Genomic DNA, 72,089 nt, shown 5'->3' with positions numbered 1-72,089 from the left:
CTTGGTCCCTAGTGAGCCACTTTCCTTGGTCCAGGAGTTGGCCAGCTTTGACAACCCGATATAGGTGGATCTTCTGCTGGTGATATTTCTTGATCTATGTGTCCATGATATGATCAATTGTGTCCTATTCCATGTATTCTGGGTTTAGCTCTGTTGGTGTGAGTTGTTCTGCAATGTCGGATGTGTCCAACAATGGTGGAAAGTATGGTTGAAGATGGTCTACATTGAACACTGGGTGCAAACAAAGGAAAGGTGGAATGTTGAGCTTGAAGGCATTGTCCCCTACAAGCTTGGTAATGGTGTATGGCCCATATTGAAGCAGGCAAAGCTTGCAGTGAGGTCTAGTGAGGTGCTCCTTCTACAAAAGTAGCCAAACTTTGTCGCCCACCTCGAACTTGTGCTACACCCGATGTTGATCATTACATTGTTTGTACTTAGCATTGGATTTGTCCAATATATCGTGGACCTGTTTGTATATGTGTTGAATGCTCTCAATGAAGCTATTAGCCTTGTCATTTTTGGACTGGACATGAGCCGAATCTGCATGAGTGGCTGCAAATGGTATGGCCACATCAATGGGACATAATGGCTGAAATTCAAGCCCTACCTGAAAGGAGTTATGGCCTCTTGAGCTATGGAGAGCTCTATTATAGCTGTGTTGGACATAGGGGAGGATTTCATCCCATGCGCATGGATTCTTCAAGTTGTACATGCGCAAAATATGTACAATCATCTTGTTGATGACCTATGTTTTGCCATTAGTTTGGGGGTGGAAAGTCATGGACTTACTAAGTTTGGTATTCAACATTGACTAGAGACTTGACTAAAATGCACTTAGGAATATTTTGTCCTGATCTCAGACAATGGATTGTGGGATCCCAAAGTGTACCCATATTCGCTCAAAGAAGAGCTTAGCAGTGGCCTCTACTGTGATACTCTTCTTGCAAGTTGCCATAATGGCCATCTTAGAGAATTTGTTGATGACCATGAAAACACAGTCATTACCATGATTATTAGAAGGAAGGGCCAACATGTAATCCTTGTAGATGGATTCCCAAGGTCAACTAGGAGTAGGCAAAGGAGTATAAAGGCCTTTCTTCTTTATGGTTCATTTGGAAATGGTGCAGATAGTGTAGGATCGAATGTACTTCCCATCATCCTGACGAAGGTTTGACCAATAAAAATACTTCTGCAATACTCCCACTAGTTTCTCTCCTTTGAAATATCGAGCGAACCAACTATAGTACACCTCCCAAATTTTCTTGGCACGCTCACTTGAAGGAACAAAGACGTGTCCTGGGTGGCATAAACATGCATCCTGGACGTGAAAATTTGGAACTTGCTTACCTTCCAGGAGTGTCGAGTATGTGTTTCTGAATTTCAGATCTCTCTTGTAAAGTTGTGTTGTTTCCCTTCTTGTAATTAATGCTCAAATGGAACTGTTGCAGGTATGTGGCCCATTTCTGATGGTTATTATTCTGCAACTTCATTTGTGTCTATATGAACTACAGGGGTCGGTGGTATGTGTGGATGATCATTTACTTCCCTAGAATGTAATTCTTCCATTGACAATAGGACTGCAAAATGGAATACATTTCTTTGTCATAGGTGGGATACTTTCGGACTGTGCTTGAAAGTGTCTCACTGTGATAAGCCACTAGATGCCCTTGCTGAGTAGGAACTGCACCAATAGCATAGTTGGAGGCATCTTTCTCAATCTCAATAGGTTGTTGCAGGTCTGGTAATGTGAGCACTGGTGCAAAGTAGAGGTGATTCTTCAACTTTGAAAATGCCTTCTGTTGGGTTTCAAACCAAAAATAACTTTCCTTTCGCTTTGCCCTTGGTGACTTGACTTAAAGACCAAGTGATATGAGAGAACCCCAACATGAACCTGCAATAGAAATTAGCAAGACCCAGAAAGCTGCAGAGCTCTATTAGAGTGGTTGGGGTTGGCCAATCCTAAATGACTTGTATCTTGGATGGGTCCACATTCATACCCCGATCATCAATGACGTACCCCAAATATTGAACCTAGGTCATGCCAAAAGTGAATTTCTCCAAATTAACATAGATTGTGTTGTTGTGGGGTTTGGAGGACCTGTCAAATATGGTGGAGGTGCTCTTCCCAACTCTGGCTGAAGATCAGGATGTCATCTAGATACACCACCATGAATACATTGGTGAAGGATCACAATATGTCATCCATCAATATCATGAAGGTTGTAGGGGAATTTGTCAACCCGAAAGGCATGACCAATGATTCGAAAATTCCCTCCTTGGATTTTAAGGAAATCTTCGACACATCAGAGGGTTCGACAGGCACCTGGTGATAACTAGACTTCAAATCGATCTTGCTGAAATATTTGCCCCACTTGAGCCGGTCCTAGAGGTCATTAATCCATGGGATTAGATACCTATTCTGTACAATGATCATGTTCAGCGCCCAATAGTCAATACAGAGTCTCCAGGTCCCATCCTTCTTCTGTACCAATATAATCGAGCTCCCACAAGGTGATGAGCTCAACCTAATGTGCCATTTATGTAAAAACTCCTAAATATGCCTATTGATCTCATCTTTCTTGAGAATAAAGCGTTGATAGATTATTCCATTGGGTAGCGGCATGCCTAGGTGTGATGCAGGCAAGTTCCCTTTGCAGACAGAGGCAACCCCTCTATCCCTATAGTGGGTCTAGTCACAACAAGAACAATATCAAAGAAAATTCCCTTAGATAGTTAATGTCATGAAGGCCTACCTTCAAATCCTTGTTTGATGAAGTTCTCATTGTGTTGCTCTAGTTCTCTTCTAATCACTTTGTACCTGAAAAAACATGCAGAGAACAACGACAAGCATAATAGAATACAACAAAAAAAATCTACTTAAAGGGTTAAGGAACTTCAAGCTATCAATATGCAATTTGACATAAGACATAGGAAATAAATCGTTGATTTGTATTAATATGAACTGAAGTAAAACTGACAACCATGCCTTGAAATTGTATGTCTCCTTGAAGGGTCCTATCAACATGTCTCTGCAAGAATTCACTCATGAATTGTCTCCCAAGGGGATGAATAACTCTCTCCCTTACCCAAAAGGAAAAATTATGATGCTAGAACACTCATACAACCATGTCAAATCCACACAAAACTATCCTAGTCTAAATTACATTAGAGGCTATTCTCAAACTCTCTATAACTTCAACTCTCCCTCGCAGATCTCAATCATGAAGGAGATATTTATAGGAGGAGGAGCCTTCATAAGATATGGGAGAAAGAGCTTATCCTTTTGGGAGGTTTCACAAAAGGTGGAACAACCATCCCAAAGGAGAGAGTCGAGCTCATATGATCCAACAACTAATCCTAGGACCGCCCATCGACAATTTGTTAAAACAAACTCACCAAAAGTAGCTTGTCGCGAGTGAAACACAGGGACAGAGCGACAATGTCACTAGGCTTAGTTCAATCTTGGCCATCTTCGTGGGTGGAATAACTGATGACCCGCGATGACCCAAAAACAAAGGTTAAAAAGGGTCTGCTCCAGGAGTAATGAACTGAGGTATTCTTCCTGATATGACAAGGAAGACACTGACACATATTTTGCAACATGACACAAAGAAGATGTCAATAACATGGACTGGCAGTGTCCGGGATCAGGGAATGTGGGGTCGATGACAAAATATTGTGTAACATATGCCCCCTAAAGCATGAAGGCTGAGAGAGTGGGAGGGGTGAAATGCTTTACGAATCCATAACTGAAACAAAACACCATCACAGAGAACCTGCAAATGTAGGTACAATTGATATCTCTGATACATAAGTACATAGTGAAAGGAAATACATGTGCATAAGGCATGGGCGCAGCCATCTAGAAGATAAACATAAATGATCTTTGGTATGGACGCAACCATCCAATCAAAAGGACCATATAAAAGACTCAGATGTGGTCGTAGCCATCCAATCAAAAGAGTCATGTATACAATCATGAACTAATCCGCGCAACCTGGACTTGTGTAATCTGAGCCCAGTGTTTTGAATCCCAAACCGATCAAGGTAAAAATTCTAATATGCGAATAGATGTGCTGAAGTCGAGCACACTAGAAAATCATTTGATTACCGGTCAATGATGTAAACCATTAACAAGCACGAGAGAGGCCACAAGTAATGTCAATAGTTCTTAAGGTACTTCTAGTACAATCCATGAAGTGTGAAGAATGATCTGAAGTCGAACACCCGTGAAATCACCCGATCAAAGGCCAATAATGAAAGCCCATCGTCGAATGCGAAGAACTTTCCATTAAGGCATGCAAGCTCCAAGGTACTAGAAAGGAGTCTCTAGATCAACTTCCCAGATAATGAGCTAAAGTCGACAGGAAGCGATCGGTCAAAGGAGGGCCATAATGTTTCCCACATCATCGACATGAGACAAAGGAACAAGATGAATGTGGATGAGACAGAGAATCTGAGGAAGGTGTGTAAGGATACAAACTGCAGAAGGATTAAGCTCTTGAACATATCGATGACACGACTCTGAAGTTTGGCAGCATTTTGTAACCAAGGGATCAAAGGTCATGATGATGCAGCAAGGATCAGATGGAATGAGGTAAAATGGATAACCCAAAACGCAAAAGGCCAATGATAAAGTGAGGATATACCAACCCGACACGAAGCAGAAAGAGTGTCGATGTTCAAGAGCGAAAAGCTGCCATAATAATTAATATAACCAATAGAATACTTCCAAATTTCCCCCCACCATTTTTGGCAAGTACCCCAATTATTTTTGGAACACAAGCTTGAAGGGGATAGCATATGCTTGCACTGTAATTTCATCCTTTAGACGAATCCGACCTAGTAAGTTTAACGAGCCCTAGGAAGGAGAAACTCATGTTCGTCACAGCGACAAATCCAATGTCATTTAATAGTTTAACGAGTCTGACAAAGGTGTAACTCGGTATCTTTTTTATGTTTAGAGAGTTTGAAAAAGACACATAAAAGAAAACTCCACATGATCCCTTTTCGTATGTTTGTGTCTCTTGAGCCCGAAAAGGTAGAAAATAATACTTGAGAGAACCAATTGACCATTTCAGCCAAGGAGTACCTTCTTCGTAAATAGTGCCTCCCAACCCGAAAAAGAGGGGTAAAATTATACTGGGCACACAACGTTTCACATCAGTTAACGAGTTCGAAATGACAAGGGCTCGGCCATATTTTCGTTTTTAAAAGGTAAGAAAAGAGCTGAAAGTGGACCCCCCATTTTTATTCTCTTTAATGAGTCTAAAAAGGAAAAATACTCGGAAATCTTTTCATCTTTTACGAGTCAGAAAAGAGCTTAAAAGTGAATCGTCCTGGAGGAACGAGTGGTATAAGGGGTAGCAACTGGTTCTGGCAATGGTGGAATTGCTCAAAACATGTAATGGTCAAGAGGCTGGCTAATAAAACCACTCATCGCTGTGGTCCCTCAGGAAAGGAAAAAAAAACAAGTGAAAGCATATGATCGGCCAAAGAGATGGTGGCAATGGAATTAAACAACCAAGTCTCATCTAGTAGAAATTAGTTGATAAAAACAGCAATCACGATATGTAAATTGGGCATGGGTTCATTTTTACACAAGCTTGAACCATAGAGAACTTTGCCTGGATTCAGTTTCATGTTTACAAAAGCTTGAAACGAAAAACTATGCTTGCTATAAGTTCGCATGCCCCCAGCAGAATGACTCAATTGAGGTACATGTCCCCCAAGCTTCATTTCACTCAACTAGGTGAATGGAATGAAGGTTCACTCTCGAGATCATGGAAAGACTCAACTAGGATTTTACGAGATCTTAATCAAAGACTCGATTTGGAAAAGGGAGGTGCTTCATTTTTTAATGAGGTTGACACAACAAAATAACTATCCTTGAGACCCTTGTTTCATTTTTTAACGAGCTTGACATAAGACAAAGAACTATGCCCATACCCTTGTTTCCTTTTTTAATGAGGTTAGCATAAGACCAGGAACTATCCTCATATTCCTTGTTTCATTTTTTAACGAGCTTGACACAAGACAAGGAACTGTGCTCATACCCTTTGTTTCATTTTTTAACGAGATTGACACAAGACAAGGAACTATGCTCATGGACTTGATTCATTTTTTAATGAGGTTGACACAGTAAAATAACTAGCCTCATATCCTTGGTTTCATTTTTTAATGAGGTTGACACAAGAAAATAACTATCCTCATAACCCCTTGTTTCATTTTTTAACGAGGTTGACACAAGACAAGGAACTCTCCTCATCTCTTGTTTCATTTTTTAATGAGATTGACAAAAGACCAAGAATTATCCTCATCTCTTGTTTCATTTTTTAACGAGGTTGACACAAGACCAAGAACTATCTTCATAACCCCTTGCTTCATTTTTTAATGAGGTTGACACAAGAAAATAAATCTCCTCATCTCTTGTTTCATTTTTTAATGAGGTTGACACAAGACCAAGAACTATCCTCATAACATCTGTTCATGGACCATACGAGAACATGGCTCCCAAGAGATCCTCACTAGATGGAAGAACCATGCTTTGGGAGGAATACATGTCATTTCGTACCATAGATAGATCAGGTTCCAATTCTCCCAGTACATAATGTACAATCCCATCTGTGTAATCATCAACAGATGTAGAGACGGAATGGGTAGCCACATAATTGACCTGTGGTGGGGAAGGTACTACTTGCAAACAAGAGCTGATAGGGGATGATGGTTGCAAAGGAGGCGCCTGGTGACCAATGAATGATAGTTGATCAATAGTCACAATTCTTCCTTCGTGTGGAAAACAAACCACACGGAAAAGTGAAGAAATAAGAGCTCCCATGACATACAAATAGTTGCATCCAAGGAGGAGATTTAAATCTAACGGACCTTGGACTACTATCACATCTATATAGATGGTCTTTCCTCCCAAAGTAATAGGGAAATACGGAAGGATCCCTAAGGGTTGACTGGTTCCTCTGTTGAAAGCCAACAAATTCTAAGTGACAGGAACAAGTTGTGGGGAGCCTAAAGCTGGCCAAGTAGTAGAAGACATGATGCTAACAGACACACCTTCATCTAATATAGTGCCAGGTACTACCATATTATAGGCTTGTATTGTGATATGGAAAGGCACATAAGATGGGAGGTGGAAAGTAGTCAATGGACCCTAATCAAAAGAGACAACAAAACTACTTGGCGAGGGTATCATATGATTGCCTCCATGTCATACAGGAATAGGAGAAGGACTCTCCTGAATAACCGGGACAGGAGGGTCACTCTTCAATTCATGAGAATCTGGGGAGATGAGAAGAACATGAGAAATATGATCACTAAGTTTTTCTGGAACAGAGTGAGAAACTGGTGGGAGAGCCAAGTCGACACTCTTTTTGACCAATGGTTGGTCAGGAATAGACACAAAAGTGTCTCGCTAAAGAAGAGCAGGATGGGCAAGAGATGAACCCAAGTCAATCTCATTACCAACGGAGAGAGTGTCAGAAGAATGTTTTTGATAACAAACAGGAAGTTGGGGTTGAGGAGCTGTAAGGTTTTCCAAAACTTTGGAAGCTTTATCTATAAGAGGACAAAGGTGAAGAATATGCTCTCCTTCACATAGCCTACAGGGGAATCTAATATTTCCTGTCTTCTTACCATCACTAGCGAAGATTGTAGCATCGACATGATCTCCAAAGGTCGATGGGGATGGTTGATCCAGATTTTGAGACCATGCCTCTAAGACTCTGGGAATGTCAGGACAATCTCGAAGGAGTGGTCACCCTTACATAGCCTATAAGGGAATTTAACAATCCGTGGAGGATCAGAAGGTTTGTCTGTGGGAGGTGCATTTGGAGTAACAACTAAATGGTTGGCCTCTCGCTTATCTGACTTATTCTTCTTCATCTTCTTCTTCTTATTCTTAGCCTCCTGGTTACTAGATTTGAAACTTTCACCAGGCAAAGTGGAAGAGGAAGGTGAAGAAATGGAGGAAGAAGGCGAGGGGTTAACCTTAGAATCATTGTGAAGTGATTCAAATGAAGGAGACATTTGGACAGTAGTTGGGGCACTCGAGACCACCAAGGTCGAAAATAACTAGACAGGCAAACCAATGGTTAACCCAGGGAGGGACAATGTTGCCATATAAGGAGCACCAACATTTCCAAAAGAAGGAGAAGGATCAGGATTCCCTTCCGAGGGGAACCCTTGACTGGTGGACTTTGGAAATGTTGCCATTAGAATCGACTTGAAAGAATTACTAAGGAAGATAACTCTTACCAGGAGTATTTCATGGGAAGCTAATTTTAGAACACTGAAACAAAACTTTTCCTTTTCATATTTTAAGAGTCGAGAAAAGGACGAAAGGTGACTCTATCACTTTTGATTGGAAACGAGCTCAAAAGGACAAATGCTCAGATGATCTTTTCAAAATTAAAGAGTCAGTAAATATCAAAAATGACTGCTCTGGATGATCTAGGTAAACATGATTATCAGGCAACTGTGAACTGCAGAATACTTCCTGGAAAACCGAGAAGTATAGGCAGGCAATCTCCCCGAATGTTGTGTTCGGTGTATCACATTTGCAAGGCAGCCAACTCGGCTTCCTATGGATAAAGAATTGCAGCCTAGAGGGGTCTTCCATTATATACTCGAAGGTACAACGAGCACAAGTCTGTACAAGAACTTATCGAATCACAAAAGGAGGAATCACCCAACCTTAGTGAAAACAACAACCACTATGTTTAAAGACACTGGAACACATCTCTAGCCTAGACCTTCTAGATGTGAGCGTTAAGTTTTAATGCTTCCCTAGGTTAATTCAATAAATTTTAACGATTGATCTTGAATTAGGTTTCAATTATAAGGCTTTACCACTGTCGTTTGACAAAAAAATCCTACATGCAGCTATATGAGAAAATAGATATTTTCTTTTCAATGAAGAACTAACTAAAGAAAAGTGAGAGGTTCATTTCAAAGCAATCAAAGCAACAAGAAAGAAAATGCAAGAATGGTACTTTCCATTATTTCGCAAGCAAACCAATCAAGTTGAAAGAGAAATGCTTCTATCTTTCACTAACTTGCAAGCAATCTAATTAATAAATTGAAAAATACATTCTTTTCTTTTCAACTTCCAAGTGTCAAGAATTTACTAATGCAAAAGATTGTTCTCATTTCCTAATGCGAAATGAATGTGATATTTTTATTTTTCGAATATATGACAAGCAACCAAATGCAAAACTCAAAACAATGCTAGTTTTAAGTCCTTTTCAAATAAAATCATTCAATAAGTAAAGAGACACATTCCATTCAGAAACTAATCAAAGACTTAAAACAAATAATATGTTTCTTTTTGCAAAAGCTTGAAAGCTTTCTAACTGACCGGGAAGAAATTTGATCTATGCCAAAGTGATGGAAGGAAACCAAACAAACAAGACTTGAAAGGTTTGATAACTAAACGTCAAATACCAATCAGGAATATGAAAGAACAGTCAATAAGGAAAAGCCTCAAACAAAGCAAGGGATCGCTTCAAACATAGCTCAAAGGTCCAAATGAACAAGCAACCCAAGAAAAAGCTAATGCTTCAAGAAACCCTAAGGTGAACAGGTCACACAGTTCAAAAGGAGAAATCTCAAGGGAATGAAACCAAGAGTCGAATATTCTAGCAAACAACAATTTGACACACAATAAATAGGCAGAAGACAAGCTCAGAAGGATAGGACACACTAGCCAATCAGCAAACAAAACTTCAAAATGAAAACCTACAGGAATCTTAGCGAGCGTCAAATTGACAACCTGCACCGACAATGAAAAATCGCACCCCTTAACTAGAAACTTTGTGATGTTGTCATGGAAGTACACTAGACAATAGCGCCGAGCCTATTTCAGAGCCTATCACGACTGTGAGGTAATTTAATCACACCAAACAGTAGAAAGCACAACTAATTAAATAGAGCAGATGTGACTATTGTCGCGACTATCATGAAATGAAAGGCGACGACTCGAAATCAAAGGAAAAAATTAAAAAATTAGCTGAGGAAAGGCCAGACCTATCACTTATGATAGAGCAAAGACTACCAGGAGTAGTCAAACAACCTACAATATGGAGAATTCTACCCAAAGAGTAAAGGAGACAATAAACAAGCAAAGCAAAATCAAATCAAGAGACAAAATAAATAGATCCCGAGTATGGTCGCCAACTTGTGATGTAGGCAAGTTCCCTCTGCAGACAGAGGCAACCCCTCTAGCCCTAGAGTGGGTTTAGTCACTTCAAGAACAATATCAAAGAAAAATCCCTTAGATAGTTAATGTCATGAAGGCCTACCTTCAAATCCTCGTTTGATGAAGTTCTCGTTGTGTTTCTCGAGCTCTCTTCTAATCACTTTTGTACCCGAAACAACATTTATAGAACAAAAACAAGCATAATAGAATACAAAAAAAATGATCTACTAAAAGGGTCAAGGAATTTCAAGATATCAATATGAAATTTGACATAAGACATAGGAAATAAACAGTTGATTTGTATTAATATGAACTGAAGTAAAACTTACAACCATGCCTTGACATTGTAGGTCTCCTTGAAGGGTCTTGTCAGCATGTCTTTGCAAGCATTCACTCATGAATTGTCTCCCAAGAGGATGAATAACTCTCTCTCCTACCCAAAAGGCAAAATTATGATGCTAGAACACTCATACAAGCAAGCCAAATCCACACAAAACTATCCCAGGCTAAATTATGTTAGAGCCTGTTCTCAAACTCTCTCTAACTTCAACTCTCCCTCGCAGATCTCAACCATGAAGGAGATCTTTATAGGACGAGGAGCCTTCATAAGAGATGGGAGAAGGAGCTTATCCTTTTGGAAGGTTTCACAAAAGGTGGAACAACCATCCCAAAGGAGAGAGCCGAGCTCATCTGATCTAACAACTAACCCTAGGACTACCCATCGACAATTTGTTAAAACAAACTCACCAAAAGTAGCTCATCACGAGTGAAACACAGGGAAAGAGCGATGATATCACTAGGCTTAGTTTGATCTTGGCCATATTCATAGGTGGAATAATTGATGACCCACGACGACCCAAAAACAAAGGTTAAAGGGTATTCTCTAGGAGTAATGAACCTAGGTATTCTTCCTAATATGACAAGGGAGACACGGACACATAGTTTGCAACATGACACAAAGCATTTGTCAATAATATGGACCAACAGTGTCCAGGATCAAGGAATGTGGGGTCCGTGACAAAATACTTTGTAACACCAGGGTCAGATCGATGGAGTGCTTGACCTTACAATGCAGAGGCATCCTCGTAGGTGAGGACAAAATGTCCCTTTACTCCTCCACGACCCTATCCATTTTCTTTTGTTATGTGGAGGAGCCTTGTCTGGAAGCCATGGACACAGTCTTCTTCTTTCCTTGAGGGCGAATCATAAGGAAAACAAATTTCTTGGTATGTGAAATGATCTTACTGCATTTCTTTGCTGTGATCAAAGAGATGGCGGTAGGTGGGGCTACCTCTCATATCATGTACAACTTATTACTCAAAGTAATAATCACAGAGCGAGGTATAGACCCATATACACCATACTGCTTCCACAAGTATGGTTATCCTAATAATACATCAAAAACTTCAAGAGGGGCAAGATCACACAATACCTCATCCGTGAAGGGCTTGATGCTGTAGGGAAGGCAACACTACTGGCTGACATAGAGATCTCACCCTTGTTGAAGCCACCCGATGGTGTATAGAAGAAGATGTGTTATAGTCTATAGGCCGAGCCACTTCATGAACTCTATTGAAATGATATTCTTTTGCCTCTCGCTATTGACAATGAACTGCAATGGAGAACCCTTCACCCACATCTATGAGTGGAAGAGGTGTTGCCCCTCTTCTGGATATTCAGGCTCATTATTTTGGATCTTGGGGGTGGTCGTGGTGGCACTGGGCTCCACATCAATGATTTGCTTTCGTTTGTCATTCCCCTTGTCAGGTTCTGAATCAGAGTCAGAACATGCATCTGATTCGGAAGCCTTCAACTCAGCCACCAGTGACTGCTTGGCTTGAAAGTCACTCATGTTGTGAGTGGAGCTCTTATGGAACTCCCACCATTTTCCATGTCCTTCTTTGTCTTCATGGTGTTGTTGTTTACTTTCCACTTAGACGAGTTGTTTTGGGTCTCCCTGCCTTTTCTTTGTCCTTTTCTTTGCGGTTTGGGGGTGCCTTTCTGTTGCTTCGGATACACAGATCCAAAGTCTCGTTTCTTCTAATTAAACTTATGCTCAATCTTGAAAGTGTATCAATACATCGTGCTGAGAAAGGAGATGTACAGCAACTCCATCTCTTCCTGGATGTACCTATGTAGGCAGTCGCAGTACCTAAGTACTAGGTGTCACTCAGAATCCTCGATACCCAACTTCGTGTGAAGGGTATGAAAACAGTGGTAAACTACGACATGTCTTGGTCCCTTCCCTGCCACAACGTGTTCCACTTTATGTATTTATCCTCAAAGTTCTCGATAGGGTAGTACATCTCCTTGATGGCATCCTAGAATGAATTCCAGGTGGGTGTGGCTAAAAATAGTGAGGGTGTACTTTCGTCCTTCTTCTAATAGTAGGTTTCCCACCAGTCCTTGACGTGGGGCATGACTTTAAGAAGTGTAAAAGTAATCTTTTGTCAGCTGGAAAAATCATGAATAGAGAAATATCCTTCTAGAAGCTTTAACCATTTATATACAACATCTGCATCTATCTGACCTTCAAATATAGGGATGTCAAATTTAACTTATACCTTAAAGGGTGTAGCACTTCCACAGTAGTTGTTAGAAGAAGATGTCTCACCTTTAGGTAGTTGTTAAAGGAACTGAGAAAAGTTGTCCATCATCGCATTCCTTTATCGCTCCAGGGATTTTTTAGCAAAACTTTGAAAGGATCTCCTGGCCTCTTGTCTTTCTTCTCTTCCAACATGGGAGGCCGTCGGAATTTGTGAGGCTGGTCTTCCAAAGGTTCGACCAGTTGGAGCGCTAACTCCTTATATCCTAACCTCATTGGGGACATGCAAAGAAAAAAAGAGAAATAGAAGACCGCTCTCATACCACCAATCTGAACTTAAATATGAATGCAACAAATTACAAATATAACCATAAATACATAGATGCATTAGAAGAACACTTCATTCCATTAATATCAAATACTGAAATATGCTTACAAAGAGAAAGGAATTAAAACTAGCTCGGGTGATGGTAGTTTATCTTTGAGGAGAGATATGGCGGCTACATGCCTCTGAACTGTGTTACAATGAGGCTCGAAGGCCTATTTATTATTGAGAAAGAATGTAAAACCCTAAACATCCAAAAACCTAACCCTAGGATATGAAGCGCCAAAACAATGGGCCCCATTTGGGTAAATTGGTATATCAACTTCCCAAGGTCGTAACTTTGCCATACAATCTTTGTTCGACGCGCACAATACCTCGCTAGAAAGATTTATCCAAGGAATAAAAATTTTGAATGAAAACAACAACCCCAATATAATTTTTTCTCAGTTTTCCCAAAAAAAAGTCATTTAGGGTCTCAAAACGGCTTCAGAAGTTTAGGACCCAAAAACTGCCAAAAATAGTAAATTGTGCTACAATTAAGGAAATTGAAAAAGTGAAAGAGACATTGTTGGGGGTCTAGGCAGAATAGGAAGGTGGCCACCAATATCCACCTGCCAGATCATAGCCAATGGGAGAGTTCTAACTAGAACCTCAATGAATCATATATCAAAGGAAAATCATGCTCCTAAATCAAGCAATTGAGCAAATCATGGTGTAATGGTAGCACTTTGGGCCTCGGGAAGCCACATGGGAGATGGTTCAACAAATGTAAGAAACATATCTATTTTTGTTTGTTGATTAAATAAAATGTAAAAGAATTTGTAAATGTTGTACATAGCTATGTAGATAAAGCTCCAAATCAATGTGTGCTCACCTCAAAGAATGTTTTTAATTTTTATTCAATTATAAAACACTAAGGATGGTGCTCCTCCAAGGGGGAGGGGTTTGTGACATCCCTAGTTATTTCCCCCTTATTGTAAATATTGTAACTATTTTCTTATAATAAAATGGGTTGAGATATTGGGACAAATTTATAGAGCTGAGGAAGGAGATTGGTTGGCATTAGAAGGAAGCTTGACTTGTTTAATGACAGACATGGAAGGTTGGTAGGTGTGCACTTAGATGAACTAGTTATTCTAATTAATTCTGCTAGACAAGAGAATAAAGGATCCATAACCTCCTTGGATGAGTTCACAAGGAAGAGAGGAAAAAATTTAAACAATAGTGGTTTGCGCTGGTAGGTGGAATAGACTGAAGTCAACTAACAAGAAGTGGAAGGGGAGATAGCAAAACAACATCTCCACAACCGCATGAAAAGAGAACCACCAAGACCAAGAGTTGGGGTAAGGAGTGTATGCCTACACCACCAATATATGGTTGCAGCAACATTACCGCGTGGACTACAAGAAGGAGACTTCTCCACAAAAGGAAAAGTGGGGAACACTTGGCAAAGAGAAGGAATGGAGAAGCTGAGCATAATAGATTGAAAAGGAAACTACCAAGATTTAATCACCAAGATTACATGGCAGAGTGGATCCCACATATTATTCTTAGCATTGCGTGGAATTTATAAAGGCTCGCTCAATGGTAGTATTGCACTGGGTAATACAAATATAGGTAAATATAATATAAGCCTTGGTAGGGGGAGAGCTCGTGTATAATAAGGTGGTACGGGCCAACGTGGAAGCTACTGACAGAGATGCCACATGGACCCCTAGAAAGATGACATGACAGGACTTAAAGTGCCATATGGGAACCATGTGGTGAATACGTGGGTGCTAAGAGGTAGGTCAAGATGACATGGTAGGGCCTAATAGGTGAATCTTTAAATATCTATAACTTTCAAACTAGGAGTCATATTGAGAAAAAAATTATGTTGCCGAAAAAGGTCTCAGCGAGATGAATTTAAAGGCATTGTTTATTTTTGGTTTGGGAAATGTTTGGGAAAATTCAAGAAATTTAGACCCCATTTCCATAACAGGATATTGTAGGTTGGCTCACCATAGTAAATGCATCCTTCTATCCTTATATTGTGTTATGGGTGGTAAAGTGGTGTGTTGCATTTCCATTTTTAGTATTGAAGAAATAATACCCATTTATTTTTTTTTATTCAAGGTATTCTCTAAAGTAAAACCTCTCCACACCCTCTTTCCAAAGAAGAAAATTCAGTTTATTTATGTTTTCATGAATTTAAAAAACTATTTAATCGATAAAATTTTAATATATATGTAGAGAGAGAGAGAGAGAGCTTCATACTTGGAAACATTGGGTCAATTGTTACTACTATAAAATTTAGGTGAGAGAGAGAGAGAGAGCTTCATACTTGGAAACATTGGGTCAATTGTTACTACTATAAAATTTAGGTGATCTACACAACCATCAAGACCTGGCCCTCTAAACTTGAGGGAATTGAACTTGGAACCTCTTTAACATAATACTTCATCTTGATTCTTCACAACCATCACCAATTCAATTGCTCGAAAAAAATTATTTTATTTATAATATTTAAATAAATATTAAACTAATTAAACAAGAAGTAAATATTTTTAAAATAAATTTATAATTATTTTAAAATCAAGATTAAATTGATAATTTTAAACTATGAAATATTTTAACAATATACTCTATCATTAACTAATTTATATTTTAACTATAATTGTTTTTCCAAACCATTAAATTTATGATTATATTTAATTCAATTTATTTATATAATTATTATTATATTTATTTCAAATTATTGGTTTTACTATTATAAATGTTTTAACCAATTTTATAATTAATTTATAATTTTTAACTATAAAATTTTATTTCGTATTAATTGTTGTGATTCGTCTTTTAGTTTTTTTCTAAATATAATGGATATTTTTTTTAATGAGTGGTGATGTTTTTTTAAGTGTCAATTTTCATTTGCTAAAAAGTTTTTATAATGTTTTTAATTATGTTGTTTTTAATTACGCTGTAAGGCATTCTTCTATGAAATGAAATCCCTTATATGTTAGGTGTATTGTCTTAATCCGTTGAGTTGATGTGTAACATGATCGAAAAGATTACCACCCTTGGATCATTATAGGTAGTTATAATAAGTTATAGTCAGTTCGCTACATACCCACACCCCTGTGAATCTTGAGAGACGATAAAATGGCGAGAGACGCGATGCCACTAAGCATTGTGGAGTCTCCCCATAATAACCCCTAGCATCAATGGCTTGCCAAGGGAGGGCTCCCTTCCTATTTCCTGGTTCCTATTTTTCCCAACCCATTATTTTCCAATGGGAGAGGGCTCTCTTCCTGTTTCCTAGTTCTGATTTTTCCTAACCCTTTCTTTTCCAATAGCAATCCTTCTTTTCCAATGGTGACGGTGTAGGCGTTGTTGTTGCACTCGTCTGTTGGTCCTTTGCATGATTGTTATGGACCTTTTGAATGAGTCATTACATGATTTTTATGGACCTTTTGAATGAGATGAAACACTTGTGGATACTTCTTCCCATCACAACCCCCTCCGTAGCAATGGCTTTCCCGAGGAGGGCTCTCTTTATGTTCCCTTGGTTCTGATTTTTCACATCCCCTTCTTTTGGAATGGTAATTGTGTAGGCGTTGCCATGACATCAGTCTCTTGGTCCGTTATATGACCGTTATGGACCTCTTGAATGAGCTGAAACATTTGTGGGTGCTACTCCCATGGGTAAGTGGTGAAACAAATAGCAGATTTGAAAATAGAAATTTTCAATTACTAAATGTTGTGTGAAGCAATCCAGACACGCATTCAAGGAGAAGAGCTGTTAGAGAAGGAAATGTGTGGCAATATGGACATAATCTGGGAAGCTATAGATTATTTCAAGGTTTCCCTTCATGTTGCAGAAGAAAAACATTTGGAGAACAAGGCTAGGCTTTGGAAATCATATTCCTCTATTATGAAAATGGAGAAGAAAGCCCATTCCTACCACTTTTAGAGCATCAAGATTGCACTTTCCATTATGTCTGCACACATTGCAAGTTATAATTGGTACATATATTCTTCTGAAGCAGTAAAAAAACACCAAGAGGGAGTAGTTGAGAAGGAGAAAAGAGAGAATGCAGAAAACTACAAAGGTAGTGCAAAAAGAATGAAAGAAAAAATAAGCGCGGAAGGGAAAGTGAATTATTTAAAAAAAATCAAATGACAGGCTTCATACTGTAGGTGTTTCTTAAAAAAAATTCCTATTCTTTAGTTGTTGTTCAACTTTGGCTTGTGTGGCAGTACCATTAATGTATGAACCAAACCCCCAAATCGTAAGTAGGACAGGAACAATCTTGAAGCCACCCATAGGGTCATGGAAATATACAACTTCTGCAATACCAGTCAAAGGGACTTGTATTGTGTCAAGCACTCCAATCATCATCGTCGATGTGAGGTAAAGCACTACTACACTTCCTAGTATTCCAAGATGGAAAGTTAAAGCCCCTAGAAAAGTACCATATAGTATGAAAGTACCCTGTGTTTAAACGCATGTGCCTCTAACTTCATAGCTGTGAAATTCTTATTTATAATTACACCAATTGTCGTAAAAATGAAACCGAACAGTGAAACCATAACCTGTTATTCTAGGACAACATGAAAAGATTCCCTTCCAAATATCTTAATGAAGAGAAGCTTTGATAATGCAAAAAATAGGCCAAGCAATAAGAGCCTAAAATGTCCCATATGAAGCTAGCAACATATTGGCGGTGGCTTACACCATTTGGCTTATCAGATTTTGAGTTTATGCCTATAATCAAATCTGCTACAGTTATAATCACTATTGAATTCAAAGTGGAAGCATTCAACTTCTTTCCTAAACATTGGTTGGATTAAACTCCACACTATCTCTAAATCTTTGTGTTTGTTTGTCTATTGCGCTCTTTGCAAATGTCCCAATTCAAGAAATCTGGGAAGGAGTTCCAAACCTCACTCAGGATTGGATTTTGGAAAGGGTCAATATTCTAGCTTTCAATAATCTAGTTTATGTACTCACAGACTCTATCCAACAATCTAAAGAGGGTTTTCATCTCTATCCCATAAAGAATAGGCTACGTTGCAATCATTGAATAGGTGATTTGTCATTTCTCCTTCAGCTCTGCACATCATTCAAATAGAGAGGCCTTTGTATCCTTTGCACAGAAAACAATCCTGAATTAGTACTTTTTGTGGGCCATCAATCAAAGAGTGGATGATATTTTGAGCTAAGAGTGAGAATTCCAAATCTTACCCCTTAAAAAAATGTTTTGTTTTGGGAGATAGGTACCTATGGAGTTGGTTGTTGATTCATTTTACTTGTAGATTTTGTCATAATAATTTCCATTAGTTTGTATTCATTTTCTATCTTCAAACTTCAATCATGTCTTGGCAATGTAATTTCCAACCATATATTTTTAAGATTGCATCTTTGAAATTTGTTGATTTAGGCTTGAAATTTCCTGGCATGCCAATGGAAGTTCCACCTATGAATTTTGGTTAGCATTTTTAGTTCAGTTTTCTCAAAGATTGTGCAATTTCCAGCTCTTTTTCTTCTATTCATGTACAAAATTCAATGAAAAATTAGTGTCAAATACATATTTTCATTGTTCTATTTTTCTAGCTTGATGCACTTGTTTTGTATGTGGCCCCTTTTCAAACCCTTAAGTCTATAAATTCCCCTCACCAAGTCATAATGGCTTCCCTGAAGGCTAATCATCCTTTGCCTTATGGACCAATGATCCATGTCAGTCTTTACCAAGTGCATATAGGACCAAATTCTAGAGACTCCCTGCAATAGAAAGGCATTAAACCTAAACCTAGTCAAGGAGGAGCTTGCACTCCTCCCATCATTTCCCTGCATGTCAAAATAAGGTAGCATAACCTCCCTCTTCGCTAGGGATTATGGGGTTGTGTTAGCACGTAGTGAGGTGGATGAGAAATACATAGGGGTGATTGCATCCACAGCTGATGGAATCCCCATTCGAGTGGTTAATGTCTTTGTCATTTAGTGTTTTTTCAACCCTCTCAAAGTTGCTAAGGGATATCCTCCAATCTCTACCAAATATTGATTGAGTTAGATTGAAATACCCCTTCATTTACAAGTTGATCTACCATAGCAGTAACTTTTCTCTTGGTGTGGGATAGAAAGATCACTAATATCTAGTTGCTCAACTCAATGAATAGGCAAAGGCCTAGTGATATCCTCCAGTTGTTAGAGATTTTATCTACCTTAACATTGTTTATAATTTTCCCCATAGCTGAAATGAGGTGTTGGTAATCCCCTTCCACTATTAGAGTGTTGTGCTTCTACTCCTTTTGATAACTACAAATCCTTTATCAAAGTTGTTGATTATGCTCCATTTTTGGATTTATTTCCCATTCTCATTGAGAAGATTGAAAGAATGCTTCCTATAGAATCTCTGAGCATCACCGCGCCAGGTGTTAGCTACCTATACCAATAGGTTTCATTTTTCATGATTGGCAGGGGAAGTGCCAAATATGCTCTACTTTGGTGATGCAAAGATTTCATATTTTTGTGCAAAACACCTATCTACAGTTGATTGATACTGTCCTACTTCTGAATGGGTGATCCAACAGTCTAAGCTGGGTCATGCCATATTTCAATTTTTGTTGATTAGAGAGAGAAATATGTCCAAATTGTTCAATCTTGGCAGATCAGTAGTTTGGTAGAGAATGAAGGTTCCCAATTGCTTAATCTGGGGCCTTGGAAGTAATAAGGCTAGCCTTAGATAGAAAATCAAAAGGAAATGCAAAAGGAAAAGAAAGAGAGCAATTGAGGGTTTGCCAGTCTAAGTGCACCCTCCTTGAAGTAACAAAAAATGCTAGGCAATAGAATGGGTAGGTAGATGGGGTTGCAGAAGCATGATTTCTTTCATATCACTGGCCTAAGCAAAGGAACACATGGTGGCCAGTGCAGATCTTCCTATTCAGCAATTTTGTGGCAACAAAGTGAAGCATGTCTAATTTCCCAATCATTCCCTATCAAACTTTTTTCTAACATCCCACTATCACCTTGGTTCATGACAGAAATCAAACTCATTTGTTAATTCTTGTTATATAGAAGAGCCACATTTCTTGTGTAAAAATCTTTTCATTTTGATCTACTCTCATAACTAAGTTTGTTCCCCAAAAAAAACTTAGTGTTTGCTTCCTCTCTTCCATATCTCCCATCCAATATTAACTACTAACTCTATCATTACTTAACTCCCTATGTTCCCCTTTTCCCTATTATTATATCACTATTGTATATAAAAACCCCAAAAAATGTATATACCCCTTCCCCTAGGCAATATAGCCTTATAGCTCCAAAAGGTCAGAGCGCAAAGAAATTGAAGCGCTAAAGGCAAAATAGCGCTAAAACCATGTCTCAGGATTAAATCAAGACCTGCTTGGTTTAACAGCCCTAAGCGCGTTTTATTAATCAAATGTCCAAAATCCGTTTTGTCCACAAAACATTGCAAAAACCCAAAAACCCGCCGATGGCTAAAGTTCCGCCCTGGCGCGCATTCCCAGAAAAAATAATTGTTTATTATCCGCTCCCCGCCGTATTGTCCGATCAGATCTGCTCCCCGTCAACCGTCGGATCTGGGCCCTCCCATCCGACGGTCCTCTGCAATATCGGGCTGCCTCCGGTGGCGGTACTTTAGCGCCCGAAAATGTCAGAATGATGACGTAGGGCGCTGGACACGCGTCACAATTTAATTGTATCGGGCGGCCTCCTGCCAAAACCGCGCCCGTACGTTAAGCGGTCCGAAATTACCGCTTACCACCTTCTGTTTACCGCCCGCCAAGTCAACCCTACGTCACCTCCACGCCATTGCCGAGTCAGCACCACATCAGCGCCCGACCCGCCATCGCTCCGAGCTGTCTGCCACGTCCCCCGTCCACGTGGACCCCTCACAGACCGCCACGTCATCATTCCGTACCATGACCCCACCTATGACGTCATCCGACAAAAGCGCGCCAAAGGCCAAATTTTCTATATTTTTGCCCAAAATCACGTTTTTTCACATTTTTCACCAAAAAACTACTGTGCCTCCTGCATGAAATTTCACGACGTTCTCGCCGCCAACCTGCAGAAACTGATTCAAAGCCGTGGCCGCCCAGAATTCAGCTTGGATAAGCCTCCACCCATCGCGCTGTGACCAGGTATTTACCAATTCTTCTTGCACCTAGTTCAGTTGGTTCTTCGCTGTAAAAAACGCCCAGAACTGCCTTTTTTCCTAAAACTCAAGCTTCCTCGTCCTGCAAGTGATTCAATTTCTTCCAAGAGTGACCAATTGTGCCCCTTTTTACACCAGAACTGCCCTGTTTTCACTGAAAATCCTTTTACCTCAATTCGTCGTGCAAGGTCACATTTGCCTACATTCCTAAGTGAAATTCTGCTTGAAAAGCACCAAACACATGGAGACACCAGTAGCTCTAAACATTCCACCTTTAAATGCCCCACACAGAGAGCTAGAATGGCTGCCCCTGGCTGATAGAGACTACCAGATGGCAGAGGTAATCCCAGATTACAGCAGGTATCATATTCATTTAATCAATGAGCTAAAAGCCAAACATCTCAATGGAACTGATATTCTAGGGATTTGGGACTCCTATTTGCCCATTTTCAATCTTCCTCAAGTCAATGTCCTCCCAGATTTAATCCATCGATGCAGTGCCAACTATGATCCATGTCAGAGAGCTGTCCTCAGTCCCTCAGGCTCAGTCTTGTTCTATGTCACCCCTGAGGCTATAAATCAAATGCTGCACTTTCATACTACAAAGCCATTGACTCCTCTATCCATGATGCACTTGATAGACCAAGGAGGCAAGCTGTCCAGTGCCCAAATCGTAAAGATTAATCAACTATTCATTCAATCAGGCTCTCAAACTGTGAGGTCTCCTCCTATTGGAAATGTATATCTCAATGAGTTGGGCAGGATTCTTGTGGATATGATCAGTTATATCCTGGGTTACAGGTCAACTGAGGATGTTGATGAAACCATTCTGGCTATGATGTCTGTCTTCTCCCCTGGAAAGCCTCCTTCGGTTCACTATGATTATGCTACATTCATTGCCAACAAAATTCACGAGCAATTGATGAATTTAGAGAGGGAAAGGATGTTTAGATACACTTCTTACATCTATCACTTGTTCCTATTTAATCAGCCTGACAGCTTCCCTATTACTCTCAAGAAGTTTGATGCCCAGGGGAACCAAAGGTCTGTGGTATTTTGGTCTTCAATCTTTCATCACACATCTTTTTCACCATATAGCTACTGTGAATTCATAGACCTTTTCATCCATCCAGCCATGTCCTTGCTGTTGAGTTCTCCTCCTCCAAGATTGACAGATGAGATGCAAAGAATCCTCCAGCTCTTAAAGGCCTACGACATTGGGGATTGGTACTTTTACCAACACCATACAGTGATCAGGATATATGGTTGTGAGTTAGCCCCATACAGGCTACCAAGATATGTCCCTATGAGACTTTTTGCTTTAGAATATTTCAGACAATTTGGAAATGCGGACATGATCCATTTCCACAGCAAAAATAAAAAGGCACAGCTCAAAGTCAAAAACCAGCTAGGCCCATTTATTTATAACAAAAGAGAAGAGGCATGGCAAGAAGCAGATAAGATCCTGAAGTGCCTCGAGTTGCAAACCAGTTTCCTCTCGTTACCCTATGACCCCAATCACTTCATTAGTCTTAGAAGGGTCAAATATAAATTGGCTAGCTATGATCATCTAAGGTTACCACATATTGAAAAATATGCAAATCAATTAGAATGGAAAGAGGGCACCCTAGAAGAGGCAAGTTCTAAAGAGGAAATAGCACAAAAAGCAGCAAAGAAACTTGAGAAGGAAGCTGACTTGGAATATTGTGGACAGGTTTCTTCTTTTCATCATACTCAACTTGGAGCAGCTACCTCATCTTCTACAACTCCCCAGCAAGCAGCTCAAACCACTACTCTAGCAGCTGGCACAGATAAGGGGAAAGAAATGGAGCAGGATCAGACACTCCCAACAGCAGAACAGCAGAAAGAACAGACAGAACAGCAAGAAGAAATGGCTGAGGCCCCTGTATCCACAGAGCAACAGGTTCAAGAAAATGTGCCTCTAAGGTAGGAAATAGCAGTGGAGACCTTGGTGCTCCAAACCCTGATGAATGAAGAGAAAGCCAGGAAGAGGGACAGACAGCAAGAAACCCCCCTTACTACATCAGCAAGTCAACAAGGGGAGAAAAGGCAAAGACTAAACCCTTTTTCTGAAGAAGAGATGCCTATTGGACCATCCATGGGTATGGGCCCCCCTAGTATGGAAGCATCAGCCAGTTCCTTCGAGCAGGAACAAGAGAGACCACTTGGAGGAGAGGTCAGCTCCTCAAGCCAGCAAAGAAGGGGAGAGTCTGGAATCAAAAAACAATTTATGGATATAAAAGCTAGGAATGAGCCAGTCAGAATCCAGCTTTACAATCATTTGCTCAAGATGGCTCCCACCAATCAACAGAGGCTCATGTCAGCATATGACATTGCAGAGGGGAAGATGACTATGAGCCATTTCATGCCTACCATGCTGCAACCACAGTCAGTTGCAGATTACATCAGAACCAACCTAGAAGTGTTTGCAAAAGACATCCACCCAATGGGCCAAATAGAGCTACATAAGCAAACGGGTGAGATGGTCTACTCTACTCTTGCAGATAAAACACTTCTAGCACACAAACTGCAAAATTCTCTCCATAATACGACTGCCCAACTAGAATTGGAGAAAGCTTCTTCTCAAGCCAAAGACAATAGGATTAAGTCTTTGGAAGATATCATCATAGAGCTTGGGCATGACCCAAGTGATCCCAAAGCTGTGCAGGCGCTGATGAAGAAAAAAGATGAAGATATGTCAGCTTTGAGGAAGATGGTCAAACTTCCAGCAACCCTTCACCCCCAAACAGAAGATGTTGCTCAGCAGAGAAAGGATCAAGATGTAGCGGCCATGCTGTTGACATTACACAAACAATTGGTAGAAACAGAAGGACGATTGGTAGCAAGAGAGGGTGCATTAGAGGCAGCCCTGAAACAAAAACAAGGAGAGCAGATACCTCAGCCCTCTCAGCCAGTAATAAATCTTGAGGAGCCTCCTCAAATTATAAGTCTGCCCCTGGTACAAACAACAGAAGCAAGTGCCTCAATTGCTGGGCCTCAAGCCACAGAAAAGGAAGCAACAGCAGAGCAAGTCCCAGGCCTCGGTATACGAGATATGATGAAGGAGCTGCAAGCTCTTGAAACCCAAATGATTGAGCTGAAGGATGCCAAAGAAAAGCTGGCCCAGCTAGACGAGAAATATGACAAATCTAAGCAGCAAGTGGCAGAAAAGACCAGGGAAGTTAGGACACTAGAAAGAAGGATCAAAGAGCTTGAAAAGGAGCTCACCATGAGCAAGGTCATAACTGAGGTCAAGAAGATCCTGTGGGCTAAGATTGGCCAGTCAATCACAGATCAGTGGCAATACATAGAGACAATTCATGAGCAAATGGATCTACTGAACAAGGCTCATGCTGAAAGTCAAAGGGCCAGAGCCTCTCTGGGAAGTATGCCTGATATTGCTACCAGGATGATCAATGTCCTGAATAATAGAACTGGCCTTCAATTGGCAACAATGGGTATCAGGGATAGGACTGATACAATTTTGTTAATCAAAAGGGTGCTCACCCTCCGGAACTATTTGCAGACATTAGAAAGAAAGTGCCAAGATATTCAAGTAGAGGTCAATGCTTTTGCCACCAAAATCACAGCATTACATGGCAGAGGGCTTCCCAGCCTAGTGACCAGTGCAGGAAGACTGTTGTCCCATGAACAGTATGCTAAAAGGGTCAACAATTATGCAGCTAATCAGTTGACAGGTACAGCAAGCAGTCCAGAAGGAGTTGGGCCACCATCAGGGCAAGAGATTTATGATAAATTAGAGAATTTATTCTTCATTGAACATGAAATTAAGCACCTTTTTGAAGTGACCCCTAATTATTATAAGTATACAGAGGCAGATGAGACCCTAATCAAGATGCAGAGACATCAAATGCCCACTGAAGAGTGGTGGACGAATATGATTAAAACTTTTCTTTAAATCAAGTCTAAATTTTGGTCTAGAAGTTTTTCACAACAACAGGAAAGCAGTTGGATGAGGTGGATAGTGGCTATGCACAGCTTGAGCATCACAGATGAGCTGTCCGAATATAGCAGTACCCTGACGCGGTAGCATAAAGGCAAAAGCAATCGAAATCGCCGCAAGGAACTCAGATGGCCCATAAACCCAAAAGTCAAGAATTTCTGACAAACAGCAAGCAGCTGTTGTATATTTATTTAAGTAGCTTTTAATTTTGTAAGAAATATCTTAGAAAGTTGGTAAGAGAAGTTATTGTGCAATAACTCATTGCTGAGATATTTTTGTGATATTTTGTATATATGCACCCCCGCATAGCTTATTGGGGGTTGTTGTTGCTCAGTTGTTCAAGAGAACTCGGCTGTATATCCTCTGAAAGATATAATGCAAAGGAGCTGTTGGTTTCCAAAAGAATGAGTTTGGCTTGGATGTGATGTGATGAAACTATTGACTGCTGTAGGATTCTCGTGTTATGGCATGATACAATAAGTGTTTTCTAACTGTATTTGTGTTTCATTTCTTGCATAATCTATTTATGATGTTTGGTGATTAGTCTTGGTAGAAAAGAAAAAGAATAGTTCAGGATTTGTCCATTAAGAACACCCTAAACTCAATCTTTACTACTAAATATGTTTTCTCCAGGATTAGCTGCGACTATGGAATTCTTAAATGCTCCTATTTGCTCTAATCACATGATAAGTCTGTATTCAGTAATTCTCACTTGCTGCTGATTAGGATTTGTCCGTTATTCCCTGTTACACTGTGAAAGAACTCTTAACTGCCTTTTTCTGGTGTGATTTATACTGTTTCTTGTCTAAAAAAAATCAAAGTTTGTATCATGAATACCCATCTGGCCCTGCAGTGAACCTCTCTTTATCACAGATATCAAATGCTATTCATTTCTGGACTCCACATGCCCAATGGATTGAACTCTCTTTGATACTTGCTTGCCCTTCTTTGAACAATAGCCGACAACCAAAATTCAAACAAAACTCTCACCTCATAACTAGCCTAAAATCTTCAAAAAACAAAGTTAAAACTAAAAAGAGAGAGCCCTCTCTGATTACGGGTAGGCTAGAACCTGTAATCCAAAGCTTGGTTAGTGGTTACCCCGGCCGTATTCCCTCAGGAGTCAAAGGGAACAACCTGGGTGTTAACACCAGGCACCAGACAGTCTTGAGTCCTTATAAGCCCCATAAAAAATAAGTTTAAAAAAATGAGTTGGGGTAGCGACCAATGTTCCTTTGATTGAGGGTTAGGTGATTTTCTTATGGGGGCATGTAGTATATGGCATCTATCCAGATCTCAGTTTTGGAATATGATTGATTCCACACCCTTGACCTATTAATCTTCCATTGTCCAGTTTTTGGCACTAATAGATTCCCAAACATTGGTTGGATTAAACTCCACACTATCTCCAAATTTTGGTGTTCGTTTGTCTATTGCACTCTTTGCAAATGTCCCAAATCAAGAAAGTTGGGAAGGAGTTCCAAACCTCGCTCAGGATTGGATTTTGGAAAGGGTTAATTTGCTAGCTTTCAATCGTCTAAATTATGTACTCACAGACTCTATCTGACACTCTAAAGAGGGTTTGCGTCTCTGTCCCATAAAGAATAGGCTACTTTGCAATCGTTGAACATGTGATTTTTCATTTCTCCTTCAGCTCTGCACATCATTCAAATAGAGAGGCCTTTGTATCCTTTGCACAGAAAATAATCCTGAATTTTTACTTTTTGTGGGTCTTCAATCCAAGAGTGGATGATATTTTGAGCTAACAGTGAGAATTCCAAATCTTACCCCTTATTTCTCTCTTATCATTTGTATGTAAACTAATTGCTATCATGTATATGCAAACCAATTGCTATGATGTGGGCTTGTGTGACCTTAAAACTTCCATCATCATGTTCGCCTTATCTCAAGTTCTCCCAACTAGAACAAGTCCTCATTTGTTAGGAATTAAGTTGAAGCTCTGTTTCCTACATGGATTGCGTGTCCCATTATTTCCAAACTCTTTCCATTATAGCCTTTGTCTAGACACACTCTTTCCAATAATGGAAAACCTCTGTCCACCTCTTCTGGATCATAAAGGCTTTAGTTTATTCACCTCTTCTGATCATAAAGGCTTTAGTTTGTTGACAGAGGGAATTTTTTCCAGGATGGGTTCCTATTCGCAAGCACATCTGCCCAGAACAGAGTTGACTAGTCATTTAGGTATGACTTCCAACTATCAACCCTCGCAATTCTTATTTTGATTCCACGCCTATTTCAAATAAACACACTCTAATTACTTTGTTTGAATTCGTAACTTTTTGTGCACTTTTGTGGAGCTTCCCAATATATCCAAGCTCACAGTTAACCAAAGTGTACAGTGCACTTTCAAAACATAATTCTTACTGGCCTTTCACATTGATAAAGATGTTGCAGCCTCCTATTACAAAAACGCTTAAATCAACCAGATTTCTGTCCATCATTGTTGGATTTGATAAAACAATGATCCTCCTCTAGAATCAAACATGCACAAAATATTTTTCCTAAAAAACTTGGACTATATGAAAAACTGGGAAGGAACACTATCTATAAAGATTATTTTTAAACATGATAGTAGTTGTCGACTAACACCTACAACTAATTGCCATAAGATTTTCAAAACTGTTATCATCGCAGAGTTAAATTCATAGTATTAATAAAACAGAAACACATTATAGTCAGAGTTGACAAACACTTGCTTGATCATTATGAAAATAATCCGATCAATCTCTCATTCAATTTGTACTGTTATATGGCTATGAATAATCTTGTACTACTTTTCAATTTACTATATTACCCTTTGAAAAACCATATCAACATTTGCATCTAACTAAATTTTTACATGGCATGCAAGTATTTCCTTATCAATATACTCTATTAACCTTTGAAGAACCATATTAACATTTGCATCTGACTGAATTTTTACATGGCATGCAAGTATTTCCTGACTGTAATGACCCAAATGTGCAGTTCATGCACAGTTAAGACACCAGAAATTGCACACAATCCTTATTCAAACCTTATAGCATCAATCTCACGAGGTGCACTCACCATCAAAACTTATAGAATATGCTTCAATATCTTTAACTTCTAATATTCTTCAACATCTTTATAATGATCCCTAGTACAAGTACTGAGAAAAACCATGTACATATCAAATCAATTATTTTCTAGTCGAGCTTTACCCAAATGACTAATCCTCCAATCATGACCCCAATACTCTGAACCAAATAGCCACAACAAAACAAGTTGTTGGAACTGCATTAGTACTACCAAGGAACTGTGTGGCTAGTAGACCAACAAGGGTAGAGCTCTGCATTCTGGTACAAAGTGAAATAGTTCTGCAAACACTCTTCTTTCCTGTTGAACAATAAGAAACAGTCAGACAGTTATGTTCCACCAAGACAATACAAAACCTATTAACTTTTTGCCTCAAACTGTACTGATGTCTCTTTCCCAGATTGATATGTGTAAATAGAATATAGAACACTAGTATTTTTATGGAGATCCTGATACTGATAATGAGAGATCCTTGCAATGATATTGATAATGAGAGTTCTAGGGCTCAAATTACATATGTTGTGTGTCTTGGAGACGTAAACATATTGGAGGTGTGAAAACAAAATTTTATGATTAATGAACAACCATTTCCGCTCATCAGTAGGGTTGATTTAGTGCAGCATGAAAGGATTTTTCATGACATTAATGATGCAGAAATTTTTTAGCTGTTGATACCTTCAACTCTTGTAAAATTATGCAAAAAAATCTAGTTGGAGCATGTATTTATGAGGCTGCAATTTATTGGAGACAACAACATTTTCAATTGGTGCTTGCAGGGATTTTCAGCCTCATAAGAGACAAAAGCAAGCCCTAAATCATGGATATATTTTCTCTTTCAAATATTATCCTTATCCTCATCTTTCATGTGCATTTCTGCATGAAGGCAGTGATGGGAGGCTGCAACTATGTTGCATAATTTTGGAGCTACCTAATCCCTTGTTGCTTGATGGCATAACAAATAATAGTTCAAGTCTTGATGATGCTTACAAATGCCCTATCCAACAATGGATAGAACAATCTTGTAAAGGTACACACCAACCTTGGCATGATTATGATTTTCTTGTCTCATTTTGAGAAGCTCACTTCTATTTCCAGCGAAGTGGTGATAGAGATGTGAGTCTATGTTTCAAGGAAATTTGACATATCCTTGTTTGGTTTGTGGCCAAACACAAAAGAAAATCTCATATTCATCATTAGATAATATGACGATTGCATTGGCTAATTGATTTTACCTAGCACTTGCATGTTGTTGATTAAGAGTAGGATACAAAGAATAAGATCAATTATGTGCATATTTACATTTTTATTGGGTTGCCTCCAACATTTTCACTTATGCCTTTCTTTGTAAAAGCCATTTTTGAAATTTATGTATCTTGGAAAAGAACTTTTGACTGTATGTGGGGTTATGGGATGTGAGCACCAAATGATTTTCTCACTTTTGCAGCAGTTTTAACAAGTAGAGAACTAGAGTTCTCAAATACCCTCCAAGAGAGTGTTTGTCCCCCATATGGAGCCAAGTGCTACCCCTAAAAAATGTACGTGCATTTTGATAAGAGTAGCACAAGGAAAAACAAATATATATAGATATATCTGAAAATAGAATACACAATAGTAGGGAAAACTGTGAGATGGATCTAGTTGATGAAAACATAAGTAAAAGAGTTGTAAAAGCTCAGATAAAATGCATTTATGAATCTGGATTAGATCCAACTTCTGCAGATGTTGCTGGCATAATACACTCATTTGTCTATCCCTAGGGAAGTAAGGCTACATGATCTTAGTTATTGACCAGAGATACCTACAGGAATCATGATTCCATTCCTTAATTCTTAATCATGTAAGACCAGTTTTAGGCTGAAGATAATATAGTGTTTCCTTGTCCCTCAATTCAGCACAAAGATTCAATCCAAAATCTATGCAGGGGATTTGAAATGGAAAAAGAATAGTATGGAATCTCTGCTCCTTGAGGATAACAACACATGAAGCCATGAAGCCTAACAGAGATATCTTTGAGAAGACTAAGTTTGACTCATGTCAAAACAGACCCTACAGTCATTCTTGCCAAGTTTGACTTTCCAATCCTTGAATCCATATGCTAAGTTTGACCACTCCATAACCTAGTTTGACCTCTTGGGTATATTTGGAATGTATTAATTCTATCTAGCCTAAATTTAAGCCTTAAATAAAGTGTTTTACACCCTAACTGGCCCTTCTCATTTTTGGTTAGCAAACATACTCATAAACTAAGAGCCTTCTCTTATTTTCAATACAATACCCAATCAACATCAAAACTTCCACCTCTGAACAGAACTCCAAACCACCTTGATAGCTTGCAAGTTTATGCTCTTTAACAACTATGACCTGGACATCGGGAAGTATACCTCTATGAACAAACTAAAAACCCCCTCCAGGTACAAATAAAAGCAATCAGCAAATTGTCGAGCTGTAATTTTATGTTGCCCTAACAGAGTGAAATATAGCAGAGAAACCATATATTTTCCCCCTCAGTTCGTGTTCCATTATAAATTGCAATTTTATGCTGCCCCAACTGAGTGAAATATAGCAAAGAAACCATATCTTTTCTCCCTCGGGTCGTGTTCCATTATACATTGCAATTTTATGCTACCCCAGCAGAGTGAAATGTAGCAGAGAAACCATATATTTCCCCCCTTAGATCGTGTTCCATTATAAATTTATTGGGTATGCTAATCATCTCCATCATTCAATTTTATTGCTAAGCCATGGTACTCAAATTGCATACACATGTTGAAGGAATTTCTCCATGAGCGTGTCAGAGCTTATAATCACTATTGAATTCAGAGTGGAAGCATTCAACTTCTTTCCCAGAGTGAAATAAGAAAATATTGCAGTAAATGTGAGTGATGATGAAGCAAGAAGAGAAGAAGTTGATGCAGGAAAAAATGAATAAGCCCACACATACATTAGGTTGTCAATAGCACTAAACAAGCCAAGCACAACATATGACATAATGAGTTTCCAACTAAGTGGTGTATGTGAAATTCCTTTCTAAAAATAAATGGGAAGTAGAAAAATAGTTGTTAGAGGCCAACCTGCTACTTCTATCCATAATAACAACCACCTACTCTTTCCACCATCAACATAGTATAGACGAGAAAGGAGGTCAGAAGTTGAAAAAGAAACAAACATTACAGAGCTACTCAGGAAGAAGAGCACCTAGTGAATAAGGTCAGAGTAGTTGTATATTTTATTATCTGTTGTCTGAGGTTATCTTTTTTATAGTGTATTGGTTGAGTCCTTTGGCTTCTACTCTTTCTGTTTTAATGTAGCTGCCAACCTTTTCAAGATGCTTCAAAAACATAGGCTAGAAGATAACGCTGGAAAGGAAGACACTCTTCTGAAAAAAACTCAAGCTAAGGCAGAAGGGCACACTGTTGAAGTGAAGAAGCCTATCATGAAATATAGAAATAATCATGTAAACTACCTTATTGAGCAGGTATTGCAATTGTAATTTTTCATGTTTCTCCAATATGCATTTTAATATGTTACTCAACATGCCTAGATATTTTTCATGGTTCATAAATTACTTGAATACATTCATAGATTCTAGGCTCCTGTTTCCAGCGTTGAGATCATTACAATTGACATCAAGCTGTTGTTTTAACTTATCACAGGGTCCATCAATCTTATGCCAACTTCTCCATAATTATTGGGCGAGCCTTGAATGTCTGCATAAGGCCTCCCTTAGGGGTTTTGCCTCTTCAATAATTGCGCTTTCCCGCTCAAATTTGATGGTACTGGGTACCAATAACATTCATTACAATCCATTTTCCTGATAAAACTGTGTACTTCTCTGTGACTAGAGGATTTTGACATTATCTAGCTTCATTTACTCATGGTAATAATAAAAATATGATTATTGTTCAGATTTAACCATTTAAACTATGTTGCACAAGTTTCTGGTATGTGGGTACTTTCAATACGCGCGAACAAGTATTCGGCACAGCTAGAAGTATTGCTCAAATTTACAAGAAACGTTAAGTTGGGAGCGACAATAATATAATATATTAAATAGTAATATATATTAAAAATAAAATAAAATTATTTATTTATTTCCATCCAAAACTTGCTAATCAAATTCCATGTTGCAAAGAAACATGCAAAACTCCCAAACCTGAAAAAAGGTTGTTATTACTCGATTATTAGGTGATTTCATGCAACGATATATGTTAAGTCATTGGTTCGATTCTTCTTCCTTGATGTAACCTCACCAATATTATATATATTACATCTAATTATAATAGAGATAAGAAAAAATAAAATATATATTAATAGTAATTAAAAAAAATTAAAACAATAGAGTTTAAATCCAATGTTATTTTAAAAAGAGTTTGTATAATAAAATTATAAATTTTCAAGTTAATATATATTTTATACTTAAATAAATATGAAAATTAAATTAAAAATTGTTTTTTCATAATATTTATATTTCATAATTTCAACTATTTTTTTTCTTTAGTATTCCATCTTTTGTCCATTCAGCTCGTGCGATAATGATGGTTTTTCCAGTGGCCAACAATCTTCCTAAATTCTTTTATATCCATCCGCCATCCGCGTATATGAGGAGAATGAATAGCTTTCCAATGACAAAGATCAGGATTGGCCAGACGCCTCATCTTCATTTGGATAGAAGGGCTTTCCATAAACATGTTGTTTCTCTTAGTTCCAAACCCATATCCAAATCTAAACCCAACAGCATACCCTTCCCTTAGCACAATACCTTCAGTTTAAGCAACACCCAAGCTTGCAACGTCAAATAAACCTAAATTTGCACTCATTCATTGCAGTGAAGCTCTCAAAACATCAAAAATTAATTGGAGTGAAGCTCCCGAAAAACTTCAAAATCCCTATTGAAACTCCAAACAATTTTGAAGTGTTTTTGATCAACTCCCAAACTCTCAAGCTCCCAAAAGCAAGGGAACTTCAAATACATGCTCTCCCATCCCTGGGAGCGGTACCGGTGTAAGTATGCATTTAAATCAATATTAATATTCTTCTCACGATGAATGACAACTCAGTGGTTATGTTTTTCTGTGACGAGTTAGCGCCTAACCAGCCATATATCAAGTATTAAATGCACCGGGAGATGCACGCGACATAGCCCGTTAACACGCAAAATGCCTTTTTTTTATTTAGTGACGAGTTTTCAAATTCGTGTGTTAACGAATTATCTCGCATGCATCTCCGGGTGCATTTAATACTTGATATATGGCTGGTTAGGCGCTGCCAGCTGCTCCAGCCTCCTAAGCATCAGAAACGAAACGAGTAACTAGTTTCTATTTTGAGAAAGAAATGAGTTGAGAAAGGAATTAAACACTTCCTACTAAGGCCAAAGGCAGGCGAAGGCTGCTCGCTGAAATGTAACGTACATTTAAACAAAATCTTCGAGAAGAACTATCAATGTGTATCTAGGAATGGTGGATATGGATCACGCATAGCTCAACCTGCTCGTCACCCTGGAATCAGGGACTGTCAATGGTTATATTAGATTAACTAAGTGTGTGGCACTTAGCTGTTTAATCTTTTGGACCAGATCTGATTTAAAGATAATGATGAGAAAGTGGCGCAAGCGTTATGGGCAGAGGAGGTTGTGGACTGACGTTCAACTTACATTGGCTTTGTCTGTAAGCTGCAGTCTGTAGGTAAGATACTAGTCTCATTCATAAGAAGGAACATTAATCCTAGGCATTGAAATGTTGTCTTCGCATTACACGCACATTAAAAATCAAGAAAGTATTTTCTTTAAAACATGAGATATGTATTATCCTGAATTTTAGGCGCAACAAAAGGGGCAATTGGAACAGTAGAATGTGAAAAAACCGAAATCCTGTGAGCACGTGAATAACACCGGCTTTCATGCAAGCAGCTAAATATAGTGTCGAATAACAGTGTAGGGTTGTTTATTCAATATTGAATCTGACTGTTTAACAGTTTCTATCAGGGAAGGGAACTTTGCAGTACCCATTCCCTTCGGCCTCTCTACTCCCTAACCGTTATTGATATTTCCCCGATTTCCTCCTTTATTTTCTGTAATATTCGACTAGGAAACATGGAACCCAAAACTGAGGCTGAAGTTAAAATCGATGAGAATGGGTGGGTTATTCGAATCAAGCAAGGTCTGGACCTACAGCAACAAGAAATAGTTCCGAACGAGAAGTTCTGTGTGTCAGTGTTTAATGTGCCGAAGGAGTTGTTGGCAGTGAAGCCTGAAGCATACATTCCTCAGTCGATTTCCATCGGCCCCTACCACCACTGGAGATCTGAGTTTTATGAAATGGACCGCCACAAACTGGAAGCTGCTCGCAGATTTCAGAAAAGAATCAACGGTCGCAAGTTCGAGTCCGTCGTTGTGGAGGAGTTTATGAAGTACGACTGGCGAATCCGAAGCTCATACCACAAGCTCATCGAATACCAGGAAGAAACCTTGTCGTGGATCATGGCTCTGGACGCCGTCTTCCTTCTCGAATGTCTGCAGTTTTATGTGAGACGCGCAGACCAAAGCTTAGACGCAGATGTCAGACAGCTTGGACGAGTCTTAGATCCGACTGGCACCAGCGCTACCCACAACTCCATTGTCAGAGATCTGTTCATGCTTGAAAATCAGTTGCCGCTATTTCTTTTGCAAAAGCTTTTGGAGTTGCAGTTGGGTTGTGAAGCCAGAGCAGAGGAGAGGCTATGCAATCTCCTAAGACTTGTGTGTCAAGAATTATCGCCTTTCGCTTTCAAGCTGCCCAAAGATTCAAAGGTCCATACAATCCAGAGAGGCCATGTTCTGGAGGTGCTGTACTATGCTATTGTTCCTATTCCCACCAATCAAAATCCAAATCCAGATGAGGAAGAGATAGAGGTTACTGACAGAGAGGAGACTTCAACCATTACACGAGACTCTAGTATGGTCTGGAAGGCTATGTTCTCTTTAACCGCTGGCCGTGTTCAATTTCTCAGGGACTCAACTCAGCGAGTGCTCAAAGGGAGGGCGGTGCAGTTCACAATGAACTTGATCTTCGGTATTCTGTCACTTCTGACTGTGTTAGTGAGACCCTTGGCTCGTCTTTTCAAGAAGGATACCGTAAGGACTGAGGAGGGGGATAACGAATCATCTATTAATATCATACCACCTACGCGTGACGAACTGGCTATTCCATCTGTGGCCGACTTACACTCTGCCGGAGTCAAATTCGTTCCAACTGATGGCGACCTCAACACAATACAATTTGATGAGAAGACCGCCATGCTTTACCTTCCCAAGGTGACGTTGGACACAAACACAGAGGTAATCTTGAGAAATCTAGTGGCATTCGAAGCTTCGGCTGCGCCTGGTGCTATGGTTTTCACGCGATACACCGACTTTATGAACGGGATGATCGACGCAGAAGAGGATGTGAGGTTGTTGAGGAAAAGCGGAATTATTTCGAACCACCTACAGAGCGATGGCGAGGTTGCGAGCCTGTGGAATAGCATGGGTAAATGCGTCCGTCTCACAAAAGTGCGATACCTGGACAATGTTATAGCCGATGTAAATCGATATTATAATAGAAAATGGAACGTCGTCGTGGCGGCGTTCGTCAACAAACATATATTTGGTTCGTGGCAATTCCTATCTCTGGTAGCTGCAACCATCCTTTTGCTTCTCACTTGCTTACAGGCTTACTGCTCTGTCTTTGATTGCAAGAAGTGGTTAAGCAAGACCAATTTCTTTCAACACTAGAGGTACTCACAAAATCTTTTTGGCGGTTAAATGGGTTAAATGGCTTAATGTCCAAATTCCACAGCACCCCACTCCAGGACGGCCACTTAGATTTTTATTTGCAGTAAATATTAGCTATTTTGCAGGTTTAATAGTTACTGTTTGGGAAAGGGTAGAACCAAGCACGGTCATGTTGAGACGGTCGCAGAATCTAGGATTCAATTTTTCTCACGCGTGATTCTACAGATGCTTGGGCGATTGCTGATATTTGAGTCTTATTTCCATGGCACTGGATTTTGTCGTCATGGCTAAAATGTATTTCAAATTACCTATTCTCACTGATGGGTGAAAATGTTTTGCACCGTCCGCCCTTGTCAGTCACAAAGTTTTCGATGTAATTGTCTCCATTGCTAAAATTTATTTCTTTCGAACTAAAGATAACCATAATTATGTGTATGTGTTTTCGTCATTTTCAATTTGTTATATGGAACCTACCCGCCGTATTAAAAGCCATTAATTTTCTCTTCTTTTTTTAGTATGAACCTACCTGCCGTATTAAAAGCACATTAATTTTCTCTTTTTTGTTTTTTCGTTTTCGATATTTGTTTGTTTCAGTCCTTGTGTAAACTCTTCACTATTTTATTGAACTATATGTTTAGCGTTCCTTCCATTTAAAAAAGTATTATACAATATAATTTGTCGAGAGTGCTCTAAATAGGTGAAAGTGTCATATGACGCTTTCTGTGCGTAGAGTGACAGGGTTTGTGCTGATTCTATCTAACTAGCAATTGTTTCAAAAGGTACAAAGAGAGGCTGATAGAATTATTAAATTAGAATTGTTGAATTTCTCTAGAAGAGATGTTGGTTCAAGCCTAACCGATGAGCAATTTGAGCTGGCTAAAGGCCTTCTAATTGTTTTTTATTATTGTAAAATTATATTGATAATTCATTGGTTTTACTTTCAAAAGCTTGAAGGAATTTGAAGAGCAAGCATAGAATTGCTTTGTGGGATTTGATCCCAAAGTCCTTGATTTGTAGATATATACTCAATGAAATGTTAATTGGTTGAAAGTCTTAATTGGTTTGTGGAAAACCTTGTTTTCTTGCACTGGATCATTGTGCAATTAATTTTCTTTAAATGTTTTGCCGGATGAGAAAACTTTATACGTACGCCATTAAAACGAAATCATCAGTATTCAATGTCAAATCCTTCACTTCCTGTTATAGCTCCGACGACCAATTAAATATAAATCAAAATGAAAATAAACTGATAGTAAATATCTATATCATAACCTGGAGGAGCTGCCTAAAGTATAAATCCGAAATTTTAATAGCTATTGGAAAGACACAACAAATCTAATTATATAAAACGCTCTCAAACACTTCATAGGATGACTGCCCTAATCCTGCTGCTGATTTTGATATTGAGATTTATTTGAGGAGCCAGGACGGCTGCCTTGTTCCGTAGATTCAGTCAACAGCAATTGAGGAGAACCCCGACTCGCCTGGACTCCATGCGTATAGCCATAATCAGCTGGATAAGTCTCCAAAGCATAAGATCGTTTATTTAAATAAGCCTAAAAACCCAAATGAAAGTGTAAAAAACAACCAAAACAAAAGACAATTCAGAGTTGGTCATTTATTATTAAAGGACAAAGAAGGGGAAAAGAAAATTATAAAACAAATATTCCAAAGGTTAAAAGCCATGGATCCAACCACTTAGCCAAGTTATAGACACAACCCATTTCGCCTTTCTAACAATTTAAATCAAAATCTTTAATCTCTAGAGCTAATGCTGTAGATCATTCTACAAGTAGACAAATTTATGTAACAATAAATAAAAGAAGAAAAGACCCAGAAAAGAATGATCGAAACCCACCTCAAAGAATTCAATGCCGAACCGAATATGGCAGACTGAAAAAACCCTATTGTCGGGTGAGAAAACTTTATGCAAACGCGATTAAAACGAAATCGTCAGTATTCAATGTCAAATCCTTCACTTCCTGTTATAGATCGGACGGGCCAGACGATTCAAAAAAAAAATAAGAATATTAAGGAAAGAAAGAATGAAGACAAAAGAAGGCTGGAAAGGGGCTACATACATACATATTAGGCATCACTTTAGTCTGGCACACTGGAAAAGGCGCAGCTTCGGTCCTAGGCATGGGAGCGAGCCAGTCGAATCACCGCCCCGTATCTGCCCAAACCTAAAGAGGCAGCGCATCGAACGTTGAACGGTATGAGAGGTTCGGTCTGAACCTAAGGTTGGGCATCCTTCCCGAATAAAACATGCGGCGCAACCTAATGAGGGTTACGTGGACCCACAACTATTTAATTTTGGCAGACGGACAAAAATGGTAGGAAACCATGCCAGATGTCAACAGGAAATTGAAAGTGTTGACGATTGTGTTGATGCATAGGAAGGCCTATCAGCCTAAATATCAATGTGTGGTTCCAGTTCCGAATGCCTATACATAAAATGGTCAATATTCAAATAATGTTGTTGGTCGAAATACTTTGTGTGCAAAAATATACAATGCCGTAGTGAAAATAAGCCCTTTCGTTGCGAGTGAAGTTAAGATAACCAATGTGGTCATGGCAAACGATACAACTTTATTGCTAGCAGTTCGTGTTAAGGAAGGTGTAATACAACTTGGCTATGTTCTCAAAACAGACACACAGCTTAATAATTTCTGTATTCAACTTTCTGTGATCTATAATGAATTAAGCAAAGTCTCTTAGTAGAAATCACATAAGAGAAATTTTTGACCAACGCGTTTCGAACCAACAAGTGTAGTTCATCATCAGGGTGATGGACCGCACTTGTTGGTTCAAAAAGCGTTGGCAAAAAATTTCTCTTATGTGATATCTACCGAAAGACTCAATTTAATAATTGTTGTTGATTGCGGTGATGTTAATATTATAGCAAATGGTATAACTTAACAATGGTTAGAGATTGTGGTGATGCTAATATTATAGTAATCGTATATTTACTATGATCATATAATATTAGAGATGATATAGAGAAAAATGATGTTATAGTTACATGAATTGAGGAAGACATTGGATTATTAAAGTTTCTAACTAAATTTTTTAATTTTTCTGTATGCTCACCTCGTGCCATTAATTTTAAAGACTATTCCCAATTAAAGCATTTATTTTTCTAATGGAAATACTATTTACTTGTATATGTAGCATAGTGTCATAAACCCAATAGATATATATATATATATATATTATTTTTTTACGTTTGTAAATATATTCATTTTACATACTCCAATGCTATTTAATTCGCATCCTATCCACGTATGCATAATCCCATATACTTATGAAGTTGGTAATCTCAGTATTAAATTAGGCAGGCTCTGCTGACAGTGCGATTTCAATCTACACCGTCGTTTGGTATGGGAAATCGGGTTATGGATCTTTGGCCGTCGGCTAGCCGCCTTGATTTTTGTTAAATTGAAATGTTAATTTAATACCTGCACTACCCACTGTACGTGGCATGTGCAGTCCTGACCAGCTCGGCTACTGCCTCGGGATCCCCTTGGGATCAATGGTGTTGGAGCTGGCTTGGCGATCCAACGGCTGTAGATGGCTCAAACCTTGTTCACATCACTTGGTCTCAGTTCGGAATTTCATTCTTTCGCCATTTCGCTTGGTCCACTGCTTGGTTGCTGCTCTCGTTCATCGTCCTATTTCACTCTTCGAACCAGGCTTCTGTGGTGATAGTGGAAGGTGCTCAGAACGCCATACCTTTGTCTTCGCCCTCCGAATCTGGGCACTGGTAAGTCTTTAACTGTATAACTGTGTATACCAATTTCTTTACGCAACAATGGTTGAACCTGCCTCATGCATTCAGAGTTCTTTGTTTTTGTTGGTCCTGAGACTACTTCAGATATCTAACCTATTTTCCGTGGTCTCATGTAGGATCCTCTCGACTCTGTCTTCGAGCTTGGTTCCGAATGGAAACACAGTCCTCCAGAAATGGAATTAACTCCAAATTCCGCCGGGTATGAGGGTTTCCACCCTGGTTATGGTCTTTTAGTTATTGCTCCATTAATTCTCTTGCGAGAGGGACCTTATTCCTAAGATTGCTACTGTTTATGCAATGTAGAGTTCGGGTTTTTAGCTCGCCCATTGAGACTCTGTTACTCATGTATTATATATATATATTTTTAAGTAAAGAAATTTAGCTTCGAGGGTTTTTACCTCTGAAGCCTTTTGAGCCGCACTGGCCTATTTGTAAATACCTTAAGCTGTCTTACAACATGTCCATTTTCTTGTGTTTATGTTTCATTATAAGTGCTGGAAGTCATATGCTAATGAAATCTGGTTTATTGGGTAATTTTGTAAATCCTGTACATTTGGAAAGTCTCCTTCCTGGGTTATAATTACCGTAGGGTTTATGCTGTTTCCAACGAGATTATCATGTATTTTGTTTACCTACTACAGCTCTTTAGCTTGCTATACTGCAGAGTTCCATGCGGTGCCAATATATGTATATATATTAATGTTCCACGTTTATTGTTTTCTCGGTCTCTTCAGTTTATTATTGCACAGAAATTACATGCACTGTTTCCAAATTAATACTGTCTTTCGACTTGCTCATTTGTTACAATCTTCTTGCTACGCATTTTAGCAGAGGGGTATTTATAATTTTTTTTTGTTTAATTCGGTCAATGAATTTTGCAGTAAAGCCATTGTTAATTCTTGTTTGTAACCCGACTAGACAGTATAGCCACTAGTTAGATACTTGTTCGGCGATTAACTGAATTATCTCTGATGAGGGTTTGAGAAATGACACGTTAATTTGGGGGTTTTGAGTTATCAGATGGAATTTAGGAAGCCCTTTCACCCGGAGGACTGGGTCGACCATCAATACGGGTCTTCCTTCTATCATTTAGATGTAATTCAATTTCTGTTGTAGCAAGCTTTTAAATCTAGACCGAAAACCCTACACCCAGGGTTCTGGGCACATGTGTTTGTAATTCCTCTCTCGCAGAAAGCAAATTTAGCTAGCTACTGTAGGGTTAAACAGTGTTGTTCTTTTAGGGCTTTTCCCTTGTTCACTACTACTGTTCTTTTCTTAAAAAGAATTCAGATTAGGACCGAAACTTGTTGCTTCTGAATTTGTCATACCAGAACCATTCTTGTGGGAGTCGGTTTGTTGCCAAACCGATTGCACTTCATCATATGCCAGAACGTTAGGCGCGCTAAGCTTACAAAGTCTCATTAATTAAGTCTTTTATTTCTCATAAACTTTTCCTACATCACTACCCCAGCAAGACCCTTGTTTTTTTCCCAGGAAAAAGGTTCGTCTTTAGTTGCCTGTTCTTTTCCTTCCCTATTGCACAATTCCACACTTCCTCTACAGTGCTTTGCTCATATCAAATCAGAATAAAGAGGTGGTTTTATATGTATAAATTTTGTTTCCATTAACTGTACAGTTTTCTGTTAAGATGACCCCTACAGTATTCTTTTTTTCTCAGAAAATAACATGGGCACCTAGTAAGAGTCACTTTCACAGTTGACTCAAGTTTTAGATAATATATCACAATAGTGCAAACATTTAATATAGTTTACTTCATTAATATTTTTAAATGATTTCTAAGCGGTTCAACCCACTTACCTATGCCACTATAACTTGCAAACACTTGAGAAGTTGAGATTACCTCTATTCATCTGCTTCCAATCTGCCACCCGTCCATGAGATTCGTCTTTCGGGACCAGAATCCCCCCCCAACTCTCTTGCAGGACCACTGTCCGTAGCAAGATGCTTGCACTTAGTGCTTGGCTATTTGGTCATCACCAGACTTAGCCATTTTCTCATTTTCTTTTTTTTTTTCCTGCCTGTCCCAATAGCACAGATTTTTTCCCCCGTTTCCTCTTTTCCTCTGGAAGCCCTTCCAGTTAGGGAAAACAGTTAAGGTTGGAATCACAATAACTGTCTTGCCTCCAGCTTCCTCCTTGAGAAGTTCCCAGCTCTTAAAGAAACATTTCTTGTTTTTTTAAAAGAAAATATTATTAAATTCAAACAGATAATAACATCAATTCAGTTTGTCATTTACCACAGTAAAGTCAAATATTTACATTTATCCTCGGGCATTACATCTCCCCCTCCTAAAATTAGACATTGTCCCGATGTCTTTCGGCTATGAACAACCCTGGATAAGCTTTTTTCATGAGCTCTTCATCTTCCCAGGTAGCCTCATCAGGCCCAAAGTGTTGCCACTACACTTTAACTTGGGTAATAGCTCGCTTCTGCAGCATTACTTCTCTCCGATCAAGGATGTTCAGCGATTCGACCAAGATTTCTCCTTCAGGTTCGACCTGCAACATGCAGCATCCTAAGTCAGTTTCTTTTAAAAGAAAACATTTAGGCTGATTTACCGGAGATAATTCTCACTTGTATATCCTGCCATCTGATTACATGTTTAGGATCATAAACATATTTTTTTAACACGGAAACATGGAAGACGTTATGGACCTATATGTGACTTGGCAGAGCGAGCTGGTAAGCTACCGGCCCAATTCTTGCTAAGACTTGAAAGGGTCCACAAAATCGGGGTGCCAATTTAGCGCACCCGCTCCATTGTAATGTGCTCTTTTTTGCTCAAATTCTCACATATACATGATCACCAACTTGATATCCTCTAAACTTTCTCTTCCGATCAGCAAAGTTCTTTTGCCTATTGTGAGCTGCCTTTAAATTAACTCACACTTTCTTAACCATTTTTTCCATTTCCCTAAGCATGTCGAGTCCCAACATTAATCTATCTTCTAGTCCACCCCAGCTTGAGGGCGCGTGACACTTCCGCCCATATAATACTTCAAATGGGCTCATTTGCAAAGATGTATGATAGCCATTATTATATGTGAATTCAACCAAGTGCAGATAATCTTCCCACTTGGTCGGTTGCTGCATTACATATGCCCTTAACATGTCTTCCACCACCTGGTTCACCCGTTCTGTTTGTCCGTCAGTTTGAGGGTGATACTCTGTACTGAAATTCAACGGAGTTCCTAATTCTCCAAATAATGTTTTCCAAAAAACCGAGGTAAAGTTTACATCACAGTCTGAAATTATTATTTTAGGTAACCCATGCAGTCTAAATATGTTCTACATGAAGATGTGGGCAATCTGCACAGCTCTAAAAGTCGATTGCACAGGTATAAAATGTGTCGATTTACTTAATTTGATGGAATCGTTATTTTTCTTTGTCTTGGGGCAAACCCGTTATGAAGTCCATGGAGATGGTTTCCCACTTCCACTCCGGAATAGTTAATGGTTGTAACACCCCGCAGGATGTTGATGCTCCGCCTTAATTTGTTGTCACTCCAGACAACGTGCCAGGTACTCAACCACATCCTTCTTCATACCTGGCCAATAATACTCCTTCTGTAGTGCTGTTATCATTTTATGATATCCTGGGTGTCCACCATAGTGACTTTTATGAAATTCCCCCAAAATCAAGTTTTTAATGCTGTTTTGGTAGGGCACATATAGCCTCCCCTGATAATACAACATTCTAGTAGTACCTAAAGCATAACCCTGTTGTTTTTCCTTGCTGGTGGGGTGCTGTACTTGCTCTTTTATTTGCTGATATATCGTATCTTGTTCTGTTGCCTTTTTAATCATCTCTTCGAAGGGGCTTTTCCATTCGCTACAAGAAATCTCATATAAACATTGTAATTTCCGACTTAAAGCATCCACCACTCGATTCTCCTTCCCTTTCAAATGCTTGATCTCGAAATAAAACCACCTAGGAAATCCACCCACCGTGCTTGCCTAACATTTATGGTGGGCTGGCTAAAATAATTGGTTAGACTATGGTGGTCTGTCAATAATAAAAATTTCCTTCCCATAAGGTAATGTCGTCACATTTTCAAGGTGTGAATGACGACTGCCAACTCTAGATCATAAGCAGAATATTTCTGCTCATGTTCTTTTAGTTTCCTAGACTCATAAGAAATTACCTTCCCTTCTTGCATCAACACACCTACTACACCTTCTTTGCTTACGTCAGTGCACAACACATAATCTTTGCTAGGATCAGTTATGCTTAGAATGGGTGTGGTGGTGAGCAAATGCTTAAGTTGTTCAAAACATTTTTGGCATTCTGGGGTCCACCTAAAAGCTCTTCTCTTTTTCTGTAAGGAAGTGATAGGATACACTACTCTCGAGAATCCTTCTACAAATTGTTTATAATAACCTGCTAATCCCATGAAGGATCTGATGTCTGCCACATCCTTTGGTATCGGCCATTCCATTATGGTCTTTATCTTTTCGGGGTCCACTGTGATCCCTTCTTTTGTAATTATATGCCCCAAATATTGTATTTGTTCCTTAAAGAAGTCGTACTTGTTGAACTTGGCATATAACTGGTGTTCTCGGAGGGTTTGCAGCACCAATCTGAGGTGCTCCTTGTGCTCTTCCATAGTTCGGGAATATATCAGTATATCATTAATAAAAATCAGCAAAAACCTATCCAAATATTGATGAAATATGTTGTTCATTAAACACATAAAAGTCGCGGGGGCATTGGTTAACCCAAAGGGTAGCACCACAAACTCGTAATGTCCATACCTTGTTCTAAAAGCAGTCTTAGCTATGTCTTTTTCCTTAATCCTGATTTTGTGATACACTGATCGCAAATCGATCTTGGAAAATACTGTTGCTCCTTTCACTTGATCAAAAAGTTCATCAATCCAGGGTAGAGGATACTTATTTTTGATTGTCAATTTATTCAACTGACGATAATCTATACACATGCGAAGGGTCCCGTCCTTTTTCTTAATGAACAATACCGGAGCTCCCTAGGGAGACACACTGTGGCGAATGTAGTTTTTGTCTAATGGTTCCTGTAACTGCATTTTTAACTTTGTTAATTCGGGTGTGCTCATTCTGTAAGGTGCTCGGGATACCGGGGCTACCCCTGGTATCAATTTGATAGTAAAGTCTATATCTCTCTTAGGTGGCAGTCCGGGAATCTCCTCCGGAAACACATCAGCAAATTCTTGTATCACAGGGATGTTGTCCAATGTAGTTGTTTTATCTTTCGAGTTAGCATAGCCCACTTGGATGGCATAAATCTGACATCCCTTCCTAATGCATTTTGCTAGTTGAGAGGCAGTTAATGGTCGAATCTGCACTAGTTTCTTAATCCCCTGCATCTCTTGCCTTGTTCCAAGCTCATCCTTGTAATAGATAGTCTTTGTTTTACAGTTGAATATGGACCAATGTTTTTCTAACCAGTCCATACCAATTAGGACATCATATGAACCAAGGGGAAGCACATTTAGATCTACCTTCACTAGCTATCCTGCTATCTTTAAGGGGCAGTTATTGACCTTAGCAAGTACTTGTCTCCTTGCCCCTGTAGCCAACTGTACTAGCCATGGGTTCTTAAATTTAACAGGTTGCAATTTACAATGCTCCACAATCTTAGGACTAATATAACCTAATGTGGCTCTAGGATCAATTAAAACAGTTACAGTAAGGTCTGAAATTTTACCTTCGAATTCCACCATGGTCGACTGGTACTCCGCCTGACGATATTCCAGGGCATCATTAATCCTTGGTAGACTACTTCCTACATCATTGACTGTCGATGCTTCATGGATTTGGGAAACTTGTTCGGTTCCCTTCTATTGAGGACAGTTTTTAACGTAATGAGGTCCACCGCAGCCCCAACACTGCACTGGAGGCCTTGCTGTCCCTTCACTGTCTAATTTTCTAGGTGGTTCACTGATCCTAGACTCATTGGTTTGCTTTGACCTGAGTGAATTTTTCTGTAAATTTCTACTGTTTTGCCCTTTGGCAAAACCCTTGTTACTTCCACCTCAATTCCCTTTATTATTCCTAGCCAATTTGTTGTTTCTCTTATCAGTCCATCTTTTACCCAGAACTTCTCCCTTCTATTTACTTTGCTGGTAACAAATCCTGGCTTTACGTATTACTTCATCTATTATCTTTGGATTGTCAAATTCAATCCTTTCCCTCATATTCAAGGGTAAACTACTGACAAACCTTTGTACTTTAGCCTTTTCCTCTCTAATTTAAGGCACATAACGAAGCAATGATGTAAAACGAGTGATAAATTCATCCACGGTTTGTTGTCCCAGTCACAAGTCATGGAATTCTCTCGCTTTTTCATCATAGAAGTGTTCTGTTAGGTACCTTTCCTTCAAATATTTTTGAAATTTTTCCCAGGTAATATTCTGCTCACTTACTCCTTTAACAATCTTAACTTCCTCCCACCACAGGGTGGCTTTCCCTTGTAATTGGAAAGTGGCTAACTGTGCCTTGAGGTTGGGATCGTATTCATATAGCTGGAAGTATTTGTTCATATTAATCAACCAAGCTTCGGCTGCTTCCTCCAATTCCCCATCAAAATGTGGTGGCTTTATCTTACGAAATTCCCCTTTCACTTCTACTCGTTGCCTTTTTGATGTCTATTGCTCGGAAGCATTATCAGATCATTCTTCTCATTCTTCATCCCTTCCTTCTGACTCCTCTGGTTCTGTGTGGTGATTCTGCTCCTCTGACACCCTTTGCTACTCAACACTAGGATTCAGCGTTTGTTGATTCTACTTGTCTGATAGGCTCTTTAAAATCCTTTCCTACTCCATGGTTAACCTCGCGTTATCCTACCGTAATCGGGCCATTTCATTTTTCAACTCCTGTATTGTCTCTAATATTGCAAGGTTCGTATTGCAAGCCTCCTCTCCAAGTTGTACCCATAACTCTGGGTTATTTCCAGGGTTTGTTGCAGGTCCCTGACCCGCTACAAACCTATGTGATACGCTGCCTACCCTTCTCATGTTGGCTGCCTTCTGTTTTTCCTATTCTTAGCCTAAGAATAGAAACAGAAGAAGGGTTAACACATTAACAATGTTTTCCTTTGAATATAAATAGAATTGCAAAATAAAAATATATAATGAATTCTCTTCAGCTGTTTATTTCCCAGAGGCCACAGTTTTGAAAACGTGGCTCTGATACCACTTGTCATAAACTGAGAATTTTTTCTTCTTTTTTTTTTACATTTGTAAATATATTCATTTTACATACTCCAATGCTATTTAATTCGCATCCTATCCACGTATGCATAATCCCATATACTTATGAAGTTGGTAATCTCAGTATTAAATTAGGCAGGCTCTGCTGACAGTGCAATTTCAATCTACACCGTCATTTGGTATGGGAAATCGGGTTATGGATCTCTGGCCATCAGCTAGCCGCCTTGATTTTTGTTAAATTGAAATGTTAATTTAATACCTGCACTACCCACTGTATGTGGCATGTGCAGTCTTGACCAGCTCGGCTACTGCCTCAGGATCCCCTTGGGATCAATGGTGTTGGAGCTGGCTTGGCGATCCAATGGCTGTAGATGGCTCGAACCTTGTTCACATCACTTGGTCTCAATTCGGAATTTCATTCTTCCGCCATTTCGCTTGGTCCGCCGCTTGGTTGCTGCTCTCGTTCATGGTCCTGTTTCACTCTTCGAACCAGGCTTCTGTGGTGATAGTGGAAGGTGCTCAGAATGCTATAACTTTGTCCTCGCCCTCCGAATCTGGTCACTGGAAAGTCTTTAACTATATAAATTGTGTATACGAATTTATTTACACAACGATGGTTGAACCTGCCTCATGCATTCAGAGTTCTTTGTTTTTGTTGGTCCTGAGACTACTTCGGATATCTAACCTATTTTTCGTGGTCTCATGCAGGATCCTCTCGACTCTGTCTTCGAGCTTGGTTCCGAATGGAAACACAGTCCTCCAGAAATGGAATTAACTCCAAATTCCACCGAGTAAGAGGGTTTCCACCCTGTTTATGGTATTTTAGTTATTGCTCCATTAATTCTCTTGCAAGAGGGACCTTATTCCTGAGATTGCTACTGTTTATGCAATGTAGAGTTCGGGTTTTTAGCTCACCCGTCGAGACTTTGTTACTCATGTATTATATATATATATATATATATATATATATATATATATATCTATATATATATATATATATATATATATATTAAGTAAAGAAATTTAACTTCGAGGGTTTTTACCTCTGAAATCTTTTGAGCCGCACTAGCCTATTTGTAAATACCTTAAGCTGTCTTACAACATGTCCATTTTCTTGTGTTTATGTTTCATTATAAGTGCTGGAAGTCATATGCTAATGAAATCTGGTTTATTGGGTAATTTTGTAAATCCTGTACATTTGGAAAGTCTCCTTCCTGGGTTATAATTACCGTAGGGTTTATGTTGTTTCCAACGAGATTATCATGTATTTTGTTTACCTACTACAGCTCTTCAGCTTGCTATACCGCAGAGTTCCATGCGGTGCCAATATATGTATATATATTAATGTTCCACGTTTATTGTTTTCTCGGTCTCTTCAGTTTATTATTGCACAGAAATTACATGCACTGTTTCCAAATTAATACTGTCTTTCGACTCGCTCATTTGTTACAATCTTCTTGCTACGCATTTTAGCAGAGGGGTATTTATATTTTTTTTTGTTTAATTCGGTCAATGAATTCGGTAGTAAAGCCATTGTTAATTCTTGTTTGTAACCCGACTGCACAGTATAGCCACTAGTCGGATACTTGTCCAGTGATTAACTGAATTATCTCTGATGAGGGTTTGAGAAATGACACGTTAATTTGGGGGTTTTGAGTTATCAGATGGAATTTAGGAAGCCCTTTCACCCAGAGGATTGGGTCATCCATCAATACGGGTCTTCCTTCTATCATTTAGATGTAATTCAATTTCTGTTGTAGCAAGCTTTTAAATCTAGATCGAAAACCCTACACCCAGGGTTCTAGGCACATGTGTTTGTAATTCCTCTCTCGCAGAAAGCAAATTTAGCTAGCTATTGTAGGGTTAAACAATGATGTTCTTTTAGGGCTTTTCCCCTGTTCACTACTACTGTTCTTTTCTTAAAAAGAATTCAGATTAGGACTGAAACTTGTTGCTTCTGAATTTGTCATACTAGAACCATTCTCGTGGGAGTTGGTTTGTTGCCAAACCGATTGCACTTCATCATATGCCAGAACGTTAGGTGCGCTAAGCTGACAAAGTCTCATTAATCAATTCTTTTATTTCTCATAAACTTTTCCTACATCACTACCCCAGCAAGACCCTTGTTTTTTTCCCCAGGAAAAAGGTTCGTCTTTATTTGCCTGTTCTTTTCCTTCCCTATTGCACAATTCCACACTTCCTCTACAGTGCTCTGCTCATATCAAATCAAAATAAATAGGTGGTTTTATATGTATAGATTTGTTTCCATTAACTGTATAGTTTTTTGTTAAGATGACCCCTATAGTATTCTTTTTTTCTCAGAAAATAACATGGGCACCTAGTAACAGTCACTTTCACAGTTGACTCGGGTTTTAGATAATATATCACAACAGTGCAAACATTTAATATAGTTTACTTCATTAATATTTTTAAATGCTTTCTAAGCGGTTCAGCCCACTTACCTGTGCCACTGTAACTTGCAAACACTTGAGAAGCCGAGATTACCTCTGTTCATCTGCTTCCAATCTGCTACCCATCCATGAGATTCATCTTTCAGGACCAGAATCTCCCCCTAGCTCTCTTGCAGGACGACTGTCTGCAACAAGACGCTTGCACTTAGTGCTTGGCTATTTGCTCATCACCAGACTTAGCCATTTCTCATTTTCTTTTTTTTTCTTGCCTGTCCCAACAGCATAGAGTTTTTCCCCCTTTTCCTCTTTTCCTCTGGAAGCCCTTTCAGTTAGGGAAAACAGTTAGGGTTGGAATCACAGCAACTGTCTTGCCTCCAACTTCCTCCTTGAGAAGTTGCCAGCTCTTAAAGAAACATTTCTTATTTTTTTTAAAGAAAATATTATTAAATTCAAACAGATAATAATATCAATTCAGTTTGTCATTTACCACAGTAAAGTCAAATATTTACATTTATCCCGAGGCATTACACATTATGTGCTTGCCCATTTGAAGAACATTGTAAATTGGAATCACAATGTGTCTAACACCGAGTTGAAGCAACATTAACAGTAGATTGCCTCTATATCTATAACCTTTTAGATGTAGGGAGATGATTTTGATTTGCAAAGTGCCATTATTGATTTGTAGAATTCACATAACAAAGTGAATGTGGATGTTTCCTTGTGTAGAACCTCATGTTCCTAATAGGGGTGGTGATGATAGGGCACATACTTTAACCTTTCAATATTCAATATTTGAGGTAGGAATGCTTTAGGGAAAGGAGTATTAAGGACCTCATCATTGCCATGTTGGATAGCATGTGAAGGGGGCGAGCCTTAGTCTTTATATAAAATGATGATAAAAAATGGAAGAGACATTTTAGGGACTTTAGGGAGGTTCACTCTAGATGAGTAGTATCTTTTTTGGCTTTATTGAGATTATAGAGATTACAATATAAATGTAGGATAAATAAGGTTTTATGTTAGGATACTACCCTAACCTACCTTGGTGTTAGTCAATTAATGTATGAGACAATCATCTCTGAATAATCGCCATTAGATAGCTAGCGAAAGTTACTTAATGTAAAATATATTTCTTTATGAAATAAGGACACTACGTAATTGGTACTCATTAATGATGGGGCCATAAATTTTTCACCATGGTTTAAAGACATAATGATAATGTTTTACCATGTGTTGTTGTAATTGGAGCAAACAAGAGGCTCTCTACATTAAGAGGCTTATGACCCTCACTCTCCTTTTTGGGATGATTATATTTCAAACATTCCATCTTATTGTGAGTTGTATACTATTATTGCATTTATATTTATCTAAATATCATGCTTGCAATTTGAAGTTTAAGGGTAAAGGATCAGTACAAGTAGTTTCTTAGCACTATCTGCCAAGATTTTAAAAGACTTATACTTTTAAGTTTGATACCTATTTTGATGTCTTTGAATATCATAAAACCATGTCATTAATGATTAAATATAGGGTTGAGGAAGGATACATGTAGAAAATACAAGTGACTTGACATATTTCGATATTCTTATAACCTCTATTGGTTAGCCTAAGTAGTACCTCATTGGACATCACCTTTAGATAGATTTATCTTGCATGTACCATTGGGAATATAGAAATCTCTTTAGGTGTATCCAAACCCAACTTTACATAAATATGTAGTTGCATTTTTGTGTACATTAAGCATAACACTTTGGGAAGATCACTTGTACCTACTAGGGAATCAAGTAGTGTAGCTAAAAATATGGTATATCCACTATGGTGAGCTTTGTGAAAGATTTCAACTAAGTATTATTGTTGGAGACCGTTTGATATATTAGATAGATATATCACTTGATACTTAGTTTTCCCTAGGGCCTTGAAAAAAATAACCATTACAACACCACTAATGATATTCCTACATCTTTAAGTATATAGGGAATTTAGCATAATAATACTCAACATGGAGTAATGCTCCCATTAAACAATTTTGAAAAATTCTATGTCCTACTAGTGTAATTGTAGGAGACATATCTCAAAAGACTCCTTATGTGAGATCAATCATATAGATATTTTCTCCTAGTTACCATTGTGTGGGTTTCATAATAAATTTAATTGTTACATATCTCAAAAGAGTCTTCATGAACCATTGATTGCATTGAGATTACTATGGTATAAACCTTTGAGCGACCTTGAGTGGTCTTATGACCCATACTCAGAACATGGAAGCCATGGACGACATGCTCAATACCTCATACAATAAAAAATAATAACTTAACTCTCAAATTTTCAAATCAGATAAGTTGTTTAAGAACATGATGCTTACCTAAAGACCTTATATACTAAAATTATGGTTTACTTATCTCTATTAGGATGACTTGGCTAGAACAAACAAAAGGAATCATAATCACCCACACTTGTCACATAACCATGATATAAAAAAATATTTCCATAATTAGAATTCATAACACAACTTTCCTAAAAAAAAATATTAATATATTTAGTGGTTTCAATCCAAGTACTCAAAATATCTAAGTTAAACACTATTTACATCTTTATAAAATTTTGTAAAACCTAAAATAAAAAAATTATATTTAAATTTAAAACAATAAAAATAATAACATAAATAAATAAAACAACTTATAAAAAATACATTATTTAAATATATAGATATATGACCTAATTATATTTGCAAAAACCACCTCTATTAATTTTAAAATAAAAACTTAATATGTAAAACAAGAGACAAGTTATACCAAAGAAACATAACTAGCAATTTCATCACATGTTGCAAAGGAAACGTCGTAAGACAATAGCGTAGGAAAGAGTAGCATAAAAGCCATCAAAAGCAGCAAAAAGTGAGAGGCAGATCCAATAAAGTATTACCTCCCAAAGCCTAAAGCAGTCAAAATGTCAAGAGTCCAAGGAAGCCAAGAAGAAAGAGAGAACCATAGAAGCTTATTAAGCTATGAATGAAATTAAAGAACTCCTAAAACAAGCAAGAAATGATTCACCTATCATATCACATCACACACGAAAATGTTTCTTGTCTAGGGAGAAAGAACACCAATCATAGAAGAGAATTACTTCTTCTTCATAGGCATGCTCACATGAAGATTAATCTTTTTCACCATATAAAATCACTAAGATTTAACTAAGAAAAATCGCTCACAAACACCCTGATTTGCCTCTACCAACACCCATAACATTGTTATCATGGAATGGGTATGAGTACAAACTGGTGCTTCATAGTTTTTCCTTCATCTTTAGGTTTGAATTTTTCAGTTCATTCATGTACGAATACTAAGAAAGAAGTTCTCTTGCTAGAGAGATTTGACCTTATTATGCATCTACAAGGGAAAGGTATTATTTATTGTCAATGTTGCATTTTAATGTGGCTTCACTAAAGTCAAATTACAGTCATCTAAGTAACATTGAAGATGTTATTTGTCATTAATATCTTGGGATGGGTTTATATACCATATCTGAAATCTTTTCTCAACACATTAAGGGAATTGATTCATTTGGTTTCAAGCACAATGACACTTCCTATTCACAATTTCTCTAAAACACCCTCTGGAGTTACAATACTTCTAGCTTTTGGCCACCATGAAAGATTCAAGTATATTAATGCTAGGTTGGTGAGCATGTCAAGAGTTGCACAGGGAAGATGTGAAATGACAAACCAACACAAGAGGAGCTCATAGGTGTGGATCACTAGGAGCTCCTACAAGCAAAATGCCACACAGGCTTCACATTAATCTTCAATAATAAATAGATACAATTTGTTTGGGATAGCAAATCATATCCCTGAATAATAGGAACCGAATGACTAAGAAAAGTAGAATGCACAACTATGTAACAAGAATAACCTATTCTCCATTAATTCTAACACTCCCTCTTAATGGAGAAAGGGTTCTTAAACACACCTAATATGTCCCTAAACAACTAAACTTCAATCTTCCCAGAGGCTTAGTAAATATATCAGCGATATTATCACAATAATTACAATATTCAACACAAATCTCTTTGGACTACACCTTTTCCCTAACAATATGAAATTGAGTGTCTATGTGCTTAGTGTTTTTATGAAACACAGGATTTTAAGCCAATTTGATGGAACTTTGATTATCACAATTGATAACCGTAGCTTCTGTCTGTTCTTCTCCTGCATCTTGGAGAAGTCTGTGCAACCAAAATGCCTCACATGCTATTGCGCACATAGCTTGATATTCTGATTTTGATGGGGATAAGGCTATAGTATGTTGCTTATTGCTGCACCAAGAGATCACCCCGGATCCAATGCTAAAGGCGTAACTTGTAATTGATCTTCTATCATCTAAATTTCCCGCCCAATCAGAGTCCGTATAACTTGTCGAGCTAACATCAAATGAGTCAGAATACAAAATACCAAAGTCTGAAGTTCCTTGCAAATACCTCAGTACTCCTTTTGCTGCAAGCCAATGGTTCTCATGAGGTTGAGTCATGAACTGACTCAAAACACTCACTGCATAAGCTAGATCCGGTATCGTTGTAGTCAAATACTATTTGTACAATGTTGCATCTGCATATTTCGAACCATCATCCACCTGAAATATTTTGTTTTGTTGTAAAGGCACAAATGCAGCCTTGCAATCTTTTTTTTTTTCAACCCTGAAGCTCTGATACCATGTTAAGAGCTGCACAGGGAAGACGTGAAATGACAAACCAACACAAGAGAAGCTCACAGGTGCGGATCACCAGGAGCTCCTACATCAAAATGCCACACACACTTCACATTAATCTTCAATAATAAATAGATACAATTTGTTAGGGACAAAAAATCATATCCCTGAATAATAGGAACTGATTGACTAAGAAAAGTAGAATGCACAACTACGTAACAAGAATAACATATTCTCCATTAATTCTAATAGAGCACATGTGACCATTATTTTCTATATTATTTGTTCCAATTAATGGTCTAGCTTCCTTATTGAGAATATTGGTACAATGATTATGTGCTCATCTATATTGTGTTTGGTTCTTCCAAAAATATCACACAACTTGAATTTGTGAGGTTGTTCCTCTCATACGGGCTTGCACTTAGTCATTGAAAGTATTTGTGAAGTTGAACAAAGCATGGTGGCAGTGGAAAAAATACTATCATATTGTAAGATTTCCTCTTGGCTCTCCTAATTTGTTTGTTACCAAAGGGCTGAGATCAACTTTGGTTGTCCCCAGATTTTATGTTTGGGTTGTGTTAAAGGGTGAATGCAATTCAGGTCATTTGGTGTTTATATGTGTTGGTCTTATGTTTGGGTTGTGTTAAAGGGTGAATGCAATTTAGGTCATTTGGTGTTTAGATGTTCTGGTCTTATGTTTAAGTTGTGTTAAAGGGTGAATGCAATTCAGGTCATTTGGTGTTCATTTGGTGTTTAGATGTTCTGGTCTTATCTGATTTGTTGGCTTTGAGAGCTTCTACATTCATTATCCTTGCCATTTTACCATTTAGCTTCTTTTTTCTTAAGCATTTGGTCAAAATGCATGTAATCTCTAAATTTAAACTAGTAACTTCATAAGATTAAATATATACCATTAACCATTAAACTTACTCAAATTATGTTTTATCTATATAAATATAAATTTATTTATTTTAAATTTAAATTTAATTTAAATTTGAATATATTAAAATTAAATCTTATTTAAAATTTTATATATTAAAAAACTTATTTATTTATTTTTATAATTTATTATAAAATAAATTAACTTAAATCCAACTTCAAATTGATCAAAGAATGGGCTGGTAATACAAATCATTCACATTCGGGCTCCAATTCTTTGTAAAACATAATACGTCCAAGTTGAAAGACAAAACTAAGTGGATTCTGATAACTCTGACGTCGATGTCACGTTTCACATCACAAATTAGCTACAAGGCCTGATATTCAAGACTCCATTGACTTTTGGTAGACCATGTTAAAAAATATCTCATATTCATGAACATGTAATTTGAAGTTAAAGTTTATGGATAAAAGTTGCTCTGAAATCATTCACATTCGGGCTCCAATTCTTTGTAAAACATAATACGTCCAAGTTGAAAGACAAAACTAAGTGGATTCTGATAACTCTGACGTCGATGTCACGTTTCACATCACAAATTAGCTACAAGGCCTGATATTCAAGACTCCATTGACTTTTGGTAGAAACCATGTTAAAAAATATCTCATATTCATGAACATGTAATTTGAAGTTAAAGTTTATGGATAAAAGTTGCTCTGAAATGTTTGAAAATTCAACATAGCAGTTGAACGCACAACTACAACCGAAAAATCCCAAGCCCCTGCAAATATGAAACTAATATCAACAAGGAAAAGGCTCCAACTATTTTGAAAAATTCAAAAGGTAAAATGAAGGGCAGGAAGAATTTGGTTATCGCTGAACGCACACGTTCCCAAGTGTTTATCTTATGAATATTGTTATTTAATGTACGACTTTACATTTTCTATAAGTTTCGACGTTTTTTTTGGCAGCGCCTAACCAGCCATATATCAAGTATTAAATGCACCCGGAGATGCATGCGAGATAATTCGTTAACACACGAATTTGAAAACTCGTCACTAAATAAAAAAAAGGCATTTTGCACGGGCTATGTCGCGTGCATCTCCCGGTGCATTTAATACTTGATATATGGCTGGTTAGGCGCTGCCGGAGCAGCTTATCTAGATACCATTCATGCACAGAATTTAAGAAGGAGATAATTTTTTTACGTCAAAAGAATATTAAAGTGGCAAATATTGCAGATTAATGAGCTAACCCAATTACATTTTAAAAATAAATAAATAAAAGAAATGGCAGATAATGTTTGATTCCAAAAATAAATAAAAGAAATGGCCGATAATGTTTGATTCCAAAAATAAATAAAATAAATAAAAGAAACGGCACATAGTGTTTGATTCCAAAAATATTTGATGCGAAATATATATTTAATATAAATAAAAGTTATAAATTATTGATATTTATTTTATTATATTAATGATTTTTATTCATAATCATTATAAAATATGTCAGAAAAGATTAATTAAAAATAAAAAAAAATTATGTATAAAAATGTAAAATTTATATAGCTATAAATAATATTATTGAAAAGATCCATGTTAATTCTTTATTTATTAGGTTTAGAGAGATTTGTATAATTTTTTTTTTTTAATTTTATATTTCAAAAAATGTATTTGCATCTTTTAATATATCTAGATTTAGAATGAATTTATGCTAATATTATGGTAATTGAAGATACATGGGTGTGTTTCTTGCCCCTTTGGTGATTACAAGTGGTGTGGATTTTCTTGAATAACAATGATGATTCAATCTACATTAGCAAATAGTCACGAGTGATTTAACATAAATTATAATCAATTTTCTCACATTGTTAAACAAAAACCTAAAATTAAATTAATATATAAATTAATCTTTACTTTTTAGAAGCTAATATAATCTATTTGAAATTATATAAAACATACTTAATGTTATAATTAAAAAATGATAATTATTTATTGAATGAATGATTAATTAATTAATTAACCCCTACACATTATTGTTGATCCATGTGTATTTCCTTTCTAATCTCTTTTATTTCTATACGATAATTGTTGTTCCATAAATTGTGTTGTATTCACAATTATGTTAATGATGCTTGCCTTGTAATAGAGGTTATGATAGTGTTTTATGGGTTGGTGGTGTGGTTATTAACTCTAGTTCAGTTTGATATTTTTGCTTTCTGCCTCGACACAAAAAAGGTTTTTGAGCACTACCGTAGTCTCTTTACATTGGGTCTAGTCACTGCAGGTTTTAGCTCTTACTAGAGGAGTTTTGTCATATCCTTGAGTCGCAGTGACACTATAAATTTTCTAGAATTTTCCGCAGTTGTATGGTCTTTAGGTGATGACTTGATATTATTGAGTTTGGGCTTTCATGGAGGTGTATTAAGTCCCTTTTCTGGTTTTGGATCAAAGAGTTCTTGTCTCTCTTGTCTCCTTTATTATTTGGTAGTTGTTGTCATGCCTCCTCGGTAAAGGATGAGTAGTAGGAGGGGTGGAGGAGGTAATATAAACATAAGAGAATGTGTCCTTTTGCCTATGACTTTGTGGCCAGCTTCTATGATGTAGTTCCTTTGGCAGTTAGGAAAGAGGTTTTATTGTTGGAAATTAAAGAAATTGAGTACCACCCTTATCACTCATATTATGAAGGGATGGGGGAGGATTTGAAATGGTTCCCATACCCTAGAAAATATTGGAATAAATGAGTCCATTTTCTAAACTCGTTGGGCTTGCACTAGCAAATAGTCACTTCGCTTCACCTGATATTTAAGGATAGAAAACTTGAGTTCTACAGTCACTTTTCTTCCATAGAAGATGTTAGAAGAATGATTCATAACCTCAAATACTGTTTAGATAGTGTGGGATCCTAATTACCTCATGTTGATGTAGAAATTTTGAATAATAAACACTTATTCAACAAAGATTATCCCGATTATACACTATTGTGGAATACATGCATAATACATAACCTCCTCTACATTGATCATCAATTTAGCAGCATAAAAAAAACAATGAAACATCAATAGCATGCACACATTAACATAGTATGTATCCCGGGGAAGGCTTATAGTTGAAAACCCCACACTATCTGTATATTATAATGATTGAGAACATGTAACAATACATAGTACAATACTCCTCACAAGTATCCAACACTATCTCCACCTGTTACACACAAAACTAGCTTAGATCCGAACAAGTCACAGGTTCAAATCTCCTCCGCTACTTTGCTTGCCTCTATTGCACAATACCTGCTGAGAATCACTCACACTAGAAATCACGTGAGCACAGGCTATTCTACTGGGCATATATTGGGCAATCATCATGGGCATACTCAATACATTGCTTGTGCAAGATGTCATGCACAACTATAGTCACAATTGATAGCAATCTCAACCTCTAACACCTGTCTCCACTGAACTGTACATGCACTGAGTTAATTGATGTATTCTCCAGTTGCATTATGAGTTAATAATTAGTGAACATAACTCATCACTAGTCTAATTGCAGTTAGACTAAGTACAATTAGTTTAACCAAGTCAAACTGAACACAACTCCATCAACTCCACATCCAACTCCATCAAACTCAACCACATGAGTTCTAACTGAAGTACTGCATGCAATAGCTCAACTGACCCATAAGAAAAGCGTATTTCCTTCTGACAGCTGCATGTGCCACATCTGTAGCTCAAACTGAAGTGCTTCAAGAGGATAAGATAAAGTTTATAGTCTAAATATTATTATGAGACAATAATATTTGACTTTTCTATTTTTGACTAGTAGTCTAAAAATAGACTCTGATCACTCTTGCTGTGATCTGAAAATAGAAGTCCATCTATTTTTCCCAACATGACCAATCATCCATAAACAACATCCTACAACTCATAGACCATGATCCATATGTCTAAAAATAGACATAGTCTAAAAATAGACTTTGCGCCATAATTTGCATGCGGGCCCACTTAGTGAAGGCGACTCCGTTCCAGTAAGCTCCATCATCTTGTTGCATTCTCAACACTCCCTCTCAACAAGATATGGATTATCAGCAACCCCTATCATGCCTCGGTGGTATTCGAATTTTCTCCTAGTAAGCGCCTTCGTTAAGATATCAACATCCTGATCCTCTGTTGGAATGTAAGAAAGTAACATGATTCTCCGCTGCACACAATCTTTGATATGATGTTACCTGATGTCAATGTGCTTAGATCTATCATGGAATACAGGATTAGCCGAGAGTTTAATGCAACTCTGGTTATCACAATAAATCACAGTAGGCTCCAAGTAAGAACCGAACAAACTGACCAAGATCTTCCTCATCCATATAGCCTCGCATGCAGCCAAACTTGCTGCCATATACTCGGCCTCTGTTGAACTGAGTGCCACGGATCTCTACTTCCTGTTGTACCAAGAAACTATTGTCGACCCGATATTAAAGACCCCTCCTGATGTGCTCTTTCTGTCCATTGGGCTCCCTTCCCAATCTGCATCCATGAAGCCACATAGCTTCACTTCATCCTCCTATCTGTACGACGCAATACATGCTTGCCTGCCTTGTAGAAGAGCTTGGTTGGCTAAAGCATAGCTTGTGAAAGCTGGTTAACAACATAGCATATATCGGGTCGTGTATTGACCAGATACATAAGCGACCCCACCAACTGTCGATAAATAGTGGCATCCACTTCTTTTGCCGAAGTGGCATCCTCCTTCCTCCAACCTCCAGGAAGAGGAGTATCAACAGGCTTGCAGCCATGCATGTTTAACTTCTCCAGTATCTCCTGAGCATACTTACCCTAAGAAACAAATAGTCCATCACTGCGCTGCCAAATTTCCAATCCTAGGAAATAATGAAGGAGGCCCAAGTCCTTCATCTCAAACTCCTTAGAAAGATCATCCTTGCATGAAAGTATCAACAGTTCATCACCCGTTAGAATCAAATCATCTACATAAAGTACAATGATAAGCAACTTACCCTCCACCACAATTTGGTATATGTTAGGATCTGCCTCAATCTTGGAGAATCCAAGTCTAGTGAAATAGCTGTCTATCTGAGTGTACCAAGCACGTGGTGCTTGTTTCACCCCATACAGCGCTCTCTTGAGCCTGCACACATGTGACTCGCTGCTGAAGATCTCAAAACCTTCGGCATACTTAATGTACACCTCCTCCTCAATGACTCTATTGAGTAACACAGTCTTCACATCCGTCTGATGAATGTGCCATCCCATCTGTGCTGAGAGAGCAAGAATCGTTCGTATGGAAGAATACCTTGTGACAGGTGCAAAGGTCTCCTCATAATTGATCCACTCTATCTGTGAAAAGCCTCAGGAAACAAATCTTGCCTTGTACTTTTCCACACTCCTGTCAACTGCCTGCTTAACTTTGTAGATCCATCTCGAACCCACCACTGATTTCCCTTCCGGTCTAGGAACAATCTCCCATGCACTGTTTCTGACAATCGAATCATACTCTTCCACCATGGCGTCTACCCATGCGGGATCCTCCACAGCTTCCTCGAAAGAGGATGGCTTAGTCACAACACATTTGCTCATAAGAGCCATGTATCCAGTGTACCAATCAGGTGACTGTCTCTACCTGCGTTCGGTTGTAGGTGGTCCTACAACTTTCTCTGCATCTTGAGCCAGTCACTCAGCTTCTGTCAAGTGCTTTCGCCCTCTGATGGTTGGCACTGCATGAGTGGTCTCTTCCACTCCATGAACCTCGTCCTGTGGATGATCCACGTCCTGAAGCTCATCCTTAGGAACTAATAGCTCCTCATCTACATGCAAGTGTGGCTCCCTCTCAAGCAAACACTTCATGGCTTTCTCCTTCTGAAATTTTATATCTCGTCGCACAACAGTCTTACCAATGTCTGGTAAATACACACGATAGTTGCGGGGCATATCAGTGTACCCCACAAATATTCCAACCTCTGCGGTCGGCTCCAACTTCTTCCTGGCATCCTTCGTCACATGCATGTAAACGTTAGCGCCAAAAATCATCAAATGAGAAAGATCAGGCTTCTTACCAGAATAAGCCTCCTCGGGTGTACTCATGTCAAGTATCCTGTGAGGACAACAGTTCTGCACATATACTACAGTATTGCATGCTTCTGCCCACAAGTGAAGGGGTAGGCCGTGATCATGCAACATCGCCCGTGCAGCACCCACGATCGTTCTTTTCTTCCGCTCAGCACCCACGATCGTTCTGTTCTTCCGCTCAACAACCCCATTCTGCTATGGGTTATGGGGATCTATGAGCTCTCTTCGAATTTATTCTGCACTGCAGAAATCCTTGAACTCGCTAGAGATGTATTCACCACCATTATCGCTCCTAAGAGCCTTCACCTTCTTCCCCGACTCCTTCTCAACCAGTGCTTTGAACTGACAGAACTTTGAGTATGTCTCGCTCTTCTCCTGCATGAAGAAGATCCGGCACTTAAGAGAGAAATCATCAACAAAATTCACATAATACCTGTGTTTTGCTGTCGAAGCAACTAAGAAAGGTCCACACACGTTTGCGTGAATTCTCTCAAGGATCGTCGTGGCGTGACTATCCTTCTCGTGAAAGGTTGCTTTCACAAACTTTCCCAAAGTACACCCCTTGCACTGATATGACTGCGCAAGAGTGCCTTTAGGAAGCCCTGTAGTGATCTGTTGCAGTATCTTCAAGGCTCCATGGTGAAGGTGACCCAATCTCCTGTGCCACAGCTCGCCATCATCCCGGCTCACCAATCCTTCTGCTTTGCATGCCATTGTTGCGCATCCATCTGCATGCAACTGATAAAGGTTCCTCACTCGAACCCCTATCTTCTGTGTTTCTCCAGTTGTCTTGCTGTGCAGGAAAGCGTTTCCCTCCATGAAAACAACATCATATCCCTTGTCTTCTAACATCACCACAGAGATAAGATTCTTCTTCAATCTTGGAACATGCATCACTTCCTTCAATACGAAGGGTTTACCAGACTCCCTCTCAAAGGAAATGGTACCGATACCGGTCGCACTGTATCTACCATCATCACCCATCTCGATGTGCACTCCAAGATCTTTGTCCTCCAGATCAGAAAACAAATCTCGATCTCCTATCATGTGAAAAGACGCACCACTGTCCAAGAACCACACCGATCCCATCACACTTGAAACCAAGCATGCGATCAATGAAAAATCAAGCTCAAACTGCGAGGCTAGAGCCTCTCCTACTGCAGATCCATCAACTTGCTTGTTCTTCTTCTTTTGCGGACAATCAGTGGCATAGTGTCCATGTTGGTGACAGTGAAAACACTTCACCTTGGTCATGTCCTGCTTCTTGCCTTTCGCACCATACTGAGAAACTTTCTTGCTCTTCCCCTTATTTTCTTTGGCAGCCAAAGCACAATTTTCTTCATCAGGTACCTTTGCTGAAGATCTGTCCCTGGTATTCCGCTTGATCTCCTCTTCCACAAGATCTGACCAAAGTCTCTCCCATCCTAGCAATTTCTCTCGACCATTGATAGAGTCCTAATAGGAATGCCAACTCTTTGGAAGACCAAGGAGAGTCAAGCTCACCAAGTCCTCATCATCGACAGTCAACCCCACACTTCCCAGCTCATCTCGACACTGAGTGAACTTTGTGAGATACTTGGGCATACTGTGTCCCTTCTCACATTTGATGTTTCTGAGTTTATCCTTGAGCGCCAGCTTCCTCTGATCACTCTTGCTTTGGAATAGATCTGTCAACACTTTCCACATCAAGTATGGAGAAGCCTTTCCATGCAGGCTGGACACAATGTGATCCTTCACGCCCTCCAACAGAATCCTTCGACACTTTGTTGTCTTCTTTTGCCAAGCATCAACCTGCGCAGCATTAGTAGGCTTTGGGAGAGCAGCCTCTATGAAATCCTTCAGCTCATTATCATCCAACACTGCCTCCATCCTATCCTTCCATGCAATATAGTTTGAGCTGCCCTCAAGAGCATACTCTAATCGCAATCTGTTGAAAGACATTGCCACGTTGATACCAAGAAAACACTGCTGCAAATTCGAATTCCACCATCTCCATACTCAACCGCCTCTGATCTAGAATTCGTGAGAACAAAGTATTTCTCATACAGAGATTGACTGTATGGGCTTTTACCGAATATCTCACCTTCCAAAGGAAGGATGAATCCAGAGGCTACCTGGCCCGATTACAAACTCTACCTGAAGAAATAAAATGTAATCACTTTCTGAATAATAGATCTGATGATAAGCAACTCTGATACCATGTAGAAATTTTGAATAATAAACACTTATTCAACAAAGATTATCCTGATTATACACTATTTTGGAATACATGCATAATACATAACCTCCCCTATGTTGATCATCAATTTAGCAGCATAAGAAAAACAATGAAACATCAATAGCATGCACACATTAACACAGTATGTATCCCGGGGAAAGCTTACAGCTGAAAACCCCACACTATCTGTATATTATAATGATTGAGAACATGTAACAGTACATAGTACAATACTCCTCACAAGTATCCAACACTATCTCCACCTGTTACACACAAAACTAGCTTAGATTCGAACAAGTCACAGGTTCAAATCTCCTCCACTACTTTGCCTGCCTCTATTGCACAATACCTGCTGAGAATCACTCACACTGGAAATCACGTGAGCACAAGCTATTCTACTGGGCATATATTGGGCAATCATCATGGGCATACTCAATACATTGCTTGTGCAAGATCTCATGCACAACTATAGTCACAACTGATAGCAATCTCAACCTCTAACACTTGTCTCCACTGAATTGTTCATGCACTGAGTTAAATGATGTATTCTTTAGTTGCATTATGAGTTAATAGTTAGTGAACATAACTCATCACTAGTCTAATTGCAGTTAGACTAAGTACAACTAGTTTAACCAAGTCAAACTGAACACAACTCCATCAACTCCACATCCAACTCCACCAAACTCAACTACATGAGTTCTAACTGAAGTCCTGCATGCAATAGCTCAACTGACCCATAAGAAAAGTGTATTTCCTTCTGACAGCTGCATGTGCGACATCTGTAGCTCAAACTGAAGTGCTCCAAGAGGATGAGATAAAGTTTATAGTCTAAATATTATTATGAGACAATAATATTTGACTTTTCTATTTTTGACTAACAGTCTAAAAATAGACTCTGATCGCTCCTGCTGTGATCTGAAAATAGAAGTCCATATATTTTTCCCAACATGACCAATCATCCATAAACAACATCCTGCAACTCATAGACCATGATCCATATGTCTAAAAATAGACATAGTCTAAAAATAGACTTTGCGCCATAATTTGCCTGCGGGCCCACTTAGTGAAGGAGACTCCTTTCCACTAAGCTCCATCATCTTGTTGCATTCTCAACAGGTTTTCTAGCGAGTGAATTTGCCTCTAGAAACCTCATTGATCCTCTAGTTGATCATGGACAAACAACAACCATTATTTCCTCTAACTACGATTAATGATGGTAGAATTCAGAGTTTTGTTTGTATTTTTTTTAAGTGTCTCTTCACTATATATAATATGATAGTCCACTTTTCTCGACATGTTATGAAGAGATCAACTAATGAAATCATGTTGTATTGTCACTTGTTGTTGAAGGGAAAAGTTCGCTAAGGAAAGGGTTTAAAATCTCAACAAAGCAGGATAAGATAATCAGCAAAGGACACTCAAAAAAGCATGCCAAACATATGAATTATCAAACTTGGATTTGGAGACATACCAAGAGGTCCTAAGTTTGAAGATTTTCCTGTAAGGTCCAAACCCTTTGCTTCCTCCAAGATGTGCAAACCTGCAAATCAATCACATAAGCATATACATAATATATAATTCAATGTGCATACATAATAATATGTTAGATCATGATATATAAACATATAGACTATCCTTTATAAGATGACAACATATATTCAGAATAGGACATGAACTTCTTGATTGATTAACAAAGGTAAGTATAGGAAATATAAAACCTAATCCAAGCCAAAGGCACTGACGAAGCCTTCCTCTGAATCCGTCCAACCCGAGACATGAAGGCAACATTTCTAATAAGTGAAAGAAGATGCTAAATAGGGATGTTGAGCATCTCTGTAAAGGAAACCAAGGTTTCCTATAGACTGGGAGTGCAAGAGGCATGGGAAAAGAAAACTTTATTTGAGAGAAATTGAGTATAATTTTGATATCCTTCTTTTGTTTTCATTAAGCGTACCCAAGGGGTTTATATATACCACCTCAAATTGGTTATTTCAATTAGGCCACGAGCTCCTGTAGGTGGGTTCTCGATAAAACCCGTAAACCTCGCCCAAAAAATAGAAATTTATTTTATTTTTTCATATTTTAAAATATGTACATAGGTATAGTATTATGGGACCAACGTATGTACACATTTTTGTATGAGTAGAGTCACATATGGATTTTGAAATACTATTTTTTAGTATAAAGTCAAGTCTGTAAGGGAAAAGGGATTGCCCAAGGCCATAAAATAATATCAGATCTACATGAGTGCTAAATGATGATATAATATATTGCCCTTAATATATAAGGTCACAAGGGGAACATGATGGCCAAAACATCTTAAATATAGAGAGGAGTCATCCAAAAACCTGAGAGGAGATCATTCTAGCCCATTGAATACCTATGGAAGGAGTCAGAAAGAAAACTCATGTTTGAGGCAGGCATACCCATGCTCAAAAGTAGTAAAGCATATATGTTGATAAATTATAAGGTGAATCCATAATGTATACATAAGTGTACAAAAGAAGTTGAAGAGTACCTAGTGGATCATCAGATCATAGCCATGAAAGAACACAACAGAACTATATCTCAATATCACATATAGGAAAATGTATGACCAATGATACTAGAAGACTCTATGATCAATGATGATGCATAACTGATCCTCATAAAAGTACTAAGTAATATAGGTGGAATAGTGGTAGTACATAAACTAAGGTGCCAACATATAAGATGTTGTGAAAGATTACAACATATAGAGCTAAAATGTGTCACTAACAAAAAACTGAAGGAATTGTCAAGTGAACCAAGATACTGACACAGCCCAAGGTATTCACTGACCATAGATGGTACTTTTCTACACTATGGGAATTAAATGAGATGAAGTCGACCATGTGAGAAATTGTTTGATCACTGGTCATTGATGTATATCGTTAACGAACACGAGTCAACTTAGCAATAATGATAATGAGTGTCAACGTACCTCAGTACAAACTAATAAGTGTGAATAAATGTGTTGAAGTCAAACACTTGAAAGAATATATAAGTCAAGAGACATTGATGTATTCTCACTATCGATAGTGAAGGAGTCTACCACTGATGACTGCAAACTCTAAGGTATTGAAAAATAACTCTACACCTTTTTCCCAGAGAAATGAGTTGGATTCAATGGGAAAATATCCACTCAAAGGAAGGCATTAAGTCATCCCACATCAACTAACGCGAGTGTAATGTGCAGGCCAAGAATTTGGAAGAACTCAGATGTAGAGAGATGAGGTAACCATTTTGAAGTACATTTCTAGCGTAGAAAATAGGTAGCTAGTGCACAACAAAAATCTTATGAACCAGCCAATAATGAAAGATGACACAGAGGCGAGGAATCCACTAATAAGATCAAATGGAAACCAAGGTACTGAACGAATCCCAATGTGTGATAATGTAAGCTAACGTAGAACACAAGGGAAACCACTCAATCAAAAACCCATAATGTTTATTGATGTTGAGCACAAGGTCACCTATCAATGATGTAAATAGGGCCATGGTTCAACTCTAGGTCTACTCAGAGAAATTTGTCAGAGTTAATAAGAGAAGACCTAAAAGTAAGAAGTCAATAGAGACCTTCTTAACCAACATGAGCAAAGGACAATGTTGTTGATGTGATACTGAGAATAACTTGACAAAATGGGTATGAAAAATAGAAATGAGTTAAGAGATACTGCAGAATGGATAGCAACATGTTTACCTCCCTTGAACAAAATCACGAATTGATGTGACTTTATGGTAGAATAAAATATATTTTTAAAGTTTGCAATGCATGAGGCATTAACAAACTCTCCATATGATTGGAAGAGATAACCAACAGGTGGAGGACTAACTAAAGAACAAGGTTATTGCTTCCCTAAAGTCAAACTAAGTCTCATCTCAATGGAGGAAAGACTCATTTTAATTGCTTTGTTCAAGGGTGATACGAATAACTCTTGCTGCCATCAAATGATGAAGAAATTGTCTTGTTCTTGCTATTTTTTAAATATTTAATTCTTTTGTCTTTTTCATATTTAAAGCTTGAAAAGGAATAAAAGAATGCCTATAATATAGTGGAGAGAAAGAGTGTTAAGGGAAAATGTATTAGTTCCTAGGACTAGAACATTTCTATGCTCAATGCAAGGTGGCAGATGCTGGTCATCGACACTCATGGGATGTTCCCTCCATGGAAAATGGTGTCAATTCACAAAAACTAATGAATGCATGGTTTTGAACATGCAAAAAAGTCATGGTCAAAAGTGGATTATAAACGATTCCAAATGAAGTCAACTTAAGGCCAAAATGGGTGTAAGTGATCAATATGAAATGCAATAGTACAACTCAACACATGGGAGCCTCTAGGGTATAAAGCTAGAATAATAGTGAAGAAGAAGAAGAATGAAGCTTCAACAAAAAGTCATGGTGGGACTAAAGAGGACTCCCAAGCCTACTCAATACTTACAGCATGGGAAACATATGTTAGTGAGGTTCTAACTAGGAAGCCCATGGAAGGAAAGGATCTACCACTATGTTATGATTTTACAAAATGACAAGTGAGAGAGGTTAAAAAAGCGCAACATAGTGGGGTTGACCCTATGGCTAAATATCTGCATATGAGGTCAAGATGAATAAAGAAATGAAAAATTTATATGTCTTAAACTATATGATAGTTTAGAATATGATACCTGCCACGATAGGTCAGGGATCATGGAGTTAAAAAAACATTAAAAATATCATTAACTGATAAAAAGTATCCGTCGCCCTTAAAAATACCTTTCTTAACACTTCAAGGAAAGGTCAAAAGTTCATAAAAATAAAATAATAAAGTTAAAAATGAACTTTAGGAAAGTGGGTTTTAGATTTTAATTATAAAATAGAGTTTTGGACTCACCCAATTCATTTTCACCATTAAAGTGTTGAGAAGAGGGCTTTTAGAGCGAACTTGGGCAAGTGAATCCGATCAATTCCACCAATGAATCTGGAAAACACAATCTCGGGGTAATTCATGACCTTAAACTCTTCCATTTGATTGAAAATTTAATAGATTATATCAAAATTCTCAGTCAATTTTTCAAATTTCAAAATTTGTCTACGTGTGTGCAGGTCCAAGATTTTAAATTCGCGTATAGAAAACCCTATACGCGGGTTACTAAAGAGAAAGACACGTATATACACAATTTTCTCTTACATAAACTGTGTATGTGCAAAGGAAAGTTTTAAAAATCAAATTCTAAAGGATGAAATATCTTTTTCAAAATGTCGATGGTTTGGAGGGAAAGAGAACATAGTGATGTGGACAATGAGGTATTAGATGATCAAGAATCCTTGGATGGATTGAAAATTTGTGTTTTGCTCAAATTATTCTTGATGCCAAACATGAGAGCTCAAACTCGATTATTGGCGATGTTGATTCATTACTAGGAACCAGAGCAAGAGAAATTCATCATAGATTCAATGCCTTTACAGATTGAAGTAGAATATATCTAATTCATTCTAGGACTATCTCGAAGGGGAGAAGTAGTTAACCTGAAGGAAAAGGATAGTGGCGGCCTTAATATTGATGATTATATTGTTGTATGTTGTGCACCAAGCACTAACAAAGTTGTTTCACAAGTCCCAATAAAAAAAATTATCAACCTTCCTATCAAGATAATCTTTTTCACTATTGCCAGGATATCAGGTTTAACTTCGTTGCATTAGGCCTCACAACCAACTATTTTCTTAGCACTAGAATGCCTAAAACCAGTAGTGTATGACTGGTGCATAGTGCTCCTAGCCAATATGAAAAAACAACTGACATCAATGAGACAGGGGAAGACAAATAACTTTGTCTATGGCATAATCGCATGCTCATTTTTCTTTGAGTGGATTCATGCGCTATGACCTAGAGTAGCATCTGCCATGAGCAGTCCTAGAGATCCAAGAATGGCAAGATGGGTAGAATTGATCAAGAGACTTGGCAGAGGCAAAGTCACTTAGGCGGTCTTTGACGACTAATTCTTCTAGTGGTGCACGAAATAAGTCGTGGACATAGAGGATTACATGTATGCATGACTAGATTTCCAAGGGTACCCAAAGTTACTACTTCCTGAAGGAGATTCATGGTGTAATATTGGTAAGTTTTTTATTTTTCAACATATTTTTTTTTGGATTTCTCAATGTAATCTCAAGAAATGTAAAGTATTTTTTTCATGAAACAAAAATCCTTACAAGATTAAATTCTCATGATAAATATGTGGGACCAATGAGACCTAAGGGCATATGGAGGCATAGCCATCACGATAGTGACATGGAGAGAGAAATTACTAAGTCTGAGAGGGTCCTCCATACTACACAAAGGAACTTGGAGAGTTTGACTTGCAAGGTTCCAATGACAACGGTAGATGATCTTCCCGAGGATATATAGAGATGAGTGGTTGGAGTACCATGAGACTAGGTGTGACTCTTCTAACGACTGGTGAATTCCATCGTCTTCTACCGCGATGCTCAGATTCTAGGGTAGGGCCCATAGACTTAGTTTTTAGATGACTAATATTTTTTTATATGGACATGATTGAGATTAATCCCTAATTTTGCAAGAATTTTTTCCACATTTTCAAATATTTTCAGACATTTTTCTATCGATATACAAATATTTCGTGATGACTTGATCATATTTACATACGATTATTTGATATTTTGATTTAATGTGATGAATAATTTATATGTTAATCCAATGCTTGGTTTGCTATAGAATCAACAAATGCATTATCTGATCATGGAATGTGAATGAAAGTAATAAAATTAAATGAATTTTGCAACAATCTCACTCTCAGAAATTAACAATGTAATAAACGATCCCTTAGATGACAAACATTATTTAATTTAGACACAACCAATTGTGAGTCCAATTAAAACACTAATTATTCAATACCATAAGATATTTCTTAACAAAGTAAATTAATAACAACACTTACTGAGTCATATTATTAGAATCAAGACTGATACACATGCCTCTTGCGACCAAAAACTGACTATATGGATAATGTATTACCCAAGCGGTAGAAGCTAAATTCTGAGTATGTCTACTAGCACCATCTGTGAATCCTAAATACACTAAACCACACATTAAAACCTGCTAATGATACTTCTTGAGATAGAGCCCATTTTTGGGCTCCGGCAACACATTCCCTTAAAAATAAATCAATTCATAAGCACCTTTTTGAAGACCCTTTTAATAATGAAAGGACCATACCACATAGGCTTGAATTTTCCTACCCCCAAGGTGTCTTTATCTTGGTCATATACCAAGACAAGGTCACCTTCAAAAGAACCCTAGGTCATACAGACTTGTCATATTGAACTTTGACTCTTTTCTTATTGGCCTCATTCATTGTGGCAGCATCCTGATGTTGCTCATCAAGATGTTCCAAATGAAAAAGGCGCTCTTCAAGATTTGAGGTGCTTGGAAGAAGGTGGACTACCAACTTAAGTGATGGAATCTCACATTCTATAGGAAAGATCAATTCCAAACCATAAACCAACTGAAAATGAGTGAACCTTGTAGTAGTATGAACATACATTTGGTGTGCCCATAATGCAGGATAAAGAATGATGTGTCATTTGGACTTCGCTTGATTAATCATCCTTTGTGGGATACTTTTAAGGGATTTATTAACAACTTAAACTTGTCAATTATCTTGAAGATAATAAGGAAAAAAATGCTCTTGTTGAAATCCTAGTTCCGTAGCCAACTCAAACATCATCTTATTATGAAAGTGACTTCCATGATTAGTGTAAATATCTTTAGGGATACCAAAATGTGATATTATTTGATTGAAAAAGAAAAGAGTTGTTGTCTCACCATCATTATTAAAAGTGGGCATCACTTCAACCCACTTCGTAAAGTAGTCTATTTCTACGATAATATACTTGTGTCCCTTTGTCGAAGTCGGGTTAAAAGTAGTAAAATCAATTCGACACTTAGTAAATGGACCAACAGTGATGAGAGGAAAAGAAGAAGCTGGATGAGTGCACATTTTTCGAGTATAAAATTGACAAGGGTGCCATTTTTTTACCACCTCAATAAAATATTTGAACATCAAAGGCCAAAAATACCCTCCATGCAAGATTTTCTGATTTGTAGAAGGCTCAGACAAATAACTTCCACAAGCCCCACTTTGGCAGTCATCCATAGATGAATCAACTTCTTCTAAGGTCAAACATTGTCTAAGAATTGAATCAACCCCTCAACGATAAAAATAATCACCAATGATTAGATACTTCTTAGCTAGGTGACGTAATTTTTGGAATTCATCGTTAGAAAAAATTGAGGGAACTTTGAAGTTTGGAGATATACAACGATGTCTTCATACCAAGGATCTTGTGAGGATATAAGAAAAAGATGTTCATCCAAAAATGATTCTTCCTAAGTACCATCTCCTTCACAAGGTAATTCCGAATTTAATTTTGCAAAAACCAAAGACTTTTTTGAGTTAGATGACATAAAATCTAGATCAAATTGCTTCAAAACAACAATCCATTTATTGTATTTTCCCCCAATAACTTTCCTAATAGGGACAAATTGAAATGTATTGACTTCAACTAATACACATGTTTTTCTTAGCAAAATGTAATGACAGAGTCACTAAACAACATGAATTGCTACTAAATCCAATTTCTCAATATGAGAATACCAGAGTACATGACTAACTAAGCCACGACTTAGATAATAAATCACATGATATCTAAGGGTATCATCTTGCTGAACGAGAACCATAC

At 38.1% G+C, this 72,089-nt stretch overlaps 2 pseudogenes; one reads left to right on the top strand and one right to left on the bottom strand.

The window, feature by feature from the left end:
* Positions 1-17,263: 17,263 nt before the first annotated feature.
* LOC149193921 (putative purine permease 5) lies at positions 17,264-34,303 on the bottom strand (annotated as a pseudogene).
* An 84-nt stretch (positions 34,304-34,387) lies between these two features.
* Positions 34,388-36,046, top strand: LOC149193920 (putative UPF0481 protein At3g02645 pseudogene; annotated as a pseudogene).
* Positions 36,047-72,089: the final 36,043 nt, after the last annotated feature.

The sequence above is a fragment of the Pinus tabuliformis genome, chromosome 2_2 (genome assembly GCF_031772625.1).
Source record: "Pinus tabuliformis cultivar Carrire ecotype Pingquan chromosome 2_2, CPIR1, whole genome shotgun sequence".
Classification (NCBI taxonomy): domain Eukaryota; kingdom Viridiplantae; phylum Streptophyta; class Pinopsida; order Pinales; family Pinaceae; genus Pinus; species Pinus tabuliformis.
Note: the sequence above shows the minus strand (reverse complement) of the source record. Positions and strands in the feature narration are given on the sequence as shown.